This window comes from Artemia franciscana, chromosome 5 (genome assembly GCF_032884065.1).
Source record: "Artemia franciscana chromosome 5, ASM3288406v1, whole genome shotgun sequence".
NCBI classification, from domain to species: domain Eukaryota; kingdom Metazoa; phylum Arthropoda; class Branchiopoda; order Anostraca; family Artemiidae; genus Artemia; species Artemia franciscana.
Window position 1 is genome coordinate 31408486 of NC_088867.1, and position 60948 is coordinate 31469433.

Consider the following 60948-nt stretch of genomic DNA (forward strand, 5'->3'; position numbering starts at 1 on the left):
GATTGTCTGGCAGAATGCAAAATATGTCTTTGTTGCCCGTAAAAGGGGATTTCAAAGCCGCCGGCCGCGTTTGATTCGCGGAAGTCAACTGCGGACCCTAATTAATGACCTAGTCGGCAGCTTGTCCCGTGAGAGACCATTGTTGTGTTCGAAAAAGGGTTGATTTGATTTGATTCTCAGTTCATAACTTCATCTGATCTGATCAGTCAACTCAGATAGTTCATTTCCACTGGATAATTTGTGTACAATAAGGACGTGGCTTACCTTACGTGACAGGATTTTTTTTAGGGTAAGTACCAAGTTTACTGGAACTGGACAATTATACATCCCTGCACGTGGGCAACCCAAGAAGTATGCTACTGACCTGTCCTAGAGGGTAGGCGGCTTTTCTGCTTCTATGATCTGTTTCTTTACTAAAATAACATGTTTTAACTTGAAACCAATTCTTAACCTGTTGCCAGCTCAAGGATTCTATAGTACAAATTCTAATACACTATTCTTACGGGTCTTATAGATATCCGGTATTCGCTAGACTACTAGCCTAGCCTATATCAAAATAACGATTTCGAGTGTCGGCGAAATCGGCTTCACAAGTCACAACAGAGCAAAATAACACTAGGGAGTAGGTCAAGAACTATGCTTTCCTTGCTTTGCAAACGGGCCATACTCATAGCGCCGCCCACTACGCTTGCGACATTTAAAGCGAGACAAACATGCGGGTTTAGAAATTTCTAGTAAAGGTAATATGCGGTCTGCACACGTCGAGGAAATTGGGGAGGTCGTATCTTTTTTTTGCTTTGTTCAAAATATGAAGTTATTGGAGCCAGTTATTGGAGCCTTTTTCTGACTCCTTATGAAGCTTAGCCTATGCAAGACGGGCCAAGAACACCAAAAACCCTTTAGATCCTAAGGAATATGCATAAAATTACTTACAGGTCACTGAAAAGCTAAGATTATTTCCACTATTTACAGTTTCCTTGTCTTTTCTCTAGACTTAACAATTTCACATGCTTATCCATTTAAAAAAATATGTAACATTGACGTCCTCAATAACCTTTTTTTTTCGGGGTTAGAAAGTGCAAGCCCACGAACAAGTAATCGCGAGCGTTCGAGGGGTAATCCGAGTAACCTCTGACGTCAAGTGAGTCTCATAAAACGCTTGGATTAGTCAGATAAAGTAATCGGACAAGTGAATGAAGACGGGGAATGACTTATTTAGATAGAAAAATCATATTGCTTTTTAAGCAAGAAAAGTTTAGCCTACTGAATGTTCACTTGAGACTAATTTGGTTTGTATTTACAATAACTTCTTGTGCATAATTTTCGATGTTTTGGTAAAATTCTAGTTAATTGACTTCTTGCTATCTCAGAAAGGATTTAGGTTAGGAAAATGAAACTTTTGGGGATGAATCTACAGACTAAAGTATGTCCCGGGAAGGTATTTTGAAGCAGCTACCTCCACTCCTTCTCCCTCCAGAGGGCCCTGACCTTTGATGACCTTAAAAATATGTGTGTTATAAAAGTGAAACATTGCAAAATAGATCTTCTGCTTAATTGAAGTACAACAAAAAAATTTTCAGCTTCATAACTTTGCTCAATTCCATTTCAGGCTATAAGGCTCTAAAGATATGCAAATACATTTCCTAAATTTGCGGACCCTAATTAATGACCTAGTCGGCAGCTTGTCCCATGAGAGACCATTGTTGTGTTCGAAAAAGGGTTGATTTGATTTGATTCTCAGTTCATAACTTCATCTGATCTGATCAGTCAACTCAGATAGTTCATTTCCACTGGATAATTTGTGTACAATAAGGACGTGGCTTACCTTACGTGACAGGATTTTTTTTAGGGTAAGTACCAAGTTTACTGGAACTGGACAATTATACATCCCTGCACGTGGGCAACCCAAGAAGTATGCTACTGACCTGTCCTAGAGGGTAGGCGGCTTTTCTGCTTCTATGATCTGTTTCTTTACTAAAATAACATGTTTTAACTTGAAACCAATTCTTAACCTGTTGCCAGCTCAAGGATTCTATAGTACAAATTCTAATACACTATTCTTACGGGTCTTATAGATATCCGGTATTCGCTAGACTACTAGCCTAGCCTATATCAAAATAACGATTTCGAGTGTCGGCGAAATCGGCTTCACAAGTCACAACAGAGCAAAATAACACTAGGGAGTAGGTCAAGAACTATGCTTTCCTTGCTTTGCAAACAGGCCATACTCATAGCGCCGCCCACTATGCTTGCGACATTTAAAGCAAGACAAACATGCGGGTTTAGAAATTTCTAGTAAAGGTAATATGCGGTCTGCACACGTCAAGAAAACTGGGGAGGTCGTATCTTTTTTTGCTTTGTTCAAAATATGAAGTTATTGGAGCCAGCGCTGGTGCAAGACCGATTGAGTTTCAGTAGGGACGTTCACTATTGCTAGTGGTGCTGCTGTTCGAGTGTGTCTCACTTTTTCCAGGTCTTGGCGCTACTGTCTAGTGTTATTTTGCTCTGCTTCACAATATAGGAGGATAGGAGGATGGATTTTAAGATGCAGGCCAAAGCCAGCCATACCAATCTGTTTTCAAAAGGACAAATCTGTTTTCAAAGTGCCGATATGTCTAAATTTTATGTCACAGTGTTCAAAGTGTATTAAAAGTGTATTATTTTGCTCTTCAAAGTGGGTTATTTTGTTCTGTTTTGGGGAGACCGGAAATCTCGAAAAACGGTTAGAATGGTGGGATCGGCGTATCAGGGACCCGATCAAACTGACTTGTAAATAAAAATTTACTCGGTCCAATAGTCGTAGGGGGAGTGGAGGAAGGGGGAATCCGCAATATTGAGTCATGCGTAAATTTGGAACGGGTGATCAGATTCGAGTGAAATTTAATAATTGAACAGAGGACATGTCTCTGGTGATCTTTTTCATGTCCGGACCGGATCCGACAACTATTTGGGGGGGGGGAGGATACGTGACCGGCTTAGACTGGAGAGATCGGGATGTAACTTTGTGGGAATAAAAAACAGATGCTCTGGATAAATCATTTACAGAAGAGTACGCATCATTACAGCCAAATCCAAAAATAAAACACTTTTTACAAAACGATACATTCTCGTGATTTCCAAGTTCATGGTCATTTTTATCTCAAGGGTTTTGGTTTCAAATGATCAGAACGAAAAGCCAATTGTGTATTTCATTTTCTGAACCAGCCTTGCAAGTGCCATACGAGCTACTAGCTCTTGTTGTGTTTCATATCATTCCTTTAAGATTGTTTTGTATAACTCTGCTGGAATTAACAAGTGGGCCAAAATTAAATAAATCATTGTCTGTAGGTAGCCTACTCTCCAAGTTCCAAGGCTAGACAGCTGTTAAAATTAGAAACATTGTGAGAACAAGTGTTATAATCAGTCTTGTTTTCATCAGTTGTGTTAAAGTGATGGCTTACCTTTTGTGGCGTGAATTTTGTCTAGGGTTTGTGGCCTACCGCCCATTTGCGCTCATAAGAAATACTTCTGGTAACTATAGGCCTATACTCCTGAAGAATATTAATGATTCAAACCACCTTAAACTTCCAATGTTCAAACTATCCAAAATATTAGTCGTTTTAACTAACAACTCTCTCCTTAAAAAAAAATATAAACAAAAGGAAGATAAAACAAAATCACCCTAGTAAACAGGAAAATATTAGTTCCTTACTTATTCAAGAAAATGGATTTTAACGCACGGAGACAACCAATAATTTTTTTTCAATTTGAGCCCCAAAGCGAACTGTTATGGTTTTTGGGATCCCAACACGTAAGTTGAGGGATATCTATGACATCGCAAAAGTTGTCCGTCCGTCCGTCTGTTAGCACGATAACTCTCAATGGGGTAGAGATATTTTCTTCAAATTTGGTATGAGGATCAATTGGATCAAGGTACAGGCCAAGTTCGTAGATGAGCCCTGTAGCCCCATATCTAGGTATTGGGAGGGGTTTCAAAATAAGGAACGAAACAAATGTTTTAAAAAGCCAATGAGATAGTCCATATAGGACATGCTGAATCCATATCTGAAACTTATTTTCTCGCCGTACAATTAGTTCGTCTGGAATCCGGCCAAAACCGGAAAATTTGTTAAAAGTAAGAGTTTTACTTGAAGTTGATTAAAGGCTCGATTAAAGGGGTAAGAAGACATGCTGAATTCGTATATGACAATCGTCAACTACCCGGACGATTAGTTTTCCCGGAATCCGGCCAAAGCCGGAAAAAAAAATTAAAAGTTTTATTTATAGTTGATTAAATGTTCAGTTTAGGGGTAAGAAAATATACTGAATCCATATATGACAATTATTTTCTACCTGGACATACAGTTTGCATGGAACTAGGCCTAAACCGGAAAATTTTAAAAAGTAAAATTTAAAGTTAATAAGAGGTTCGATATAGTGGTAAGGAGAGCAAATAGGGCTCGCCGGGCAAATAGTTCGCCCGGAATCGGCCAAAACCTGATTTTTATTTTTTTTTAAGTTTAAAGTTTATCTGAAGTTGATTAGAGTTTCGATATAAGATTAGGGGGATGTACTTAATTTATTTTGAGGTTTAGTTTTTGCTGGACAAGTAGTTCACCGGGAATCCGGCCGAAAACGGATATTTGGTAGAAGCAAGGCAGGAAGCTTTGATTAAAGATAGGGTAAAAACCATATGCTGAATCCAAACCTGAACTTTGTTTTCTCGGAAGACCAGTCATTGGTCAAATATTAAATAGTACAGATATTCAAGGAGTTTGGCAAAGACCGGATCTACAAGACGCCATTGTCTGGATCAAATATAAAATTTATGGGATCTCATCGAAACCTTTGGTCTTGTTATGTTAAATTTTGAGACAACCCTGCAAGTCAGGAGTGTTGATAGTGAGATTTATAGTCAGAGCGCATTGCAGTGGACACGTGCTGTACTTTTGTCATGTATATAAGACTTATATAAGTCTTATATAAGTCTCTCAGTTGTATATAAGTCTTATATACATGACAAAAGTATACATGAAAGAAAAAGAAAAACAGCAAAATATTGTAAAATTTATTAATCCAATTTCATTGTGGAGAATCAGTTCTCATAGATTATACAACATTTAAAAAAATGGATTAATAATGAAACAGTAAGTTTGAGACCAATGTTTTAAGCTTTTTTATACCCAAAAACTATTTGGGTATATTTTGGTCATTTTCAAGAGCTCAAAAACTTGCAATTGAAGCACTTATTATGTTTTTAAAGAACATAAAAAAGGCATCAAGGGGTATGTTCACTTTATTTGTAAATCAAAAATATGAACAACAAAAATTTACCAATTATTAGTATAACTGCATGATTTTTCCCTGGGTATGTAGGCTAAGTGGAAGGTCACTTGTACTTGATCCTGTCCCTACTGTTTTTATTTGGTTGAAAAAAATCCAAAGATTGTTCCCATTGAAAAGGAAAGAGACCAAAAATGAGATTGAATTTTTCATAGCTTGGTGGTTTGCCCCTACAGTCTGTTTAAAGAAAGCAGATTCATAATTGAAGCTTTGTTCATTTAAATCTCAGGGATGATCTACATTTGTTACACTTCATTACATGGTTGTAAAGAGATACTTTTATTTATTTGTCTTGTTTGTTTTCTACATGACTTTTTAAATCTTTAAATTGATATACATTTCTTACAAATTAATTAGTCATACCACAGTTCCATTTGCAAGTTTTGACCTACTTTGTAACCCTGGTCTTAAAATTGCATATAAAGTTATTGAAGCTAGGATACATAGAAGTCCTCTCTGTTTAAAAGAAAATGGATGGACATAAGTAGGTTTTAATACACTAAAGTCCAAGGGCCATGGCAATTAAAACAAAACAATGAAGATTAACTTTAAAATGCTTGACATTACATAAATATAGCATTCACAAAGAAAAACCGTTCATAAAATTTTACTTTTGTGCTCAATTGCCAACCTGAGAAATTGCCCTAATTTTTAAACATTGGACAACATTCACAGCCACCTCTTATGATGTACACTCTTGTCTGTATATCAACAATTCATTGAAAAGGAAAGACCACCTTACTGGCATTTCTTCCTTTGTACTTATATTTAATGGGTTTAAAAGAAAGTTTCTATGGCTAAGTCAGAAGCCCAGTAAAGGACCAGGTGGTCCTTTAGCCAGGAAGTGCAATAGGAAGCTAGGGGCCAGTCATCCTATGCTTTTGCATGTCCTTCCTGCTTACTGACCCCAGGTTTCTCTAGGTAACCTGTTAAGTTTGTGCCAGTTCTGGCTGAACTTACAGAGTCACATCACTGACCTTTGTCCCAAATCAAATAAACTGCTAATGCCAGGAATTAAACCTGTGCCCTCTGGATAAAGGATTCTCAACCTAGAGTGCCAGCCACTTAGGAAGGAACACAAATGTCACCAGAGAACAAGAATTATTTGGAAAAAGAAAATATTGAGAAAAAAAATAACTCAAGTCATAGTTACTCCCATTTTTCACTGCTTTCCCACAAACAATATGTATTTTATTAAGACAGCTATCAACAAAACTCCATCAGGGATTGTATTTAGTTAAGATACAATCAGCAATATGCATGCTTAGTTTTGTGATATTTTAGTTTTGAAATAATAAAAAAAAAGAAATTATATGTTCTATTTGTTTTCCACCAGTCCATTTAAGAGAAATCATTTCTGACAACAATATACCCAAGGCTGGCTTAGAATCTCTCTAAAATGCTTTAAACAGAAGGAATTTTAAAAACAATTATACTGATCAGCAAGAAGAATATTAACACAACTCTCTAAACTCAGCACTTTTTAAGACAATTTTTAGCAAAGCAAATGCAAAACTTTAATGGTGTCCTATGTCATCTAAAAAAAAAAAACATTAAAATGCGTCAGATGTATTTTGATACAAGATGCCTCAAAGACTTCTAGTTGAATCCATGAAATGAAGGGCCATGTATTCCTTTACATTTTATACAGCATGTAAAAAGAAAAACAGTTCAAATTTTTTCACAAAAGAGAAGCTTGATGTAAAAAAATAAATGTATTTTTAACAGATATAAAAGATTATTTATAAAATTAGAAAATTCTGCTCAATCAACAGGAATTGTCTTTTCAGAACTAAGGCCAGAGAAAAAGAAACTGATAACCAAAAAATAAGGCACCCAAAATTTTCAGGACCCTCTAGAGGGAAAAGAAGTAGAAGTAGATACTTCAAAATACCTTCCTGGGACATACTTTAGCCTGTAGACACACCGCTGAAAGTTTCATTTTCCTAGCCTAACCTCTTTCAAAGATAGCCAAGAGTAGCTAAAGTAAAATTTTACCCGTACTTTACCTTAAAAAAATCATTTTAAATAGCAATCTCAACAAATATAGACTACTAGCTGTTGGGGTGGCGCCTCGCCCCCCCAAGCCCCCCCGCGCGCGTAAGTCGTTACGCGCCATATTAGTTACGCGCCATTGTAGTTGTGTCCCTGTGTCCCATCTGTGAATATAGATAGATTTATATATGTGTTTCAAACTACGTAAAAATTGCGAATATACAACATTCTTGGCTTTCCCATTGTCTGTGTGATTGACCTTGAGCTTTGTTAATGGTGATTGCAAATGCTAATCGAATTGGGAATTGCAATCTTTTAAATTGAAAAGGCAGATCCGTTGGAATCATGGGAATGCGAGGAATAAGAACAGCCTCACCCTCAAAAGGCCCTGTCAAGATTGTGGCCTCTATTAGGTTTTCCATTGTTTTTTTTACGGCAAGTCGCGTGCCATTGCAAAGCTTTGGTGGGTTGATATTTCTTAAAAGTATTATTGGTACGCCTATTTTTAGTTGTAGCACGTGTGGTGGAAACCCTGAAAGATCCACGGAATTAAAAAATTCAGATGGATAATTAACCACTTCATTTGGTTCCAAAACTGTGTCGACTGACTTGTAAAGGACTGCCTGGTCTCGAATCTTGGTCAAAACAATATTGTTGATTTCGTGGACGTCTATATTTTTGGGTGCGAGAATCGCTCTTTCACTTAGCCATTTATTATTTTTATAATTTTTTAGAATATTTGGAAATACTTTTTCAATCAATTCATTTTTGAACGTCACTAAATTACAGAAATCAGCAGGTAGTTGTATACGTCCTGAAATTGAGTCTACTGGGAGCTTTCCGTTTCCAATTGCCAGCAATTGATCTGAAAATGTTTGACCAGAGTTATCGTTTTGCAATCGGACACGCATATTTGTAGTTAATTTTAATGTTTTTACGTGTGCCCATAAATTAGAATTTTTCAGGCAAGCATTCATTTCGTCTGCAGGAGTTGATCTAGGTATTATAGGTAATGTTTGCCTGAAATCTCCCGCAAGCAATATTAATGTGCTGCCAAAGGGTTTCGACTTCCCTCGCAAATCTTTCAAGCATTGATCCAGAGCCTCGAGCAATTTTTTGTGTGCCATTGTGCACTCATCCCAAATAATAAGTTTGCATTGCTGCAATACTTTACCCATCCCAGATGATTTGGAAATACTGCACGTGGGAGTTTCTGTAGAATGCAAATTCAGAGGCAATTTCAAAGCGGAATGAGCAGTTCTTCCACCACGCAGCAATGTTGCGGCTATTCTGGACGACGCAATTGCCAACGCTATATCATTTTTTGATCGAATTGATGCCAGAATCAGTTTTGTCACAAACGTTTTACCAGTACCTCCTGGCGCATCCAAAAAGAAAATTTCTCCAACGTTGTTATCGACACAATGCATTGTCGTATCATTAATGTCTTTTTGTTCTGACGTTAACTTGGAAATGTTATTTTGTACATACGACAATAGATCACTCGTACTGTAACTTTGTTCACGATCCAATTCTACACATGTCGAAACAGCAGCGATACGGTTAGGTGAAGGCATTCCCAAATCCTGAAGAGGTTTGTTTGCCATACGTACGCACAAATTTTCTATAATAACTAAAGTGTAGTTATAAATTTCTGATGTAAAATCAAAAGTCATATCTGACGTCTCTAACTGTTTTCGATGGAGTATATCTTCGGACATTTTTGACTTATATTTTTCCCATAACTCTGTAGGAGCTGATGGAGAGCAAGTTGTTAAAATGATGCCAAACAATGCACGAATTTGACTTGGGGTTGACGTTTCGCACGCGTCATTGATGCAGTTATCCCAGTGTTGGTCATTCTCCAATAAATTCAGAGCTTGGCATGCACTACGGTAAGTGTCATGTATAGTACCGTTTACAGTTCTCAAATACTCAAAGGATGTCGGACCGGGTACATTCACCAAAAGCAGGCGTAGAAAGAAGCATTCATGTTGATTGGGGTGAACGGTGTAGAGTCTTCCTATCGTGGTATCTTTGAAGATGGTAGGTTGGCCGTCGACTGACTTACCCTGGTTTCGATGTTCAAATACATTATTTTTAGTATTCCACGTGTAATACGAAGGCACTTCAGTATACAGCAGTTTTTTTGCAAAAGAATCATTTTTGCAAAGCGAAAAGAAAGCGGTTAACTTTGTATCCGGTGGATTCAGGGCTCTTTGTTGCACGTTGGTTTCCGAGAAATAAACACGTTGACCATTCTGTAAATGTACCGCTAAGTGAACAACAGCTGGACTACGTTCATGTATCGGAAATAAAAGAATTCGCCAGACAGCTTCATTACTGCTTATGTATCTTCCAGCCTGATATTGTACGATTTCGTCGATATCTTTGATTTCGGGCTGGTTAACACTTCAAGTTTTACTATGTAGTTTATCAGTGATTTCAACTTTTGCCGGAAGACACAGGCCGTAATGTCATGTCTATGAACCGCCGATTGTCCTTGAAGTAAAAGCTGCAGTATCTCGTCCCAAGATTGATTACATGTAAATGTAATAAATAAATCTGGACGACCATAGAGACGAACATACGCAATAGCATCTTGAGCATATTCATGCATATGACGGGGACTGCCAGCATATGACGAAGGTAAAATTGTTAATCTTCCAACGTTTGTGGTATTACCGTCATTTATAACTGCATCTCGCAAATGCATGTATTGTTCAGAGCGGAGCTTGGTCTGATTCAGGCGGATATATAGCAAACGTTCTGATTCAATTTTAGCATACATATCAACGACGATCGTAGCATCGATGAGTTTCAGCAATTCTTAACAACTGAGCGTTTCACTTATGAAGAATAATATCTCGTGGTAAAAACTGATCACCGACCATAACGATTGCCACTTCGTCGATAGTTGGAGCATTGTATCTACGCACATGTTGGCCAGGAGGCGTTTTGTCAGCGGAAATAACAATTTTATGCGTATCAGTAGGCATCAAATCGATGGCTGTTTTGAACAGACGCACTAAATTATTATTTTCGTGGAAAAGATGTTGCAATTGGGAAACGATTGTCCTTTCAACGTTGGGAGAAATTTCGCAACGTGCATTCAATTCAGAATTTCTATCACTGATGAAGTACAATTGTAAAAATTTATGATTCTCGCCTGAGAATGGTAGAAGGGACCCTGCTCTATGATAAATTTGCCCTTTTACTTTGAAAGTAGACATAAATTGATCTGGATTTTCGATTTGGGCTCCAAACGACGTCATTTGGAAACATGAGTTGTATTTTCTGATTTGTGACAAAAAACGCTTGGATTCTGACGTAGTTCCAGTAAGGAAAGTCTTCAATGGCTCTGGTGGTGCAGCCAATAGAGGAAGTTTAACTTTTCCTGAGGCGCAACACATTCCCATTGTTTCACCATTGAATTTCAAGGCCTTGCAATAGGGAAAAATTTTAGACATAGTCCCAATTTGAACACATCTACTCAAGCTATAATCATCGACTGGGCTGTACCTGAATGCCAGGCGATAACTTTCAGGTTGCTCTGATTCCTCGGCACGCTTTCTTTTCTTACTTTCTCTATCAGCAGCAAGCCTGATTTCTTGCTGTTCTTGTGATTCCTCGGCACGCCTTCTTTTTTCACTTTCTCTTTTAGCAGCAAGTCTGGTTTCATGGTGCTCTGGTAGTTCCTCGGGACGCCTTCTTTTTTCACTTTCTCTTTTAGCAGCAAGTCTGCTTTCGCGTTGCTCTTGTAGTTCCTCGGCACGCTTTCTGTTCTTTCTTTCTCTATCAGCCTCAAGCCTGTTTCCTTGCTGTTCTTTTGATTCCTCGGCATGCTTTCTTTTCTGACTTTCTCTATCAGCAGCAAGTTTTTTGGCATAGACTCTTTGAGCATCTTCCTCGGCTGTTGCCATTGTAAGTTCATCGGTCATTTTAAAGTTAAACATTAATAGATTTCTACGTGAACGCATGTCTTAAATATCTTTAATGACGTCACCGTCATAACAAAAATGACGACAACTAACTTCATGATGTCAGTCAACACACAAACATGACGTCACCTGACAGACACATCCACAGACAACTTATTTTTATATATATATAGATATAAAAGGCTATAGGTATTGGCCTTAATCATTCTAATTTTTTTTTCAACTGAAAATTATAGGATGGTTTAGAAACTAGTTCTGTTTGATACACTAATATTTGAATAACTCAACAATGTGATAGCTGCCTTCCTAAGAACCAAACTTTTTAATAACCGAAAAACTTTTCTTCTGACTCCTTATGAAGCTTAGCCTATGCAAGACGGGCCAAGAACACCAAAAACCCTTTAGATCCTAAGGAATATGCATAAAATTACTTACAGGTCACTGAAAAGCTAAGATTATTTCCACTATTTACAGTTTCCTTGTCTTTTCTCTAGACTTAACAATTTCACATGCTTATCCATTTAAAAAAATATGTAACATTGACGTCCTCAATAACCTTTTTTTTTCGGGGTTAGAAAGTGCAAGCCCACGGACAAGTAATCGCGAGCGTTCGAGGGGTAATCCGAGTAACCTCTGACGTCAAGTGAGTCTTATAAAACGCTTGAATTAGTCAGATAAAGTAATCGGACAAGTGAATGAAGACGGGGAATGACTTATTTAGATAGAAAAATCATATTGCTTTTTAAGCAAGAAAAGTTTAGCCTACTGAATGTTCACTTGAGACTAATTTGGTTTGTATTTACAATAACTTCTTGTGCATAATTTTCGATGTTTTGGTAAAATTCTAGTTAATTGACTTCTTGCTATCTCAGAAAGGATTTAGGTTAGGAAAATGAAACTTTTGGGGATGAATCTACAGACTAAAGTATGTCCCGGGAAGGTATTTTGAAGCAGCTACTTCCACTCCTTCTCCCTCCAGAGGGCCCTGACCTTTGATGACCTTAAAAATATGTGTGTTATAAAAGTGAAACATTGCAAAATAGATCTTCTGCTTAATTGAAGTACAACAAAAAAATTTTCAGCTTCATAACTTTGCTCAATTCCATTTCAGGCTATAAGGCTCTAAAGATATGCAAATACATTTCCTAAATTTTGAAGAAAAAAAACAACATTGATATGGCTCAAAATTCTACTCAAATAACAGGAATTGCATTTTCAGAACTAAAGGCAGAGAAAAGGCAACTAGTAACTGAAAATTAAGGTAAAATGTTGTTTTGTCAAAATTTCAATAGGTAATAGACCTGTCATATAGGCAAATTTCAGGGCCCTCTAGAGGGAGAGGAGTGGAGGTGGGTACTTTAAAATACCTTCCTGGGACATACTTTAGCCTGCAGACCCATCCCTGAAAGTTTCATTTTTGTAACCTAAACCCTTTCCATGATAGCAAGAATTCAATTAACTAGAATTTTACCAATGTTTTTAGTAAAGACACTGACTAGTAGAGGAAAATTTTGGCATTGATATTAGAGCCAAAAACCCTAGTTAGGCTATAGCCTAGCTTAGGCTAAATAGATGCTTCAACCTTTTTTGCTCTTCTACTGTTTTAGATTTAGGACATTTTCCTTCAAAACATCAAAATCCACTAATGTTTTGCATTGTTCTTCATGATTTTTCTGAAAGAAAATCTTCATTCTGTATATTATTGACTGATAGACTAAGCCTGTGGCCTATTCCTTATTTTGAATTTGACGTGTTTATATAGAACTGATTTAATTTGTCAAAGAAAGTTAGTGAAAAGTGGGACATTGAATAATTGACCTAATAATAGATTCAGTATTCATAGGTAGGCTATTACCTTAATTCACATTTCAGTCAAAATAATGTCCAATGTTGGATCTGTTTGCTGTATTATTGAGATGACAATTGAAACTTGATACTCTTCTGTTATATCACCTAGGCTATGTTAAGTTCATCATCTATTAACACATTTAGAACTGGTTTCTATGTTAGTTTTTTTCACCTTCATATGTGACAAGACAAAGCAAAGTGATAGAAAAGGTAGGAAATATATAAGTTGGGATACATATTCATGCATTAGGGGGGATGGGGCTAAACAGTGTGAAGTTAGAAAACAATTCTTACTTCATAATATCCAAATAATTGTACCTAACACATTTTGCTTACAGACCCTCTATACTTTACCATTCCCCTAATGTGCAAATATATAGCCTGTTTCTAAAGTATCATATTTTGTTATATTTCATTAAGATTAGTCAAAGAAACAGGTTCTACTTAGATGAAGAACTTAACACAAGTTTTATAACAAAAACATATCTGAAACTCTTTACACAAAATATATAAAAGAGGGTTGTGATGGTGTATACCACTGTGAAACACCTTCCAACTAAGAGAGAGCTGGTCTCTCAACTTTTAAGTACAAATGAAACAATTTTTCTCTGTTGTGCTATTGCTGTTGCCAACCTTCAGGCAGATTAGCTATCATTTCACAAATTCCTGTCAATGTCCTAGAGTTGGATGATCATTTCATTGCTGTTGAATTTTTGGACCTAATTTGTATAAATGTTTACCTGCCAACTAGTTACTGCTCTTTGCAACTACAGAATAAGTTCATAAATGCTTGCAAAAGGCTAGCAAGTTTTGCAAAGAAAGGTTCAAAGCACCCTAATGCATGAGTTTTGATTGCAGGAGACTTTGATTGTGACTTGTTAGACAGTTCATTGCCAAGAACCCAACTCCTTCTGAATTCCCTCCCCCCTTCCTTCTCAGTTGCTGCCAAAAAAAACTTATACATCTATTGGTGTTCTGTCAGTGACTTATAACCTTGATCATTTTATTGTATCTTTCCCCTGTGAAACTGTTGAGTAATTAGAGATGGCTTTTATTTGGATCACAATCCAATAAAGTTGAAAATAAATGCTTTGTTTAATGCCTCCAAAAAGCCAGATAAAAAATGGTTTTATATAAAAGACTGGAAAATAGTTAACTGCAAAAGGTTTTGTCTTAAATAAAACTGAATATTAAATTAAACAAAGGTGCCCTTTCATTTGTTGTGCACGTGCTTGGGCCTTAGTGAAAAAGAAATAGCCATTGGACTTACTACATATCTAGCAGAAATTAGCCATGCATTAAAGTTTGCTGAAGCTTCAGTGTCCTGTACAAGCATGTTATGAAAGGCTCTTATGTTCAGGGTTGGTAAAAAAAACTCTTTCCTTATGTCCACATACAAGTCATCTAAAATTTGGTTGAATATTTGGAAGGATTACAGCAGGCCAAAGTCTTCAAAGCTGTGGAAAAAATTTTAATGCCCTTGTGAACACATTTGTGCAAATAATATTCCTGAGCCAGAGTGGATAAACTATTATAAGCATGAGTTTTCTTCTCTCAATCTTGCTCTTGAATCAAAATTTAAAAAAGAATTAAGTGCTTGTCTAGAAAAACACAAACCTTCATCATTTATAATTAAACTAAGTGATATACTGTTTTATTACAAATAACTAAAGAAAAGAAATTCCAAAGGAGTTGATGAATTTACTGCCAGACATTTTGATTATGCAAGTGCTTTTCTTTTTAATCATTTATCTCTACTTTTTTCAAATGTATATTGAAACAGTTCTTTTTCAATTTACAGTTGGTCAAATAATCCCTATCCCAAAAAAGGCAAAAAGAATTTTATACCATGTAATTTGTTCTTACCTATAACAGTCTCTTGTGCCATTTTTTAATTATTTGAGTCAGTTATTTTGAATGAAATTGTTTCTAAATGTTATTTCCCAACCCCACCAGTTTGGTTGCCAAAGAGGTATTGGCCAAGAACATATATATATATATATATATATATATATATATATATATATATATATATATATATATATATATATATATATATATATATATATATATATATATATATATATATATATATATATATATATATATATATATATATATATATATATATATATATATATATATATATATATATATATAGGGTGGTGCTTATATAGTGAAATTTTTCTATTTTATTTTTCTAGGTGTTACCCCCACAATTTTTCTTTTCCATGTAAAAACACTACTGGGTAAGTATGAACCTTTTTAAATAATATTCAAAGGTAGCTCAATGGCCTAAAAGATCACAATACAGATACCATTATTTGTAACAGATCATATTTAATTTAGAAGTCAATTTACTCAAAACAATTTAATTAATGCAGATAAAATTATTCAGTATTATAAAAGTAATTGTCTGCAACTTTATTTGCCTCATAATAATGATATTATTTTTCTTTAATTTCACATTTAATTTAATTAATTATCTGTTGTAATATCAAAAATAGTGACACAAACAATATAAATATTGTCACACTTTTTATCAATACTCTAGTCCTAGTAAAATAATTATAATAATGAGGGTAATACTGTAGAAATGTAGATTAATTCTGTGAAAATATAGTTTGAGTTAGTCAGTATAGTTAGTAGTCACAAATTAAGTACACTGTATTGCATATTGCACATTTATTAGATGCACAATGAAGAAGTCAGTTGTCAATTGTTGACAGTGTTTCATTTTTGCTGTCAGGATATAATTTTTGATGAGTTTGGACCACTTATAGTAGAAACTACTACTGACTTTTGTCTTTGGTAATGTTTCCTATTAGTTCCTGAGCAAGAGAACCATGGCTTGACCCCCTTTCAGCATGATCATTAACAGCACTGATTGACAAAACTGTTTCTGCTGCATGGATATAGTCTTCTTGTTCCATCCAGATGCCGGGGTCTATGTCAAGAAAATTATGCAGAAGATCCATCATGTGAAACAGGGCCATGGACTTTACTGAGAAAATGTTCCAAATTTCTTTTCTTCAAATGTTTTAAGTCCACAGATATTTTCCTTGTATGTTCATTCACAGGCTGTTCTTCTTCAATAAGTTTTACTGCTTCCACCATTTGTTTCTTTGTGTCATAATCTATGGTATCATTGAAAAACGCCAGACCTACTGTTTCTGGAGATAGATACCACAAATTGTTGGCCATCTTCATGGACATCACTCTGGAAATTTCTGAATTGACTGCCGAATAGTCTAACAGTGATATTAATAGTTGATAATCATGATATGGTGTACTAGCTGGTTTTGGAGCTGTCGTCCACACTCTTAGATAAACACATGCTGTGAAGATACACACATCCTGCAACCCCTTTTCTTCTTTCTTACTCAAACAAAACTGTCCTCTGAACATTCAGATTTTCAGACTGTGGATGACTTTTGACATCCACTGTGCATGGTGTGTAGCCCCAGGTGCCATGACTTGAATTTCCCTCTCAGGAACCAAGCCCAGAAAGATTATAATTAGCTCAAAATATTCTCTATAATCATCCCTTGGTTGACTTTCTCTAAGGGAACCCTTAGCAAACTCAGTGGTACTGTCCTTGATATCTTGAACTGACATAGATACAGCATCGCTTGACATTCCTGTTTTAAACCTGAATTGATCAAGAAACATCCAATACTGTTGAAAACGAGTGAATATTGGAACTTGAGGAGCAGATGTTGATCCAAGACAAACTTGAAATACAGCAACTATGAGCAGCTCCATGACGTGATGCCAGCATGTAAGGGACAAAAGCTCCTTACCAATCTTCTGTTCCAATAGAACACATGCTCCAGCCAGTCGACCAGTGTTGGAGCTGGTTGTGCCAAAGCACATTGCATGGATGTTTTCTGTGATGCCCCAGTCTTCTATTGCAGAGTACACAGCTGGTGCTTGGGGTTCCCCTGTACCACTTGTCAGTTTTGCAACTGTCAATAACTGGGAGACCCCTTTTCCTGAAACCATGATGGGTAGTTGATCAAATTGGTCCTTGCTTGTTAAGTCAGCAATGAGCTTGCCATCCCAGTGAACTAATAGTGGTATGTTACCTTGAAACTCAGCTTTCAAGGCGGCTGACTGTACAGACCAGACAAACAAACAAATAAACATGCATCAGTAATCTGCCTTCTGGCAAAAAATACAAAATTCCACATTTTTGTAGGTAGGAGCTTGAAACTTCTACAACAGGGTTCTCTGATATGCTTAATCTGATGTTGTGATTTTTGTTAAGATTCTATGACTTTTAAGGGGTTGTTCCCTCTTATTTTCTAAAATAAGGCACATTTTCTCAGGCTTGTAACTCTTGGTGGGTAAGACCAAACTTGATGGAACTTATAAATTTAAGATCAGCATTAAAATGCAATTCTTTGATGTAACTATAAGTATCAAAATTCCATTTTTTAGAGTTTTGGTTACTATTGAGCTGGGTAGCTCCTTAATATAGTTTATTACCACAAACTGTTTGAAAACATGTATGCTATTGTAAAGAATATTAAACTCCAACGCAGGGACCTTAGTAGTCAAGAAGCGTCGTTAATTCTTAAATAATAAAGAATATTAAACTAGTTTGAATTTCTTCAGTTAAATAAGTAAGACTGAACCAGGCTAATAACTATTGCTTACATTGGAAGATTAACATAAATTGTGTTTTTAAACGATATGCAAAACCATTGTATTTTGGCATTCAAAACATTAATGTCATTGAGCTACCCCTAAATATTCAAATATAAGGGTGAAATTTTGCATGGTGTATTATTTTATGTACCTGAACAAAATTCAGGGGTAAGAAGATGATATTTTCAAACTTGAAAAATAAGCTCCACTCTAATATATATATATATATATATATATATATATAGACATTTGGGAATTGTTGTTGAAGAAGAATACAAATTTAATAAACATTCACAAAAAGCAGTTGCCAAAGCATTCCAGACCTTGGGCACAATCAAGCATACTGTGTGGAGCAGCCTAGATTTGGCTTAGTATAAATGTCCTGTTTTTACGTTTCAGAGTATTAGTATATATGCTAAAATACAGCAGATTTGATTATTGACACTTGTTTAAATATTACTCCTGATTCTTAGTTGAATTATTAAGGTTAGAATTTTAGATAGGCTAGTTTGAATGCTATATGGTGGCCTTTTTACTATCTTGGAATGTGAATGAATTTCACAGAGTGAATTTCAGGACCAACAGTAACATAGATTAAGGGGAGCATTCCCCTAAAGTGGCAGTACTGTATGGTAGGAGGAGATGATTCAGGACAATTAATTGACTCTTTGGAAGAGGGGAGAGACTTGGGAACTGTTGTTGAAGAAGAACTAAAATTTAACAAACTTGCACAAACAGCAGTCACTAAAGCATCCCGGACCTTTGGCATAATCAAGTGTACTATATGCAGGAGATCATCCAAAGTTATGATCAATCTTTTGCAAGCATTGCTAGAATTTGAGATGTGTTTTGCAACACCCCTGAACAAGGGTGATCAGGAAAAAATAGAATATATCCAAAGACAGGCAACAAAATCTGTTGATGAATGCATGCATTTTGACTATCCCTCTTGATTGAATAAACTAAAGCTCCCAACACGTTTGTATAGGCGTCAAAAAGGGGATGTCATAGTGACTTGTAAGGTTTTGAATGCCAACTCCTCCTGTCTCAAGCCAATTCAGTTTCTCCAATAGAGTGATTACCCAATGGAATAATTTTTCTTATATTGCTGTCATTGCTCCCTCCATTGATGCTTTTAAGATTACTGTTGATAATAGTTGGTCCATTAAACCATGGAAGACAGAGTGGTGTGCAATTGCATAAATTACTCCCCCATCATCACTAACCAGCAACTTATTTCACCGGCTTTCCTTATTTCACTGGACATCGTGATTTAAGGTAAGTAGAAAATAACTCAAGCTGCAATCTAAGGTAAAGTTTGGGAAAATGTCTTTGTTCAATAAAATGGGGCTAGAATCCTTTGTTAATTTTTTCACACCAACACATTGGTTTGTTGTTGTTGTTGTTAATTGACTTTGCCATCAATTGAATTTGCGTGCGTTAGCCCAGATCTGACTTATGATAAATGTCCTGTTTTTACATTAGTTTCAGGGCATTATAAGGCTTATAATTATAAGGGCAATATAAGGTTTTTAAAGAATTTTGAAAATGTTTCTTATAAAAAATAAACATTCCCTAAAGTTTAGAATCCTACTCAAATTATTAGAATTGCATTTTCAATTCAATATTCAAAGAGAAGTATATTCCAGCTAAAATTAAAGAAGGTGATTTCTTTAAAAGTCAAATTATTCCAATTCTGTTAATTCTTCTAAGCCTTATAAAAAGGGAAGAATTAGAGGTAAGAGCATTTGAACATTCATAGAGAGAAAGAGAGAGAGAGACAGAAATTTTTAATAATTGTTCAGTATTAATATAGATTTTGGACAGGTATGATCATTCAGATTAATATAAATGCACGAGGGCCAAAACCAAGGTATCATAAGCTAGTTCTAGAGTTACTTGGTTGTTTTACATTTGTTTTTTCACAGACATATATTTTGGGAGTGATACCTAGCACGGGGATACCATGGGGAATTTATGGTAGGTATGCCACTTGCCTGGTTAGAGAATTGAAAGTGCCGATGCTGTTTGACCTATGTAATTGGATGGATGAGTAGGGTTAAGGTCTCATTCAAGTACTGATCTATATTAATTACTAAAGTAGGAAAACAGTCTTCCTTTCTCCTTCTGTCTTTCTTTTTTGTTTATATGTTGTTTTTTTCTGTTTTTTTTTCATGGTGTATGTTTATTTATGTGTTTGTGCTGTTGCATTGGGGATTCTTTTTTCATTATATTTATATATATATATATATATATATATATATATATATATATATATATATATATATATATATATATATATATATATATATATATATATACTCATGTGTTCTTTATTTTTCTTGTGTGTTGTGTATTCTTTTGTAGTGAGTTTTTTTTTTTTTTTTTTTTTTTTTTTTTTTTTTTTTTGATGGGAATTAAATATGCATGTAAGTATGTATGTATTCCTGTACAGTGATATTTAAAGTTGTATGTATGCAAAAGCGGTCCAGTGCTTCATCGAATGTTCTTTATAAATTATTCCATTGTTGTGATGTTTCTTTTTTTTTCTCATATTCCTTTCTTTTTGTCGTTTTGTCTGTATACTCTGTCTCTGTTTACTTTGTATTGTATGACGGGTTAGAAATAAAATAAATAAATAAATATATATTGCATTAATTACCTGGCCTCATTGTCAAAGAAATATGAGCTGTCCAAGTGGTGTGAATTTTGATACAACCGGTAAGTATAGGCCCTGGCCTAATACAATGATATTTTTGTAATGCAAATAAGATTAAAACGATTCTAGTCATTTGAACTTTTTCAATCTCTATTGTAATCCAGAAAATAAAACTGACACATTTCTAATGAATTTAGCTGTCTTAGACAAGCCTAGATAATCATTCTAAAAATTATGATAGATTTCTTGATTGGAAACACCATTTTACAGAGTACAAAAAGTGCTGTCAAATCTTAATAAGAGACTGCTATGTTGATAAAAATTAAAAATAGTAGCTAATCAGAAGAGAAATGCTAGAACAAAAAAAAAAGATATTCGTAAAAGTTAAGAATAGTAGCTCTCTAGAAGGAGATTTACTTGCATTTTTACATGAGTCAGTTTGTTATGTTTTCTTCTATTATTGTTCAGTTTTACAACTCATTTAACATAGTATTTTTTTTTTTATCCAATATTCAGCACAATCACTCAGGATAAATTGCAGTGAACTGGAGCTGACAACATAATTTAGCAAGGATAAAAGTGAATACATCATTTGTTGCTTTTTTTTATCCTCCTTCATTGTTCAACAATCACTTTTGGGAGAAATATCTTTTGAGCCCTTAATGGGACCCAAAAGGTAAAACAGTCCATAGTAATGAAAAGTCTAAAAACATGTCTCTATAAAAGATGTTTGGTGACAAAAGTTGCCATTTGTAGCTGGTTCTGGAATAATTGTTATTTTCTTTGTTCCTATTAGTAAAATGTTATTTTGAAAATAAATTTGCTGAAATTTTAAGAAAGAGCCTGAAACCCCTCAAAAATGATTTCGCAGCAAAACTGACATCATTTTGAGTGGTTTCTGGCTTCTTTTTTAAATTTATGCAAGTTTATTTTTGTAATAGTAAGTATCATTCTTAAACCAGCTACAAACGGGAGTTTATTCTCAGTAGATGTTTTTATGGCACTTAATTCGGAAAAAATTGAAGTATGTTTAACTTACGAAAGGCTGATCAGACTTTAATGAAATTTGATGTTTGGACTCGTGTCTCAGAGCTGTTATTTTAAATCCCGACCGGATCTTGTGACATTGGGAGGGGGGAGTTGGTAGGGGGAAACCTAAAATCTCGGAAAACACTTAGAGTGGAGGGATGGGGATGAAACTTGGTGTGAAAATAAGCACAAGTCCTAGATATATGATTGACTTAACCGGAAAGGATCCGCTCTCTTTGGGGTAGTTGAGGGGGGGGGGGTAATTCTGAAAAATTAGAAAAAATGAGGCATTTTTAACTTACGAACGGGTGATTGGATCTCAATGAAATTTGATATTTAGAAGGATATCGTGTCTCAGAGCTCTTATTTTAAATCCCGAACAGATCTGGTGACATTGGGGGGGGGGAGTTGGGAGGGAGAAACCTAAAACTTGGAAAACACTTAGAGTGAGGGATCGGGATGAAACTTGGTGGGAAAAATAAGCACAAGTTCTAGATACATGATTGAGATAACCGGAGGGGTTAATTCTGAAAAGTTAGAAAAAATGAGGTATTTTTAACTTACGAACGGGTGATCGGATCTCAATGAAATTTGATATTTAGAAGAATATCGTGTCTCAAAGCTCTTATTTTAAGTCCCGACCGGATCTGGTGGCATTGGGGGGAGTTTGGGGTGGGGGAACCTAAAATCATGGAAAACGCTTAGATTGGAGGGATCGGGATGAAACTTGGTGGGGAAAATAAGCAGAAGTCTTAGATACGTGATTTACATAATTGGAACGGATCCGCTCTATTTGGAGGGGGGGGGGGTTAATTCTGAAGAATTAGAAAAAATGACGTATTTTTAACTCACAAAGGAGTGATCGGATCTTCATGAAACTTGATATTTAGAAGGACCTCGTGACTCAGATCTCTTATTTTAAATCTCAACCGGATCCAGCGTAATTGGGGGGGGGGGAACCGGAAATCTTAGAAAATAGTTAAAGCGGTGAGATCAGGATGAAACTGGATGGGAAGAATAAAAACCGGTCTACGACACGTGACTGACATAACCAGACCGGTTCTGCTCTGTTTGGTGGAGTTGGGGGGGGGGTAATTTTGAAAATTGAGGTATTTGTAACTTACGAAAGGGTGACCAGATTTTAATGAAATTTGATATTTAGAAGGATCTTGCGCTTTAAAGCTCTAATTTTAAATTCCGACCAGATCCTGTGACATTGGGGGAGTTGGAAGGGGAAACCGGAATTCTTGGAAAACGTGAAAATTGGGGTATTTTTATCTTACGAGTAGGTGATCGGATCTTAATGAAATTTGATATTTAGAACTAATTCATGTCTCAGAGCTCTTATTTCAAATCCCGACCAGATCTTTTGACATTGGGGGGAGTTGGAGGGAGAAATCTTGGAAAACACTTGGAGTGGAGGAATTGGGATGAAGCTTGGTGGATAGAATAAGCAAATCTCCTTGATACGTGATTGACGGAACTGTACTGGATGGGGAGTTGGGGGGAGGGGTTCAGTGATTTGGCGAGTTTGGTGCTCCTAGACGAGCTAGGACGATGAAAATTGGTAGCCGTGTCAGGGAGCTGCACAAATTGACTTGACAAAGTCGTTTTCCCAGATTCGACCATCTGGGGGGCTAAAGGGAGAGGAAAAATTAGAAAAAATAGGTATTTATAACATATGACTGGGTGATCTGAGTGGGTTTGTAAGGGAGAAACAAACCTGAACATAATTGTCATTAGCCTAAACAAAACTAAAAAAAGGAGAATAACACTAGCAATCTAAAACTGTATTGTCATGGTAATGAGTATTAAGCTGAGAAGGAGTATAAAATAAAGAGTATAATGGTAGAATTTGTTTGTATGCTCTTTTATATAGCCTTTGGCTATGTAAAGGAAAGAGGGAAACAAACTTGAACACAATTGTCATTAACCTAAATAAAACTAAGAAAAGGAGAATAATACCAACAATCTAAAAATGTATTGTCGTGGTAATTTTAAGGTGTATTGTCATCGTAATGAGTATTATTTTGAAAAGGAGCATAAAATAAGGAATCTAATGGTAGAATTTTTATTGTGTGTTAATTTTTTATATAGCCTTGGACTATTTAAAGGTAAGGGGGAAACAAACCTGAACATAATTGTCGTACACAAAACTAAGAAAAGGAGAATAACACTAGCAATCTAAAAATGTCAATCTCTTTTTGTTCTAGCATGTCTGATTCTGGAGAATTGCTATTCTTAGCCTTTACCACTTTATCTTTTGGATTGTTACCCTAGAATAGGCTACTAACATTATCACAGAGACCATAAACACTACCATCTGCCAAGTTGGCTGGAAGAATATTAAAAGAAGGTAAGTTGAACAACTCAAAGATCTAGACAATAATTTCACTTTCATAACACAAATACTGTTCAAGGCCATTGAATTTGTGGAGGTAGATACTTCAAAAGGTCCTCCTAAAGCATGATTGAGGACCTTGATTAATCCTGGTAGACTGTCATTCACATAACTCAACTAATTTACAAGATAGCAAAAAGCTCATCATCTAGATTGCCAAAAGTATAGGTTAACTGATAAAAACTTCCGATTTCATGTTAAACGAAAGCTTCTTTAGTTTACTTCAAATGTAGGCTATATATAGCGTACACATACAATTGTTGGGTAAAATCACATATTTCTCCAAGGTCACTAAGATCACAGCAATTAAATAGCACATTAAGATCATTGTTTCTGAAAAACTGAACTCTATAACGCATAAATTGTTTATTGCATTACACTAGATTTTAGAGGCTTTCTAAAATGAAACATGTTACTAAACTAAAAATAGTACAATAAACAGTAAACTAAAAAGAGTAGATTCCTTATTTCATGCTCTTTTGAAACGTGATATTTTTGGTTATGACAAAAGTATCAAACTCCCTTCCCTTTCTGGTGGTTTCAGATGAGCTCTAAGGTAGGTTAGATACAAAACTAAAAGAAAACACTAATGGAATTCTTACTTCACAATATGTAGCATGTTTCCTTCCATTCTTATGCACATTTTCAAATTGTTTTTAAATAATATGTTTATCAAACTGATCTTAAATTCTTTTACAATGAGATATACTAAGAAAGTCAACTGAGAAAGTTAATGGAAAATCGCAGAAAATTGGATAAAATGGCGGAGAATTCAGAATGTAGAACCATAACAAAAAAAAAATTGAAAAATGTAAAATTCTGCTTTTCATAAAACATGTTAACAAGATAAGCAATTGATTTTTGATGGCAGTCTTACTAAAATTCTTGCCTGATTCTGGTTCAGATAAGGTGCAGCATGTCTACCTTTCTGCTAAAATTTTGTATTTATGGTGGGGATTGGAGAGGTTTGGGGGTCTGTTCCATGTTTCCAATCACTCATTCAAACCGTCTCTGTAGCAACTGCAGCAATAACTTAACTAAAAAAACGGAAGCTCATAAATAATAGACAGGGAACATTGAAAGATTCCCCATTTTATTATATTCAAAATATGTAAATTCCTTAAGTTTAAAGGTATTAATCCAAATTTATTGGAATAAGTGCAGTTGGATAACTTCCAAAAAGTGGAAAATAAACACAAACAAAACTAGAGCTGTTAAATAGCCTTAATTTTAAGATGAGGATGCAACAGCTTTTGTTGGCTGGCTAGATGATTTATGGATTGGAATTTCAGTAAATCGCCGCACTTATAACTTTGAACAGAAAAGTAATTTATGAAACCACGACATCCGCTTGACATTTGGCTTCTACTTCTTAATATATTTTGCTTAAACCTTATTTATTGTTATCTGTAGTCCTTCTCTCCAGAAGTATCTCAAATAATCTGGATTTAACCATACCTCCTTTTGACTGTTTACTGGATTAACAGAAGCTTTACGAAGCTTATTATTTTGATAAAATCTTCTATATATATATGAAAATAAGTTGTCTGTGTGTGTTTGTGTGTGTGTGTCGAGTGACGTCATGTTTGTGTGTCGACTGACGTCATGTTTGTCGACTGACGAAATTATAGGGATTGAGCTGTATGCGTCATAAAGTTGTTTGTCGACTGACTTCATGTTTGTCAACTGATGAAATTACATACCGGGACACAAATGACGACCGGGACACAGGGAATATAAATGACGACCGGGAACCTCAAAGAGAAATTACAGACTGGGACACCCGGACACAAATCACGACCGGTACACAGGGAATATAAATGACGACCGGGACATAGGGACACAACTACAACTGGGACGCCGGGGGCACAGGCGGGATATATAAATGACGACCGGGACACAGGGATTGTTCGAATAGAAATTACAGACCGGGACACAAATGACGATCGGGACACAGGGAATATAAATGACGACCGGGACACTCAAAGAGAAATTACAAACTGGGATACCGGGACACAAATGACGACCGGGACACAGGGAATATAAATGACGACCGGGACACAGGGACACATCATTAGAATAATGAGGTATAGATCTGAATACGGATTGTTTTTCCCATGGACAATTATATGTTGCATGTTCAAGAGTCAGTAAACCTGACAATCTATTTATAGGCACAGACAATGGGACAGCGAAGAATGTTGTATATTCGCATGTTTTACGTAGTTAAAAACACACACACACACACATATATATATATATATATATATATATATATATATATATATATATATATATATATATCACAGGTGGGACACAGGGACACAACTACAATGGTGCGTAACTAATATGGCGCGTAACGACTTACGCGCGCGGGGGGGCTTGGGGGAGGGCGAAGCGCCCCACCAACTAGGTGTTGGGGTGGCGCGAAGCGCCACCCCAACAGCTACTTTTCAATAAAGCTAAGTAATAAGTGTTTCAAGGTAAATACAAAAAAAAAAATACACAAATTCTAAATCTAAGAACCCAAATCGTCGTACACTAAGGATTTAGACTTTGTGACTAAGAGAAAAGAGGACATTTTTGGAAGAGATTCGTCTATAACAGGTAGATAATTGAGATGTTTGTGTGGATATACTAATCGAGAGCATTTCACACAGTGGATATTTGCTCTGTGGTAAAAAATTTCATATATAAGCAGCATACAGCATACATTGAAGACACTGAGTTTACAGAGGAGTTTATAAGAAAGGTGAAAATTTGGAATCTAATAGTAGGGATAGAAGGAAACGTGTTGAAATGTGATAAATCATTTAGAAACCGGTTGTTTGGATAACTTTTGCTAGCTTTAGTTTATATTCATTATACTTTGCGTGTCTTTTATTGTGTTTTGTTGGCTTTGTAATATGAAGAAAATGTTGAAAGCAGAGACACTTTTGGAGTGGGATGGGGTGGGGGGAGGGGGGGACACTGAAGCCCCTCAAATTTTTCTACAAATAACGAAAACTTAGTGGTTACAAAAATATAAGAGTGTGCTTTTACAGATACATTTTTCTATTCAAAAGTAATTGTTATAAAATTATAAATTGCGGAATCGCTGGGGTAAGTTATATTTTTTAGTGTTCTTAGTCATTATGCCGATTTTTATATTGTTGCAATTTTTGCTATAATCCTATTAAAAAGGAACAAGTGGTTCTCTACCTTATTTTTCCCTCTCCGCTACCAGGTTGATTTGGGTCAACTTGACAACTGAGCCTTTTTTTTCAGGAAACTTCTGAATGCTGAAAAACTCCATAAATGTCTAAATCAAAGCAAGATTATCTTCAAAAATACATCAGTGGCAATAAAAAAGAGAAAAGGACAAAAAAGGTTGGCAAAGATGTTATGAAGAAAAAGGGGTAAGCTAGAAAAGACTGTACAGATTTGCTACTATTCCCAGTTTGTGCTCCGTTTTTAAGATATTCGGTTATCCTAGTAACTAGGAATTAAGACCTAGTTACATTAAAGTGATTTGTGCTATGTACGAGAATAATACTGCTGCGGTTAAGGTAGGAAATGAGGTTAGCAACTTGTTTTGTATTAAATCAGGAGTTAAGCAGGGTTGTGTTCTATCCCCCTTTATGTGGATCATTTTGATGGACTCCGTCTTAAGGAGCACAGGAAAGGCAATTGGATACCAGGGAACCAAATGGGGAGGAAAAACGATCCTGGACTTAGATTATGCTGATGATTTAAGCATATTAGATGAAAGTGTGAGCAAAATGAATGAATTTTAAGAGGTTTTGCGAGTTCGGGGTGCTAAAATATACTTGAAAATTAATGTTAAGAAGACTAAGTCACTAAGGCTAGGGATAAGTGAAGATGAGCAGGTGACATTAGGTAACAAAAAGATTGGTCAGGTTTGGAGCTTCAGTTACCTTGGTAGTATTATTAGTAAAGATGGTGGGAGCAGTGAAGATGTTAAAAGTAGAATGGCTAAGGCTCAGGGTGTTTTTTCACAGTTAAAAAAAGTTTGGAAGAATAGAAAGATAAGTCTTCAAACCAAGATTAGAATATTGGAAGCTACAGTGATGATAGTGGTCAAATATGGCTCTGAAGCATGGGCGCTCCGAAAAGCAGATGAAAATTTACTAGATGTTTTCCACAGAAATTGCCTACGTATTGTTTTGGGTACCCGGCTGACTGACCGTATTTCAAACAGTAGGTTGTACGAAAAATGTGGCCCAATTTTGATTTCTAGGGCTATAATGAAAGAAAGGCTGAGTGGCTGAGATGGCTAGGCCACGTTCTACGGATGAAGGACGACAGATTACCGAAGATTGTCCTTTTTGGCCAACCGTCTGGGGCTACACGGAAAGCAGGCTGTCTTTGTCTGGGTTGGGAGGATGTCATAAATAAAGATTTAAAGGAATTGGGAACTTCCTGGGAGGGTGTAAAGAGGGAGGCTTTAAATAGATTAGGCTGGAGGATGAGCGTGCGTAGCTGTGTTGGCCTCAGGCGGCTTGGTGCTACAGTGAGTTATTAGTAGTAGTAGTAGTTGTGTTTCACAGTTTTATAGTGTTGTGAAAACATTAAAGAATTTCAAAACTGCGGTGCCAATTAACCAAAATGTAGGGGGGAGGGTCAAGGATTTTTTTGGATTTGTTTTTTAATAAAGATATAAAAAACAGAACAAACATAAGTAAATATATCTAAAACTGCGGATAACCATTGATCATAATTCTCATAATTAGCAGCAACCACGATTTACTAGGTTGCAGCTACCACTGCAACACTGATTATTATTTTTTTTTTAATTAAAGAAGGTACTATATGTAGCAACTTCCTTTAAAATGAGCCATTTAACAGCTCTCTATGATGTTTCAGTGCCCCACTAGCTGCAGAGAAAGAGAAACGGAAAAAAGATGCTTTCAATGCACAATTCATGGCTGCAGCCACTTTCCTCGTTTTTCAAGCCTGTGGTTTTTCTTTGTTGTTCAAGCCAAGGGACTAAATTTCTTTTATAGGATTTTCGGAGAAAGTCCTATAAGGACTTTTCTAGTAAGGTTGTACTTTGTGTTTCGGTTTGACGCCATGTTTAGGAGTTTTAGGAGCACAGTGCTATTTAATAGCTGTGGCAAAACAAAGCACAGGAGTGATAAATAAAAACAACCAGTTAGCCAGTCTCGCTGCTTTAATATAGCACATTGCAAAAATAGAAAATAGCTATAAAATAAAAACAAGATAGCATTTTTCAAAGTTCAGGGGGGGGTATTTGCACCCCCTCCCTCCAATTTGTGGGCCTGTGTCGAAAAATTTTGAAACATCCTCTGTCTCCTCTTGTTCTCTGATCATTTTTGAATGGGCTAAAATCTTCAGCTGATTGTCTGAAATCTAAATGCTGAGCACGTGTTTTATATTTTTTTGTTTGACCATAAGCCGATTTATTGTTTGGTTCTGTATGATTTTTTGAATGTTTCATGGGGGTTCTAAGATCACAGTCCTTATGAACCGGTCCATCTATACCTTTGCTCTTCGTGATCGCCCAGGAATAGCGTGGGAAGTGTAATTCGTAGGACCTTGAACCTTATCACTCTCACCCCCATCCCACATATCTTGGGTAAATTTTGACATGTTGATTCTATCCCGGATATTGATCATTCAGGGATAATTTTTAGGGAATGGGCTTAAGTTATCAAACAAATTTTGCCAACTCACAAGGCAGTAAGTGCATTCTCCACGCTTGGTGTTTAATTTCCGCTAAGATTGGTATTTAGAGGCTTTGGATTCACTAATATATACACTAGTCTTTGGATTCGTCTGTAATTATAAGTACGAGTATATAACTCAAACTACAGTATGAGCATCCTTAAATGAAACAAAGTTTGAAGCCTTCATCTTTTCATAACGAAAAGATTCTAAATTTGACCAAATTTTGTACGATAAACTCAGTTTGTAGACTACTAGTCTGAAATTTAAACACGGAAGCCGATGATTAAAACACGTTAAGTATACATTTTTCAGATGGTGTTTGATTTCCACCAAGTTTATGTTTTGGAATTTTTACTTCTAGCCATTACTGGGAAGTATGAGGATGCAACTGCAATGCACCTTTCCTAAAACAAAATAGTTCAAAACAAAACCAGACAGTACAAATTAAAGATCTTTGATTACATATTTGAGGCTAATGTTTCAGTGAAGACACAATAAATTCCAGAACAATCATTAAAAAAGTACAGAAACTAAATTAGAATAATAAATACTTAAAAATCTTAAAAACACGCTTTCATCTCCAAATGTAATAAGACATAATTTTGTTTATCTTTTAATTTGGAAAACTTGAATATAATTAAAGGCTAAACATGAAAGCGTGGGTCACCAAGACGTAAAAACTCGTTAGTATTTACTGATAATCGGTCGGTATATATTTTTATGCTGAAACATAAGACATTGTGTTAAATAGTCTTAAAATATGTTATAACCTCCCCATGCATTCATTTTTGTCCTTAAAAAGCTTCATTTTTCCGGGTAGCTAGAGAAAAAAAAAGTACTTGCTTGTGGAATTGGAGATAAAATCATTAAAAAAAAAGTTCTCCCAACTTTTTTGTTTACTTTTTTCAGTTAAAAATTTTAGTTTAAAAAGTTGTATTGACTGGGAGTCTAATCTGGGCCATCTGTGTAGCAAGTGTGTGTTCTATCACTACATCGTCGATGCCTATTAGATTCATATAGCGTTAATTAAAGTTAAATGAACTAATTGATTCATGGCAATTGCTTATAATTGATTCACGTATTGACAACGACTATTAATAAGTTTGCAAAATTCGACAAATTTCAATAGTTTTCCTGATTTTGTTTTGACGTCCTAAATTTCTACTGTGGACTTTTCAAAATTAGTAGCCTCATATAAAGTGAATAAAGGGAATTCTTGTATTCGTAATAAATTTCCTTTCATTGTATGCTTAACATTTACATTTTTGTCACTAAAATTGTGCCTATGCTTTGGAGGGACGGACCAAGCCAATTTTGGATCCCCTCCCCAACCCGCCGCCCCCATGATTCCTCAAATTCCCTCAATGATGCAAATATTTCGCTGTAAAATACATTTTGCTTTTTGGATTATCATATCCTTCATACTATTGAAATTATCCGCTGACATGCCTCACTCATTCAAAAGTTCTTGCTTTTGGTATTTATGGTTAAAATAACAACTTCGACATGTAGGTTACAAAGGTGAAATATAGTATTGTCAGTTTATTATACGCTATCATTAATTAATATGTTTATCTTACAGAGGCATTAGAATTATTGACGACGATTACGACTTGGGAAAGATTAGTGTTCTATATAAAGATGATGAGCCTGAAGAATTCCTAACTCAAGAAGAACGACCCCAAATAGCAGATTACATTGACGAAAGACCAAAAGAAGCTATTTTAAAAGAAAATTTTTCTGATCGGAATAAGTGGAAGACAGTTGCCAGTTCTATTGAGGACATAACTTTGCGTGAAGTTAATAGACAGGTTCGACATGATTCAGAATCTGACGAGTCACCAGTTCGTAGATATTCTAGGCATGATACTGATTCTGATGTGAGCTTGCCTCATCGAAGAAAAGGTGATGATTCTGATATTTCACCACCAAGGAAAAAAAGACAGGACTCAGACTTAGACATTTCTCCTGCTAGGAAAATAACTATCAGTTCAAGAGATACCAAAGGAGAAGATATTGATTCTGACCAGTCTCCAGTCCGTATCAAAGTAGAGCATGATTCCGATTTGTCACCAAAGAGAATGAAGGATCGTGATCTTTCTCCTGCAAGGAGAATGATAGAACGAAACTTAGAAAGGAACGGGCAAGGTAGTCGAGAAATTTCTGGAAAGAAAGTCGAACGGACGCTCGAGGGAAAACGATCAGGTCTTCAATCTAGAGAGACTTTACGACAAGAAAATGTCGAAATAAGGAAAAAAGAAGTTGAATTATTCAAAAAGGTAAACACACTATCTAAGCCCTGCTATTATTTGTGCTATGTCACCTAGAAAACTAAATTTTCTATTTTATTTCTGAATTTTATTTTACATTTAAACTCTGAAGAAATACCTAAAGAGGTGATAGTATCAAAGTATAAGTGATGATGATAAAAAGTACGTCAAGCTACTTTATTCATGTTTTTCAAACCGTTCAGGGTAGTAAGCAGTAAGTAAAGAGCAGCTTTTGTTAGTAGAAGAATCTGAAACTTTAAAAAACTAAATTCTGATACCAACATATACGGAAAAATAATCTTTTCTTTATGGTGATTCAAAACACGCAAATTTATTAAGCATGAAGCTGCCGACCGAAATTTAGTAGTTATAGAACATTCGCATGGTTTCAGAAAAAGACGGAAATCACTCCTAATTAGGGAAGTGATCTTGAGAAAAATTACAAGAACAAATCCAACACTCTTAAGAGCCATACTGCACAGGGTTAAAGCCTTTACTGAATTAAATAAAAAAAACAAGTTTTTTTTTAATTGAAAGTAAGGAGCGACATTAAAACTTAAAACGAATAGAGATCAATCCGTATATGAAAGGGGCTGTTCCCTCCTCAACACCCCGCTCTTTGCGCTAAAGTTTGACTCTTTCTCTCAACTCTACTTTTTAAAACAGTAAAAACTTTAGCGTAAAGAGCAGGGCGTTGAGGAGGGAACAGCCCCTTTCATATACGGGGTAATTTCTGTTCGTTTTAAGTTTTAATGTCGCTCCTTACTTTCAGTTAATCTTTTTTTTTATTTAGTTTCTGAACGTTTTTGAGTTAATCCATGTTTTGATTTCGGCTCTCCGCAGATGAATAATTAAAACAAAATTTGCATATTTGTTTTTTTGGCTAAGTGGCTTTCTCATAGTTTTGATCGAATGATTTTGATAAAAAAGGAGCGGGGGAGGAGGCCCAGTTGCCCTCCAATCATTTGGTTACTTAAAAAGGCGACTAGAACTTTTAATTTTTACGAACGTTTTCATTAGTAAAAGATATACGTAACTTACGGATTAGCTTACGTAACGAACTTCTATATTCGTATGTTTTTGTTACGTATAAAAGGGGGTTCGCCCACTCGTCAATACCTTGCTTTTTACACTAAAGCTTAAATTGTGTCCCATTCTTTAAGAATGACCCCTGAATCAAAAAGGCCGTAGAATAAATAGTTGAAATTACTAAAAATACTTTAGCGTAAAGAGTTTGGTATTAGGAGGAGGTGAACCCCTTATATGCGTAATATTTTCTGTTCTTTTTAAGTTTTAACGCTGCTCCTTACTTTCAGTTGAAAAAACCTTTTCATATTTATTTCTTCATTGTTTTTTTTTTTTAAATAATGCTAGAAAACTCTGCGCCCCCTTCATGGAAATTTTCTTCCCCCATGACAAATTCCTTCATGAAAATTTTCCCCTAGATAACTCCCTCTTCTCAACCCCTCCCCCCAACCAAAAAGTCCCCCTGAAAACGTCTGTACACTTCCCAATAACCATTACTATATGCAAACACTGGTCAAAGTTTGTAATGTGTAGCCCCTCCCACGGGGACTTCGGGGGAGTAAGTCGTCCCCAAAGACATAGTTACAAGGTTTTTCGATTATGCTGAATAAAATCGATATCTTAGAATTTTGATCCGACGACTTTGGGAAAAAATGAGCTTGGGAGGGGGCCTATATGCCCTCCATTTTTTTGGTCACTTAAAAAGAGGACCAGAACTTTCCATTTCCGTTCGAATGAGTCCTCTTGCAAAATTCTAGGACCACTGGGTTGATATGATCACCCCTGGAAAAAAAAACAAACAAATAAACACGCATCCGTGATCTGTCTTCTGGTCAAAAGTACGAAATTCCACATTTTGTAGGTAGGAGGTTGAAACTTGTACAGTAAGGCTCTCTAATGCGCTGAATATGATGGTGTGATTTTTGTTAAGATTCGATGACTTTTAGGGGGTGTTTCCCCCTATTTTCCAAAATAAGGCAAATTTTCTCAGGCTCGTAACTTTTGATGGGTAAGACTAAACTTCATGAAGCTTATATATTTAAAATCAGTACTAAAATGTGATACTTTTGATTTAACTATTGGTACAAAATTCCATTTTTTAGAGTTTGGTTACTATTTAGCCGGGTCGCTCCTTACTACAGTTCGTTATCACGAACTGTTTGAAAGAATTGAATTTTTGTTTGTTCGAACGGAAGTTGAATACCCCGCCCCATAAGTTTTATCACGCATTACATTTTAAAGGATAGTAATAATTTTCGAGGTAGTGTTATGAAAAAAAATTAATGTAAGGACCTTGAGGGGATTGAGGGGGGGGCAGTTCTCCAATGCCTTTTCAGGGGGATCGAATGTGCAGCTGGTATGTAGATCCCGTAATTTGACCTTTTTGGTCCCCAGGCATTCTAGTCACTCCCCCATGATGTTGGTGTCGGATCTAAGTTTTAAAATGATCGTCTGACTCTAAATTATGCGGAAGGCCTCTTTTTTACATTTACATCTAATTTTAGTAGAAGATGTGGCTTTGTTCTCCTTTGCTGCAATCGGAACCATGCAGGGTATTTTAGTTTGTGATAGGGGAGGGATGAAATAGTTTCTAGTGTCGTGACTTAGTTCTCGGACTAGCTAAGTCCAAATAGTAGACTGACTTAATGCATAAATGGGCTGATTCGGAACGGCAAAATTTAGCTGCATTATGCAAAACGAGTTTAGAGAGACTATAACCCCTTCCATCCCTCCTTCCACCACTAAATTTTTAATGGAATAAATCATCTGTATGATTGTGGGGGGAACAGGCGGCCCACAAAAACTTGATGCAAAACGAGAAAGGTCTTAGCTTGTGAAAGGCCTAAACGCCTAACAAGAAAGGCCTAAATGAGCTACAGCTTTATCCAGGGAGTCAAACGATGCAAACATAAGTTAGGTCAAAGATTGTAATTTTACTCATGGCTATATATTGACTCGGAGCAAAACAAGCAAAATCTCGAATCAATTCTAAATTGTTGCGAAAACAGACTAAATCCCAACCATGGAATCTAGGTCACGCGATGGAAAAATGAGCTAAGTTTTGACTCAGTGCAACATTGAGCTGAGCCCAGAGTGGTTTCGGGGGGGGGGCTTGTGGCGGAAGCAGCAATTTTTGCGGTGCAAAATTTCGGATAAGTCAGTGTTATTTATAACTTCCTGTAATTTGTAATCATTTTACAATTTAAGAAATTTATTATATTTAAACAAAGTAGATGGCATAGTTGGCCGAAAGTCTAATCAAATTGAATCCGAAATCTTCATATTTTTTTTCCATATTATCATTACCATTCCTCGGAAATAAAAGAAAATAGATAGAATTGAATTAATCTTAATGTTCTCTTGTGATATTTTGTAATCAAATTTCTTTATTAAATGGAAATCATCTTAAAATTTGGTCAAGAAATTTTTGGGAGACAGGACAGGGGTGGTAATCAAGATTTTGCCCCGGACGCAAGAGAAGCCAGAACCGCCACTGGCTGAGCCCAAACTGCGAAATGACTCTGTGTAAAGACAAACAAAATCTTGACTCAGTGTAAAAATGACCTAAATTTTGATTCTTTGTAAAAATCATTCTATCTCATTCGAAGGTAGATAGCACTGATGCCAAAAATAACTTTTAAAACAGACTTTGGTAATTTTTGAAGTATTCTTTATTGTTTGCCAAAGCAATGTTTTTAATTGACAAATCAAAAAATGATTCACCAATTATTTTTCTGTACATTCCAAAGGATTTTTTCAAAAGAAATGAAATGATGACGAAAATTTACTGCGTATCAGACTAATTAGCTACCCATTTTTGAAATATAATGTATGAAGGATGTTCATTTGTAGCTCAAATTGGCCATAAAGAAAAAAGATATTTCTTATAATTCTGTTAAAAGAAAATTCCAAAAGTAATGTACAGTCAAGATTACTTGTTGGCATTATCGCTTTGACGATTGAGGCATCTGTCTCGTCAGTGAACTAGTTTTTTTTTATACCCTCTTCATAAAATGTTGGAAGTGAGTACGACGTATTTAGCTCCTTTTCAGCTTGGCAGTGCTGCCGCCCACCCCTAAGCCACTTCTTTAACTCAGCGAGACAGTTGGCACTATTTTAACTTATGTGGTGGGTGTATGAAAATGAAGAACATTGGATGCACACAAATTTCACCGATAAGTCCGAAAATCAAAGAAACGTTTTATAGTCACTAGGTTATGGTTTCATGTTTTTCAATGCTATGGGTCCCATTGACCCAGTGACTTCCAGATACAATTTCCGAACTGTTCACGAAGAAAAAAAGATTTCCTCCCGTTTTTGGTGAACCTATGTCCGCCAGTACCAAGGAACTACAGATATGAATTTCAAGATTATTAGAAAATAAAGTGTTTTAACCCACTTTTGAGCCCGTTTTTTGGAGCCCTTGTCCCCAAGCTAAAAAAAATTTCCCGCATATGGGTTTCATGGACCCTGGGACTTACGTATGAAGTTTACAACTATCTGGAAAAAAGTGTGTTGTCCCTTTCTTGGGCTCAATTTCTGGGCGAACCGGTATTCTTTTTTCTTGCTTTTTTTGTGCTTTGAAAACCACTTGGTAAAAGGATTTAAGGATATAAGTTTCAAGCAGAACTTGTTCCCACTTCCTCACATTGAATAAATTCTATGAAAATATATTTTATAATATAGTCGACTTAGACAAATTTTATGTTTAGCGAGTTTTCCATTTTTTTTTTTCAGGCACCTTCTGATGTAACTGGGAGAGGAGCTCAAACAGTTGCACGAGCTGACAAGCAGCGAGCAGAAGATGAGAAGCAAAGAAAACAGAAAGAGAAGGAGGAAAAGATCCAAGAGCTAGAGAAAAAGTACAAAGCTTGGGGAAAAGGGTAAAAATCATTTTATTATATCTGGCAAATATTAATTGAAATAAATAAACACTATTACTATTGTAATAGTAGCTAGCGTAGATGCAAGAATATCTCTTAGAGATTTAACTCGAGTTGTAGGTGGGAAGGGATCAACTAAGGAAGGTTTCTTGTTTTGCAAATTACATAGCAAAAACTTGCTTACTTTCATAGACTGCTACAAATTTCGGGGAGTGGTTGGCAGTTCGAATCCGAAATTGCTATCCCACTGAATACGGTTTTCCGTAAATTTGTTAGGGAACACAAAAAACATGCAAAGGAGCAACAGTATGGAACTATTCCAAAGTAAAATCCATTTGCTATTTTCGTAGCCAGTCGGGTATTGCAGTTGTTCTAGGAATCGCCTTTGCATGGAGATAAGATATATTTCCAGGCTTTCAATTCTTGAGAGTTTACTCATCCAGCCAGTTGTGCGTGCTTGCGGAGTGTGATGTAAAAAATACGTTATTAGTAGCTATTTTACAAGAAATACTTTCTGTGTTACATTCCCACATGGACCTGCCAGACTGAATTTTTACATATGTAGCCTTGTATATAAAATTACCTTATTGGTAGTCATTGAGCTAGAGATACCAAACCGTTTTTATTCACCTAACTCTTTGTCAATCTATCCTGCCTCTTATTTATTAAATACGCCTTTTTTACAGTATGTATATTCTTTGTTTTTAACCATTTCTAATAAATAATGAAATAGTAAGGGCTTGATTAGTTGATAGAAGATAGGGTAGCTTAATAGATGTGTACAGAGACCTGCTGTAAGCTCTTACTAGAAAGGGCTCTTGTAACTAAGGCCTAATGTTAAGTCAGAAAAAGAGGGAGATATTACAACTAATAAGTGTATTTAGTATTCATATAATTTACTGTATGTCTTTGGTGGGTAACGCGTGATAATATTCATTATTTTTCCAGTGAAGGACTTGAGTTTCTTATCTGTCGAGTTTCTCCCTTTCTTTGATTTTAGATATAAAAAACTAGTTGGCTATGATTTGATATTTGATTTTGCCCAAAAACAAAGGCTGTATTTCACACTTTAATCGAAATTAGACCTAAAAGTTCGAAGTTGACTTTATTTATAACAAATTGAGTTTGAAAAATTACTATGTTTGTATGCAACACAACATTGAATTCTGTAACACTGTGAAAGAAATGATGGAAAAATTAATTGAAACGAGGGGATTATCATGAATATCAACGCGGGGAAGTTTCGATGGAAGAATAGTCTTCTCAAGAATATCCAATGCTTTCATTATCCCTAAAAATATAGCCTGTACTCTTAAACAAGGATATTGAGTAAGACTAATAAAACTCGTCAAAAATCAAAACGCCTGCTCTGTAGATTTCATCTGGCGAAAGCCAAATTGACTTGAATGGAACGGAAATGTTTTCTTCAATATTACAACCAGCACAAAATGTTTTAATCTTTCGAACGGTCGTCAAGTAACCAAAAGTAAAGATATTGACTGGGAATTATTCACATCGTCTTTGGTACTTATTCTCAAAAGGGAACAGCCAATATTGATTTCATCTGGATGCATGCCATTTTCAGGCAGTGATTAATCAGACACAAGAATTTACTAGATATTATCCAAAATATAGATCAAAACACTTTAGTACTAATGAGATCTGATGCTACTGCACAATCCTTCATTTCTTTCATAGCATTTTATAACTCAGTATCAGTGAAAGGCTTCAACAACAATAAAAAAAAAAAAAAAAACTACTAGGACCATAAAAAAAAAAAAATTATCAAAAGCACCATTGCTAGGTAACCGAACGTAGTTGAACGCTTAGAACCATAGAGAAAGAGAGAAAGATGGGTTTATTAATATAAATAACAAAACAAAACAAGCAAATGGCCCGAAGCAAAGCTTGTTTGGGCTTATAAGGAGCATACCCTCAAAATAGAGACACATTAAATGGATACCAGGATACTAGTATAGCAGGATACTATTAGTAGACGGCGTGGTTAAATATCTGGAACTGCCAATCTTGCATCAGGATTGGTCATGGACTTGATTAGTTTCCTCGCCTTTGCAGGAACTCCTTGCACTTCTTTAAAATTATGTTCAAAATGCTCCTTCGATTTTTAGAAAGTGAATTTAATTTTCGGTTATACTCTTTATAATGCCCTTTATCTGGTCATGCAAAAATTGTTATTCACGCCGTGAACTCATTCCTGGAAATTGGATCGCTTAACTGAAAGCTCCCTTCTAAACCCACGTTGGCAACCTTCATTTATGCTTGGCTTTTGATTTATTTCATCACCTTGAAGGGTGTTATTTCTGAAGAAACCATTCACTGTTAACATAATCCCAAAGTGATCAGACATGCATATTTATAACTGAAGGAGAGCCACGCTTATCTTATATAAAAAAATCGGCTGTAAACGCATATTCTGAATTTAGACAGTCGGTTGCATTTGTACCCTCATCATCTTCACGGAGAATTTCCCGATAAAATCTAGAAAGATAAGACACTCATTTTCTCAAGTTCCCCATTATAAATGGGGATAAGCTTGATATTCAACCATTATCAAAATAAAACAAAAAGTGAGGTGAAGAAAGGATGAATAAATCATGTCAGCTCATAGACAACTTTCATTCCATCAGTATTAATAAGAGGGAATGTCCTATTTAAACTACTACCAAGAAACTCTTACACATTGAAAAAGAAGGGAATAGCATGATAACAAAAGAAAAAACTGGAGAAAAATAATCCCTCACCAAAACCATCATCTCTTCCAACCCTTCACAAACACACACACACACAACATAACATTAATTTTTAAAAGGGAGCCTAATAAGTAATTAAATAAAAAAAACAAGTTTTTTTTAACTGAAAGTAAGGAGCGACATCAAAACTTACGTAACGAACTTTTATGTCCGCATTTTTTATTGCGTTTTAGAGGGGGTTCGCCCCCTCGTCAATACCTCGCTCTTTACATTAAAGCTTAAATTTTGTTCCAACTCCTTAAGAATGACCCCTGGATCACAAAGGCCGTAGAAAAAATGGTTGAAATTACTAAAAAGTACTTTAGCGTAAATAGTGAGGTATTAGGAGGAGATGGACCCCTCATATGCGTAATAATTTCTGTTCGTTGTAAGTTTTAATGCTGCTCCTTACTTTCTGTTGAGAGAACTTTTTCATGTTTAGTTTTATTTTTATTTTTTTAATAATGCTAGAAAATCCTGCGCTCCCTTGATGGAAATTCTCTTCCCCCATGTTAAAATATTCCATGGTAAGATCCTCCGACGTAAACCCCCCTCCCCCCACCAACCAGAAACTTCTCTCTGAAAACGTCTGTACACTTCCCAATAACCATTATAATAATCATTTTGCCATAATTTTTCAGAATCTGTGTTGTGATATCTTAACAAGGGAGTCATGTACGACCAATTTTTACGAAAAGGTGAATTTAGAAGATGAAAATTTAATTGAAAAAACTGAAGAAATACTTAAAAAAAATTCAATATTAGAATTAATGACAATGATAAAAAGTTCCCTTTCCTATATTGGACTGTAAAAGTTCATAAGAATCCCCTATACCAAGTTTATTGTCGGAGCAGCTAGATGTTCAACACGCATTGCTGCTACTGACCTATCTTTAATTTTAAGGGAAATTATAAATAAACTTAAAACCTATTGTTCTGGTATTAAAAATTTTCAAATTTTAATCCATACTGGAGTGTTAATAATTCACTGCAGGTGATAGACTCTTTAACAATGGTTTCAGCTAAAAGAATTGAGTCTCTCGATTTTGCGACAGTGTATACCAATCTATCACTTCATGTAGTGTTAGAAAATTTAAAAACCGTTATTAAGAAAATTTTCCTCTTATCTCGTAAGAGGTTCTTAAAATTAGACACTTATAATAAAAAAGCTGTATGGACAAACTGCTTTAAGACTACAGTTAGCTCTAGATGTTACAGCTTAGATATGATTTTTGATTTATTAGAATTCGTTTTATATATTACTTATATAAGATTTAATGGTAATTTGTATAAGCAAATTGTAGCAATTCCTATGGAGGGGGGGGGGGAATGCCAGCCCATCTATAGCTGACTTGTTTTTAAGTCAACCCGAATATAGATATATGATGGATAAGAATAATCCAAATAATTTAAAACATGTTCTGTCAAATAATAAAAGATATTTAGGTGATATTTTGGTTTTAAACTGTAAGGAATTTATTGATATTTCTAAAAATATATATCTATCAGAGCTGACTCTTAAAACTAGTCATGGCACAGGTCTAGAAGATCATTTCTTAGATTTGAATATTAATATTTCTGATAATAATAAATTAGGTTTTAAATTGTATAATAAAACGGATGATTTTGAATTTAAAGTGATTAATTTCCCATTCCCGGAAAGTAATATGCACTCAAATATCACATATTCAGCATTTTCTTTACAGTTACTTAGATATGCAAGGATTTATAGTAGTTGTATTGATTTTAAAAATAGATGTGAAATTTTAAGCCAAAAAATTGATTTTAAGGCCGTGATTAAGTGAACTGATGAAACTCAAAAACCCTATGTTAAACTGAAAACTTATTTTTAAAAAGTACTCAAGTATTCATTGGCGGAAGATACCGCTTTTAATATCAGGCTGTATCTTCTTGAAGATGCTACAGAATGTTTGCTAGGATTTTGCTCTATTTCCTCTAATTGCTTAGAAATCTGAGAAAATGTCTAGATCTTTTTCACAAGTGTACTCTATGAAGGATATTGCTTTTAGAACAAAATCGGTACTATCATGAGCTGAAGACAATAACCTGTAAGATGATTGCAACCATTTTTCGATGTATTTTTCTGTTTTCGAACAGTTCCATAGAATATTTTCAGCTACCTGAATTTTTTACAAGTTTTTTGCCAGAAAGAATCGTTTCAGATCGCCCTACAGACCAAATTGACAAGCTGGTATAATTAATCCGCTATTTCCACCAAATGAATAAGTGCTATCTGAAGGGTTTTTGACAATCGACGGTCTCTAGAGAATTGAGATACAGAAGGCTACCCGAACTTCAATTTTGAATCTCGATGTTTTCAAGTTCACTTAATCACGGCCTTAAGAGGTTTCTCTGCAAATAAATTAACTTGGCAATTTGAAAAATTTAGTTTTCATTATAACGAACTTTTAAATAAATACAGAAAGAATTATCTTGAAATACTTAGGTTGATTTATATCTTCGGTTGATTTTGATTTTCATTGTTACTGAATTTGGCGTGTCCCTAATTTTTGACAGTGGATTTCCGGAGAATTTTGCGTGCGTTGTATTTTCAAAAGGTCTTAATTTGCATTAATTACCTTGAATTTTATTTAGATCACATTTGCATCAATAGACTGAATAGAGACGCTCGTTCTGGAGTTACTTGGTTGTTTTATATTTGTTTTTTCATAGGCATATATTTTGGGCTGATACCTAGCACGGGGATACCATAGGGAATTTATAGTAGGCATGCCACTTGCCTGGGTAGGGAATTTAAAGTGCCAAAACCCTATAGGCAAGTGTGTATTCTCCTGATGAGCCCTTTTGTTGGGTTGTCGCCTCTGAATTCTTTGTCTTTTTTATTGTTTTCAATATTTGGTAAATGACGACTTATACTTACTTACGACACAACCGTCTGTCCATGGATTATTCTTTATGGTTGATTGTGTATGGCTATCCTGTTTGACCTATGTAATGGGATGGATGAGTAGGGTTAAGGTCTCATTCAAGTACTAATCTATATTAATTACTAAAGTAGGAAAACAGTCTTCCTTTCTACTTCTGTTTTTCTTTTTTGTTTTTATGTTTTTTTTATGCTGTATGTTTATTTATGGGTTTGTGCTGTTGCATTGGTGATTTCTTTTTATGGCACTTGGTATTAACCAAGTGACATATAGCAGTCGCCAATTCTGTCGGTCTGTCTGTCGGTCTGTCGGTCTGTCTGTCGGTCTGTCGGTCCCGGTTTTGCTACTTTAGGCACTTCCAGGTAAGCTAGGACGATGAAATTTGGCAAGCGTATCAGGGACCGGACCAGATTAAATTAGAAATAGTCGTTTTCCCGATTTGACCATCTGGGGGGGAGTGGGGGCCCGGTTAATTCGCAAAAAATAGAAAAAATGAAGTATTTTTAACTTATCAGCGGGTATTTGGATCTTAATGAAATTTGATGTTTGGAATGATATTGTGTCTTAGAGCTCTTATTTTTAATCCCGACCGGATCTGATGACATTGGGGGGAGTTGGAGGGGGAAAACCTAAAGTCCCGGTTTTGCTACTTTAGGCACTTCCAGGTAAGCTAGGACGATGAACTTTGGCAAGCGTATCAGAGACCGGACCAGATTAAATTAGAAATAGTCGTTTTCCCGATTTGACCATCTGGGGGGGGGGAAGGGGCCGGTTAATTCGGAAAAATAGAAAAAATGAAGTATTTTTAACTTATGAGCGGGTGATTGGATCTTAATGAAATTTGATGTTTGGAATGATATTGTGTCTCAGAGCTCTTATTTTAAATCCCGACTGGGTCTGATGACATTGGGGGGAGTTGGAGGGGGGGAACCTAAAATCTTGGAAAACACTTAGAGTAGAGGGATCGGGATGAAACTTGATGGGAAAAATAAGCGCAAGTCCCAGATACATGATTGACATAATCGGAACTTATTTGCTCTCTTTGGGGTAGTTGGGAGGGGGGGAGTAAGTCTTAAAAATTAGAAAAATGAGGTATTTTCAACTTACGAACGGGTGATCGGATCTCAATGAAATTTGATGTTTAGAAGGATATCGTGTCTTAGAGCTCTTATTTTAAATCCCGACCGGATCTGGTGATGGGGGCGGGGAGTTGGGAGGTGGAAACCTAAAACTTGGAAAACACTTAGAGTGGAGGGATCGGGATGAAACATGGTGGGAAAAATAAACACAAGTCCTAGATAGATGATTGACATAAACGGAACGGATCCGCTCTCTTTTGGGTAGTTGGGGGGGGGGGGTTAATTCTGAAAAATTAGAAAAAATGAGGTATTTTTAACTTACGAATGGGTGATTGGATCTCCATGAAATTTGATTTTTAGAAGGATATCGTGGCTCAAAGCTCTTATTTTAAATCCTGACCGGATCTGGTGACATTGGGGGAAGTTTGGGGTGGGGAGACCTAAAATGATGGGAAACCCTTAGATTGGAAGGATTGGGATGAAACTTGGTTGGAAAAATAAGCAAAAGTCTTGCATACGTAATTTACATAATTGGAACGGATCCGCTCAATTGCGGGGGGGGGGGTAATTCTGAAAAATAAGAAAAATAACGTATTTTTAACTTACGAAGGAGTGATCGGATCTTCATGAAACTTCATATTTAGAAGGACCTCGTAACTCTGATATCTTATTTTAAATCTCAACCGGATCAAACGTAATTAGGGGGGGGGGCAGTTGGGGGGACCGGAAATCTTAGAAAATACTTAGAGCGGTGAGATCAGGATGAAACTGGATGGGAAGAATAGAAACCTGTCTAAGATACGTGACTGACATAACTGGACCGGATCTGCTCTCTTTGGTGGAATTGGGAGGGGGGAGGTAATTTTGAAAATTGAGGTATTTGTAACTTACGAAAGGGTGACCAGATCTTAATGAAATTTGATATTTAGAAGGATCTTGTGCTATAAAGTTTAACTTTAGGTTCTGACCTTCTCACAAGTGCCAAATGAGCTCTTGGCTCTTGGCTCTTCCGACCTCGTCCAAATGAGCTCTTGTTTCATTATGTAAACACTGGTCAAAGTTTGTAACTTGCAGCCCTTCCCATGTGGACTTTGGGGGAGCAAGTCGTCCCCAAAGACGTATTTATTAGGTTTATCGACTTTGCTGAATAAAATGGCTATCTCAGAATTTTGATCCGGTGACTTTGGGAAAAATGAGCGTGGGAGGCGGCCTAGGTGCCCTCCAATTTTTGGTCACTTAAAAAGGGCACTAGAATTTTTAATTTCCGTTGGAATGAGCCCTCTCGCGACATTCTAGGACCACTGGGCGATACAATCATCCCTGGAAAAAAATAAAATAAACACGCATCTGTGATCTCTCTTCTGGGAAAAAATACAGAAATCCACATTTTCTTAGACGTGAGCTTGAAACTTCTACAGAAGGGTTCTTTGATATGCCGAATCTGATGGTGTGATTTTCGTTAAGATTCTCTGACTCTTAGGGGGTGTTTCCCCCAATTATCTAAAATAAGGCAAATTTTTTCAGGTTCGTAACTTTTGATGGATAAGACTAAACTTAAACATTTAAAATCAGCATTAAAATATAATTCTTTTGATGTAACTATTGGTATCAAAATTCTGTTTTTTTGTGTGTGTTTCGGTTACTATTGAGCCGGGTCGCTCCTTACTGCAGTTCGTTACCACGAACTGTTTGATGACAAAAGATAACAAAAATGACTCCATGTAATTGAAACATACCAAAAATTAAAATCGACTCGCGTTCAAAATCAAATTTGATAATGATTCTTACCACTGGATGGCCTTTATCTTCTTTGTAATCACGCTTTAGATTCCCAATTGCTTTAGTAAGTTCAGGTAGAATTTAAGCATTAAATCTTAATTCTGTGGAAAACATATTGGCAATTGAATTGATTTCGTAACTCATTCGTTGATTTTTGGGATTTGACATCTGTAGATTAAGCGTAGTAATTTTGAAGCTTCTTCCTGGTTTATCGCACAAAATAGAGGGCGGGAAAGGGAAAGGGGTGATTGTCCGTGATAAAAATGCTAGCATAATTTATGTTCTTTTATTGGGTTAGTTTCATAGCGTTTTTGAATCTTATTGCAAATGGCAGTCTCAGTGGTAATTCAACTTAAACGGATTTTTTCTCTCTATTAAATTCACTAAAACTGTATCGAAGTCCAAAGTCTCAAGTAAAACACTATTTCATTCCAAAAAAAAAAAAAAACAATTTCTTTGTTTATTTCAGAATGAAGCAACAAGCAGAATTTTCCTCACATATGGAACAGATGTCGCACGAAATGTCAAAGCCTTTGGCGAGGTATGCAGGTGATGTTGATTTAGAAACGCACTTGAAAGAACAAATCTATGAAGAAGATCCAATGGCTGCTTATGTAAGCAAGAAAAAACAGAAAGGAAAACCTAGTAAGTCATATTGCTTAAGTGTTTAATCCGGCTGAGACGAGTGTTTAAATTAGAAAGAACTGGGAATTGTGAAACTGCAGGGAGTAATTTCTTCCCTTTTTACAATTTTGATCTTTGTTCATGTTATTTGAAGCTCATATTGCTCTGTTGTTTTGCGAACAGAGATTATCTGAAGCTCTGATCTTTGTTCTTTAAAGCTCATTCTGCACAGATGTAACTGCCAATCTTGGAGCTTCAAAACCAATTCTATTAGCATATGTGCACAAGGGTCCGAATCTCATATGGGTAAGGGTATCTGGGTTTTGCTGATGGGCGACATGGAGGAATACCAAAGACCTTAGGGTTTCTTCTTCCGCAAGTTCTTTTTCCGTAATATACATTGAATCACAGAACTTTTGGAAATGCTTTCGTATCTTAATGTATAGGATTTATAAAAAATAGAAGGAAGGATGAAAATCATACAAAAAAACTATTTTAGAACCACTAAGGTATTTTGTTTGAAGTTCCAGTGAGTTATAACGTTCGGTAGCTAGTGAGTTTGACCATGCAGCAAATTTTAGATGTATCCTACCTGCTTAAAGGCCAATTGCGAAACAATTTAAAATAACTTATATCAAAGCAAAATTGAGGTAAGATGTTGGAAATGCTCTACTGTATGGTTTTGGAAGTAAATTCCTAGTGTTCTGAGTAGGTGAATTCCCATTGTTCAATGTTCTTCTCAAGAGAGGGAGAAGAAGCGATAGAAGCTCAGCTGGGTGTCATCAACTCAATAGCACTACATCTTCAGAGGACCTTGGAAGAATCCCGATGTTTTCCAGATGCTCTGATGGGAGTGTCAAAATGCTTTATTACGTGATTTTGAAATAAATTCTCAGTGCTGATATTTCTTTGGTCAGATATTATCATTGTTATGTTTGAATAATTTGCAACTTAGAACCAATGAAAATTTTTACAGACCTATTAAGAACATATTTGGGGATCAATTCAGCTGTATTATGTGCCATGGCTTGCAAGAAAATAGCCATATTCTCTAGAGATTTAATTTTGGGCTCAATAGTACTAAGTGGAAAGACAATTCAACGTTTAATGTTTTTCTTTTAAAGGGGTTAGTACCTACAAACTTTCAGACAGAGTATTCTTTTTACGAGTCCGCGCACAACTTACAAAGAATAATATGTATTTTTGTTTATCTTTTCGAAAATATAGGAAACATATTATATGGATTTCTAGAAACTTGATCTTATGAAAGTTAAAATTATACATCTCCACTTGATCCTGATTCATCTCTATTAGGTTGAAACGAACCTACAAGGTTTGTTTCGCCGTTTGAGACGTCGAAGCAAAACTTGGGCTTGGCTATTCGAGGCCTAAAAATATGTAATAACGAATTCAATCTTTTACATTTTTCTTTGAAGTTGAATTGTTTTTGTGATAAATTTCATGACAAGATCCCTAAAACGTAGGTCCTGAAACGTTCTCAGAAATGGTCGTAATAGTAGGACGTATTTTATGATAATTAGGCCTAATGTATTTCTCCAAGAGATGAGATTATATATATACTTAAGATACTTCTCTTTATCACCCATTTTCCTTTTCATTGTCTCCTCTTTTACCAAGAATGCAATTACCCTTTTCCGCGTGTACCACTAGATGTAGTAGTAGTATCACTAGTGGTTGCCGTAGTATTTGCTGTAGAAGCAGTAGTAGTATTAGTACCAGCATGCCCAGATTTTCAACATCCCAGGCCTATGTTAATTCAACATCCCTTTCAACTTGCCCTCAAAGTTTCAACTTAATACTCTAAGCCGTTCCTAAGATATTGCTTATAAGCTCTTTTGAAGAAAATGCATGCACATAATTTAGCTGATAATTTGCATACAACGGGTACAATAATTTGATTTAGTTTGAACTCACCCTAAACATTCCATGAAAGTCCTACCTTAATACCATTAGACTCAGTAGTAGTAAAATGTCTGTGTTCATATATATATATATATATATATATATATATATATATATATATATATATATATATATATATATATATATATATATATATATATACGTTTTCTTATAGCTCATCCGCAGTACAAGGGTCCTACTCCTCCACCCAATCGCTATTGTATAATGCCAGGGTACAGATGGGACGGGGTAGACCGATCAAATGGATTTGAGAAAGAGTGGTTCCAATCACAAAATAGAAAGAAAGCCTTAGAAGAAGAAGCTTACAGATGGCGTTCCGAAGATATGTGAAATAGTTTGTTGGATCGAATTGAAATTGTAAGCTATTCTTGTATATTAAATCTCTTTTTGTACCTTTGATACAATTCTTTTATGTATATACAAAAACAAGCTAACTTTTTACTTGTTGTAAAATAGGCAATTCCTAACTTGGTACTTGGTAAAGACTTTACAGCTACTGCTGCAGTTTAAATTGCACTGCGTTACATAATGAAATTACATAACTTAAAATGTGAATAAAATTTGAAGTATAAATAAAATCTCAAAAAGTTCAAAGAAAAGTTTCTGTGTTTAGGGGGAGGGTTGTTTTTATTTCATTATTATTAAAAACGGCATATGTTTTTTTTAATCCAGAGTTTATATTCCATGTGAATAATGAAAAATTAAAATAGTATTCAAGTGTATAATACTACTACTAACGACTCACTGAAGCACCAAACCGCTTGAGGCCAATACAGGTGTACACGCTCCTCTTTTAACGCTATCTATTCAAAGCTTCACTCTTTACCCTTTCCCATTAAGTTTCAATTTCCTTAAATCTTTCATTATGACCTCTTCTCGTTCCATCCAGGGACGATCTGTTTTTCATATAGCCCCAAATTGATGGCCAAAAAGGATAATTTTTGGCAATCTGTCCTGCTTCATTCGTAAAACGTGTCCTAGCCATCCCAAACTTTCTGTCTTTATAACCCTAGAAATCGGGAGAGAATCACATCTCAAAACCATAATTGAGCACTGTCAGAACTACAACTTATGTAGCTACCCTTTTCCATGAAGCTCCAGTTTCCTTAAATTTGTCTTCATAAACTCCTCCCACTCCATTTGGGGATGGTTTGCTTTTTGTATGGCCGAATTTCTTCATAAAGCTTGCTGTTTGATATACGGTCAGTCAAACGAGCACCTAAAACTATCCTTAGACACTTCCGCTGGAAAACATTTAACAAATCTTCCTCAGCCTTTTAAATGTCTACGTTTCAGAACTATGCTTGACCATTGTCATTACTTTAGATTCCAATATCCTAATCGTATTTATCATACTTATCTTCCTGTTCTTGTGAAGTTTTTTAACTGTGAGAAAACGCCCCGCACCTTGAATATTCTACTTTTTACATCTTTGTCGCATCCACCGTCTTTACCAATAATGCTACCCAGGTAAGTGAAGAGATCCACTTGATGGATTTATCGTTTACACAACATCATTTCTTCACCTTTAATTATTCCTACTCTGAGCAACTCAGTTTTCCTCAAAACTAATTTTCAGATCTCTTCTTGCATCCTTAACTCTTAAAACTTAATGAACTATTAAATAAACTGAATTCTTAAAGCTTACTCTTAAAACCAAAAATTAATTTTTTTAACATTTTCGTTTAAGTTACTAAATCATCTGCATAATCAAGGTGTAAAAGAGTTTACCTTACCATTTGACTCTATTTTCTCCCAAAGCTTTTGCCGGGCTCCCTAGCGCCAATCCCCTCAAAATTATCCATTTAAATGAGGGTGGGAGACATTCCCGCTTAACTCCCGATTCCGCAGTAAACCAGCTACTAACCTCACTTCCTACCTTAGTGGCAGCAATATTACTCCCATGCATAGCACTAATCATTTTAATCTACTTAACTTGAACACAGTGCAAGGACAGCAAATTCTATCAGCCAGAATTAAGTGCTTTTTCACAATGTTCCCATCTAAGACAAGTCAAGAGTGACAGCTTCCTCGCAGTTTCTTATTATGACTTACCTTATTTTATGCTGCATATTCCAGTTCCTTAGCAATTTTATCAGCCATCTTATATTTCATTAATTCATATTTTAATGTATTCCCTAGTTTTCTTGGTTTCCTTTTATTTTCGTATAATCTGTTTCTCAGAAATATATAAACCCTTACTCTCTTTGGCTAGACTTAAAGCGTTTTCGTTTATATTTCTAGCTGCGTTTCTAACTTCATCGTTAAGAAACCTTCTGCTACTCGCAAACTATTTAATTTAGTAAAGCTAAAATACTCTCAGGTTTCGTATCCCACTGTTCTTGGAAATTTTCTCCCAAATTCTATTTTTGAAGTCTATCAACGTCATATCAGGAATTAAGTTACCCTTCCTAAATTTCAGCTCTAAATTGACTATTGACACAAATGGATATTGTAGAGATTGAGACAAGCAGAGGTTGACACTAGTGTCTTTTATTGATCTTGCACCTTTTACTGTTTATTATTATTATTATTTTCCCCAGGGGCACTTCATAGGAAGGTGTGTTCGTATAAACTTCGGAGGAGACTCATTCGATTAGGAATCGGAAGTTATAATGCCTTTTTTAAGAGTCAAAAGGGATCAGAGGGCAACTATCCTCCCCCACGCCCTTTTTTCCCAAATGTATCTGAAAAAAAATTATGAGATAGCTATTTTGTTAAAAGTAGTTCAAAGATCAGATAACAAACACTCCGGTGTCGGCACAATCCTCCAGGACCCAGGGATAGGCGTTGTAAATTATGCCCTGGGGGCATATATAGTTCTTATAGAACGGATGCTAGTATAAACTTCAAAGAGGGTTTATTTGATTGAAAATTGAAAGTTCTAGTTCACTTTTTAAGAGTCAAAAGAGATCAAAGGGCAACTAGCCCCCCCTCACGCCCTTTTCCCCCAACCCCATCCAATACAGATTTTGAGATAACTATTTTGTTAAAAATAATTCAAACATTAGATAACAAAACTCCCGGGTCGAAACAGAACTAGCCGAGGGCTAGTTTTTAAGTTATGCCCCGGGGGCATATAAGGCTATTATGAAATCGTTGGTTTTATAAACTTCAGAGTTTGCTCATTTGATTGGGAATTGAAAGTTCTATTTGCCTTTTTATGAGTCAAAAGGAATCAGAGGGCATCTATCCCCCCTCCCCACACACACACACTCACACAAACCCTTGTTTCTCCAAATGCATCTGATAAAATTTTGAGATTGCCAGTTTGTATGAAATAGTCCAACGATCAGATAACAAAAGTTTAGAGGTCAGCACCCCCTCCCCAGAGCCCGAAAGAAAGGTTGTAGCTTATGCCCTCGGGGCACATAAAACTTATGAAAGAAGCTGTAGCATAAACCTCGGGGGGGGGGGGTGACTCAAATGTAGAAAGTTCGAAGATTTAAAGTTCTAATTCCCTTATTAGGAGTTAAAAGTGATCCTATGGCAACTAGCCCCCTTCCCAACCCTCTTTTCCCTAAATGCGTCTGAACGAATTCTTTTATAGCCATTTTGTTCGAAACAGGCCAAAGATCATATAACGAAACATCCAGGGATAACATAGCCCCCCCCAGAACCTGAAGGCAAGTGTTGAAATTTATGCCCCAGGGACATGTAAGGTTTTTATGGAATGTATGGTCATATAAAATTCGGAGGGGGCTCAGTCGATTGTGAATTGGAATTTATAGAGCCCTTTTTAAGAGTCAAGAGTGATTGAGAGAGTAACTAGCCCCCCCCCCAAGGACCTTTATTTCCCAAGTGTATCCGGTCAAAATTTTTAAATAGCTATTTGTCCAAAATAGTTCACAGATCAAATAACAAAACTCAGGAGTCGACACAAACCCCCAGAGTCCGGGAGGAAGTGTTTTAAGTTATGCCCCAAGGGGAGACAGGATTTTATGTAAGGAGTGATCGCATAAACATCACAGGTGGCTCATTTTTATTTATTTATTAATACCAAATACGGTAAGCTTTCAAGCTTGTCGCAAAACTTTTCGCAAAAATTCGCAAAAAATTTGTTGGAAATTGAAAGTTCTAGTTACCTTTTTAACAGTCAGCAAACGTGATCAGCAGGCATATACTCCTTCTTCACACCCTCTTTTCCCCCAATACATCCGATCAAAATTTCGAGATAGCCGTTTTGTTTGAAATAGTCCAATGATCGGGGTCAACATAATCCCCCGAAAACCCGGGGAAGGGTTGGAATTTTAATTCCAACCCTTTGGAAGTTCTAATTCCCTTTATAAGAGTCAAAAGTTATCCGATTGTAAACAGCCCCCCTCCCCCCAACTCTAAGGCCATAAAGCTCCAATATTTTTTCCCAGAGGCACTTCATATGGAAGAGATGGTCGTATAAACTTCGGAGGGGTTCATTCAATTTGAAATCAGAAATTATAGTGCCCTTTTTAGCTGTCAAAAGTAATTGGAGGGCAACTAGCCCCTACGCCCTTTTTCCCAATAAAATCCAATAATTTTTTTTAATGTTTCAAAGATCAGATAATAAAAATTCCGGGGTCGACAGAAACCCCAAGGGCCCAGGGGCAGGTGATGTAAGTTATTCCCAGGGGGCATATATGGGTCTTATGAAGGGACTGCTTGTATAAACTTCAAGAGGGGGCTCATTTGATTGAGGACTGTAGCTCACTTTTTAAGAGTAAAAAGAGATCTGAGGTAAACTAGCCCCCCCCCCGATGCCCTATTTTCCCCAAACCCATCTGTTAAAAATTTTGAGATAGTTATTTTATTTAAAATAGTTCAATTATCAGATAACAAATCTCTGGGGTTGACACAACCCCCGAAGCCAAGTGGCAAGTGTTTTAAATTATGCCATGCGGGCATATAAGATTCTTATATAAGGAGTGGTCGTATATACTTCAGAGGTAGCTCATTTTATTGGAAATTTGAAGTTTCATTTACATTTTTAAAAGTCAAAAGTGATCGGAGGGCATCTATCCTCCCATACACCCTATTTCTTTAACTATATCCGATCAATTTAAGATAGGTATTTTCTTTAAAATAGTCCAACGATCTGATAATAAAAACTTCGGCATCAAAATCCCCCCCCCCAAAAAAAAAAGAAATCAGGGGAACTAAGGGTTGTAACTTTTGTGCCGGGGCATATTAGATTCTATGGAAGAGGTGGTCATATAAGCTTCGGAGGGGATTGTACTGATTAGAAATTCGAAGTTCTGGCTCCCTTTTTAAGAGTCAATCGCTTTTTAAACGATCCAATGGCAACTAGTCCCCCAACTACCATCCTTTTTTCCCCCAAATGCGTCCGATAAAACTTTTTATATAGCCATTTTGTTCAAACTAGACCAAAAATCATATAACAAAAATTCCAGGGATAACACAGCCCTTCCCCGAGATCCCAGGGGCAGGGGTTGTTTGCTATGCCCCTGGTGTATATAAGATTTTTATGGAAGGGGTGGTACTATAAACCTCGGGGGGGGGGGGTTATTCGATTATAAATCAGAATTTATAGCGTTGTTTTTGAGTAAAAAGTGATTGTTGGGCAACTAGACTCACCCCACTGCAATGCATTTTTTCCCCAAATGCATCCAAACAAATTTCGAGGTAGCAATTTCGTTAAAAACAGTTTAAAGATAAACTATTTTGGAGTTTATCTTTTTTACAAAAACTCCGAAGATAACAAAAACTCCAGGGTTGACACAACCCCTCGGAGCTCGGGGGCTAGTGTTGTACGTTAAGCAACTGAGGCATATAAGGTTCTTATGTAAGAAGTGGTTGTAAAAACTTCAGAGATGGATCATTTGAATCGAGATTGAAAATTTTAGTTACAGTTTTAAGAGTCGAAAGTGAACGGAGTGCACCTACCCCCTCCACATACCTTCTTTTCCCCAAACGCATTTAACCAAAAAACTTTAGATAGCCATCATAGACCTGAGAGGACAAGTAACTTTGATTTTTTCACCTGCTTCTTTCTCTATTGAGACTCCAATATTTGTCAAGGATGGATTAGGACGAACGTCGTCAAGAAATATCTGAAATGTTGTTTCGATTATGCTGTAGTCGTTGTCTGTATTTATTTCCCGTAGTCGGAAAAGTTGAAAAGTTCGGAACAAATTCGAAAACTTTTATGAGGAAACCTTTCCGTAACCTAATAAACCTGAAAAGCAATTTTGAAACTATATTGTTCTTTGCTTCTTTTAGGCAATTTGGTAAGCTTTAGTTCAGTTCAGTTCCCTTTTAAAGCGTAATACCGCTTTACTATATATGTACTTACGCATAATCCAATATCTCTTAAATTCATGCGACTCAAAGGCTCCAATCCTGTAGGAAAGATCACTTACCGGGACTGTCCTCTAACTTACAAAAACAAAATTAAATAGGGTAAAAAATTCAAAAAGTTTGCACATCCAGAGGACTTATTCACTACCCTTCACAATAATCATCTTTTTATTATTTATAATGAAAAACTAAGGACAGATTTTTAAAAATTATTCCTGATCATATCATCACTTTCTCGTTTATCAGTTACAAATTAATGAACGCTTCAGTCAGTTTTTTAAAAGTTTACTGCACTTTAACAAACTGCCCATCGTTTATCAAATTTCCCATAAATTTTATATTTTAACCATCTAGTAAATTTTTTTGTGGCAAACCTTGATCTTTGGATTTCAATAACTAACTTTCTGTTGATGTTAGGTATCATATGGGTATTCATTTAAATCCGAAGAAAAGTTAAATATCGCAAATATACTGGAAATATATCAAATAAAAAACAAGTTTTTTCAAATGAAAGTATGGAGCAAGATTAAAACTTAAAACGAACAGAAATTACTATGTATATGAAGGTTGTTTCCTCCTCAACACCTCACTATTTACGCTAAAGTTTTCTAGTACTTTTAAAAAAGTTTCTTATTGTTCTAATTAAACGACCTTAGTGTTTCAGGAGTTGTTCTTTAAGAATTTTCACAAAATTCAAACTTTAGCGTAAAGAGGGAGGTGTTGAGGAGGAGACAACCCCCTTGATATACGTAATAATTTCCGTTCGTTTTAAGTGTTAACGTTGCTCCGTACTTTCAGTTGAAAAACTTGTTTTTTAAATAATCCCAATAAATTTGGCCCGAGCTCCACGGATAAATACCCTCCCCATAGAAATATCCTCTAGACATTTCAATCCCGGTGAAAATTTACCCAAGATAATTACCCTTACCAACTCCACGCATAAAATTGGGACGGAAAAGAGAAAGCAAGACATATAAAAAGAATTTTCTATGGGAATTCTCTCGAATTCCCCCAGTGTGTAATCTCTCCTGGCAAGTTCAGCCCCTCTAAACCTCCCTCCCTATGGAAAACTCCCCTGTTTAAAAACCCCCCTGTGGAAAAATCTTTCAAAAATTTTCGGTCTGATGTTGCAGTTTATCTTTAAGCTAATGAATTACATTAGCGAAGGAGACATAATAAAAAAGAAAATAAAAGGACGGCGAAGGCTTATAGTATTTAGATAGCCATCCGCGAGTCGTGTCCTCAAATTAGAAGTGAGAAGGATGAATGGGAAACGAAGAGGAACTATTTGAAGCACAGAGCACAGCCGTTTACTACTATCAGTTCCATAAAAGGCAGTAATTAAATGTCTTTAATTAAACGTCCCCTCTACTACAATTTAACCGAAACCCTTTCTTGATCATTTACTAGTCCTAAACGGGAGTGTAAATTATGCACAAAGAAAGATTAAAACCTTGATAAAATGTACTTTCAAAGCAACTTTGACTCGGAAATACACACGAATATAACTATTCACTTCTCCCAATGCACAGATGTTAATCATCCTTTGACTTGGAAGAAAAAACAAGTCCTGTTATTTCTTAAAAAACCGGAGGGAGGGAGGGAAAAACTTTCGAACCCTCGTGTATGTCATTTCATTTAGTCTTGAAAAGGAACCTTGTGCCGTGAAGCAATGAAAGATTTCAATTTATCAATGCGAGCTGTGAAATGCACTGAAAAATAAAATACGCGTTTAATTTTTCAAAAAAAAGTGTGGAGTCAGGGGCGGATCCAGCCTTTCGTTCTAGGAGGGGGGCGATTCTTGCCGAAAAGAGTGGGGTAGTGTCCTTTTTGTCAGCCACAAGGCTGACTTTATTTTTCACGTTTTAAGTTTCCCTGGCGGTCTCTTGTTTAACGAAAATGTGGTTTTTATATATTACAATAATGATTACAAAAACTGTACTTGATCAACTGACAACTGTTTTCAATCAAAATTCAAGCCTCCTGGCTCCACTGTTCGCAAACCAGTCGATTACTCTGTCAATGCTGATATCGATGCTGCGGTGCACATTAAGGAGGGCCAAACCACTGAGTCTAGTTTGTCCCATCTGTGCTCTGAGCCAGGTTTTCAGTTTGCGTAAAGTTGAGAAGCTACGCTCGGCAGATGCCACACTCACCGGAAGAGATATAAAATATCAAGAAGTGAGCTGACATAAGGATATAGGTGTCTGTCTCATTCCTTGGCAGTTTCTTCTACTGAACTAGGAAAAATACCTCCTTCTGTCTTAACTCGAAGCCATCTACTTCTCCACACATGCACCTCTGCCAAAATAAGTGTTGCCCTGTTAGACGGCACGGTTAAGCCAAGAAGTTGACCGTACTTGCTAGAGATTTCTTTGACGGAAGATTGCAGCAAATCATCAGTACAATTCACAATATTTGGTGGCAGCAGTACGGTTAACTGGAAAGAGTTCAGCGTGTCTTTTGAGAATCGGCCCTTTAAGTCACTTATGACTGAGTCGAGCATAGGTATAAAAACAATACGTCGATAATATTCTTCAGGCGCAGTATAAGGAGGATTATTTCGATAAACCTGTCTTTGTGTAATCCTTGGAACTTAAACAGCCCATTGGATTTATCTGACAATTCTTTTACTTGCTCGAATACTAATGCGAACTCTTCGTCACACGTTTCCCGTCGCTTTGCTAGAACATCTAAAAGATCGGAAACGTGGCCATCGGCAGCGCCCAAGTCCAAAGTCTTCTTCTGGAATAGGCGACTAAGAGGCAAGGTCAGAGCGCAAATACTGTGTAGACACTGAAGGGAAACCACGAATTCCGCACTATGTAACGCTGTGACAAGCGTCTTTGCCTTCAGAGCGGTCACTGATTCACTCCAGTGACTAATGTGTTCCAAAGCCTGGATGATTTTTGGAAGTTCGGACACAAACTGCATAAGTGACTCGTGTCGCTCGATCCACCTCGTCTCGTCGATTCCCGTGAGCTGAGCTTTTAGAACCTTATTCAAGACATAATTTCTCTTCGCAGATGCATTAAAAAATGCAACAACTTCTTTTATAATGCCTATGGCATTTCTGATGCTCGAAACAGCTGAGCTTCTTGACAAAGAAAGGTTCAGGCGTGGTTAAAGCAGGGACAACGAGACGCATTTTTAGCTTTTTTTTTCTGAATTTCAACTACAGCACCACAGTTATTTGATACCATCATTGCACACCCACCCGTACCGATTCCAACACAGTCGGTTAAATTCAAACCCATTTCTTCTAAAAGGCTTAGAACTAGATGGCCAATCACTTTTCCGTTGACAGTCGGCTCTTTGTCTGCAGTGGAAGGTTCAAAGGTGGCATGATGAACGTCAACAAAACCTATGAAGTCCTCGCGTCTATGGTTATCGAAGGCATAGCAGAGAGCTAAACTAAGTTGCGATGAATGTGATACATCTGTTGTCTCATCAAAAATGATGCTGTAATACCTTGCTGACTATACTCTTTCTAGAATGACACTATAACTTCTTTCGCACAACAGTCAATCAACTGGTTTTGAGTTGTTTTGCTGATGTAGGTAGCATTTTTTCCTGATGTTTTCAGTTGTTTCTTTAATTTACTGTCGCCACTTTCAGCACGATAAAGTAGTAGTTCTTGGAAGTTTCCTTCATTGGAAAGCGGTGTGTCATCCAAGTTTAAGCTGCCATCATCCCAATGGCCCCTCAGTGGAATATTCTGCCTTCCTAGAAATATGATTGATTCCAAAATCGGCTTAAGCCTCTCTCGGTTTTCTGTTACTTGCTTCATTCGCTGTACGTTGACGCGATTATTTACAGATTCGTGCGGGGAATGGTAGGCTCTTAGAAACGACTTTCCAGCCTCTACTGCGTCATGATGGTACTGGGAAGTATTATGTACTGTCAGGTCTCCATCTTTTCCCAGTAACTTATCAAATTTTGTAAACAGGCTTTGTGACCAGCTTTTGTAGGGGAGCCTGTCTGTTTGAACCCCCGCTAGCCCCAGTTACAAAAAGAGGGCAGTATTTGCAAAAAGGCCTTTCTGGGCAGCAGAATATACAAGCCAGTGGAAACTCTGCAAATGAGAACTTTTTCGGGGGAAAGACCTTTTTTCGTCTTTCCCCCGCTTTAAATGAACAGAATACGGCATTTGGCATCCAATCGAAAGTTTCCATGGCCTCTCCAGAAGCTCGCACTTTATTCGGTCGTCAATGGCAAGCATTGTACCGATGTGGATCCCAATATCGTTTTCTGGAAACAGGGTTGGGGGCGGGGGTGTTGTTGGATGATCACTCTGAACGCTAACGGGGTTAACAGAAGATTGCAAAGTGTTAGGAATTTGCCCGTGTTCGCCACTTCCAACAGAACTAATTGAAGAGCTACTTGCAGTTACAGTTACACTATCTAGTCTGCGAGACTTTGAAATGAGAAAGCTGTCAAGCGTCTTTTGTCCGCGTTTTCCCGACATCAATATCGTTTAAACGACGAAAAATCCTCGTGACACAAGCACATTCAAATTTCATTATACACTGAAACGAAATGTTTGTTTTGACACTTCAGGTCCGGTTGTGTTGTGCAACCCCACCTACTTCCAATGTTTACATCGAACAGGGAGGCGAGAACTAGCTAAAATTTACCGGATGAACTGTTGCTATGCTATGAGTGACAAAAAATACTCGCGGCTAGCTTGATAGTGGAAAAGCTGTGGAATGAACGTAATGTAAAAAGGTTTTATAGTCTAGTTACAGTAGTTAGAATATGCGTTAATGCAGACTTCCGTAAGTGTAGTAAAAAAAAATTACAGCCCGTCTATGGGGGCGATCGCCCCCTCCCCCCTGGATCTGCCCCTGTGTGGAGTAGTGTAAATATCTACTCTGCTTGAGCAAGTGATTTGAAATTAGGTTTTCTGCCAAGAAGTGGTGGATATTTCAAAAGATATTTTGCTAAGAATGATTTATATTTTTGCCAAAAAAACTTCATTTCTTTGTAATACTCACAAAAAAAGGCACAAAACACGAAAGTCACTGACTATTTCACCTCAGTAAGACAGTAAAACTAATCATACAAGGAATGCTGACCACTTTTGTAGAAAATCACCAAGAAGGTGAAAAATCACCAAATTTGGTGATAAATCACCAACTGTGGCAATCCTGCCTTTTAGGTTCAAATGCTGTATCGGATGAATTTGTATCGTATCGGACGTATAATCTATCGATCACTGAGAAATTTGATTCGATATGGACTTTTTTCAATCTTGACAAACTGGTTTGGTTTCCGAGCGGATATTCCCGGGCTCATGAATTTCTTTGGACGCGTTTACGGATTACAGAATTTTCTTTTAGAGTAGTAATACCACCCCATTGGGCTTCCTGCCTTCTTTTTAAAGTTTTTGTTAAACCAAGTCTTAATATAAAATATGTTGCAATGCAGCATATTTTCGATCTAGCGTTACAAATTATTTCCTTCCCTTGCAGTTCTAGTCCTTCATACCGTCGGTTATATGGTTTGTTGTAAGGGTTTCGAGAATAAGAGAAAGAAGTCAGTTCTAAATAACCTTAATAAAAGTTTGCAGTTCCATGGGCTTATGTATTAGCAAAACATTTCAGCTGCTTACGATATCTAGGAAAGATTCAACAATGCTTCCCAACAAGCCCTTTCTTTGTATAGCCATTGGAAATATCCCGGCTTACCGAAACGTTGCAAAATATCAAGTTTTATAACTTTGCAAGGCCCCCACTCGACAAGTCGTTTTAGGGGGCCAATTGGCTTTTGTTGACTTTGCGCAGATAGAGCTGTCAATTTTTTTGCCTTTGATCGACGGAAGTCTTTTATGACATACAGTATTGGACCGATATAACGTTGAGTTTTTTTAGGGTTCCGCCCGACAAGTCATTTTCTAGGACCGATTGGTATTTGTCGATTTTGTGCAGATGAAGCAACTAAATTCGTCGTCCTCTGCTCGATGGAAGTCTTTTATAACATTACATTGGACCCACAAAATGCCATGTTTTTAAGGGCTCCGCTCAAAAATTCATTTTCGAGGGGGCCAAGTGGCTTCTGTTGACTTCGCGCACATGAAGAAGTAGATTTCGTTGGGCTTTTTCCTGCGGAATGCCTTCCAGAAGCTTCACTTCACGCCGAAAAATGATTTTTTTTTGCTGGGCTTCGTCTGACAAAAGGCATTTATGAGGCGGGAGTCCCCACCCCCTTAGTAACGCTCCTGCGTTTCCAGTGAAGTTCAAGTAAAACTTAACTTATAAAAATATTCAAGGGCAGTGGTAACTATTTCATTTGGGGTAGCTTCTGTTTGTTTTAAATTTTGCTTGTTTCTTCGTCTTAATTTTAACGCGAAAGCAACACTTTGGCTTTGTGATTCTTTTTTTGTCCTGTGTGGCCAATTTTTTTCATTGTAGGAAACTGGTAATGATCTGACCTCCATTGTTTTCCAGAATGTGTGTACCTCTGGCCAAATTGAGGAATATGATAATCTGTATGATTCTTGCCTGAAAGAAAAGGGATTGTTTTTGCTTGTCCTACAGTGTGTGAGCTGAAGTCGAGTTTTACAGCCTATGTCTGAGAGGGCTATCTGAAGCTGTTCTGCCAATCTTTTGTTTCTTCGATTGGTGGTTCTGCTTTCGAATGGCAAGTTCAGTTCAAGCAAGTAGGCATTAGTTTCAAATTGAAGTTAGATTGAATTCTAAAACTGCTCAAGATGTGACGGCTCCTTACACTAATAAACAGAAGAATTCAGTGAATCAAAAAGTAGCCATTTCGGACAGATCTGAAATTGCTTCCATCTACTTAGCAATCCATTTTTGTTTGATTACTTTTGAGTTTTGATATTTGATTTTCT

At 36.3% G+C, this 60948-nt stretch overlaps 1 protein-coding gene across 1 annotated transcript; it reads left to right on the forward strand.

Annotated features, from left to right (window-relative positions):
* The first annotated feature begins 11926 nt into the window (after nucleotides 1-11926).
* Nucleotides 11927-48205, forward strand: LOC136027263 (BUD13 homolog). Its single transcript, XM_065704338.1, has 7 exons — nucleotides 11927-12049; nucleotides 23661-23803; nucleotides 27116-27246; nucleotides 31122-31818; nucleotides 36574-36719; nucleotides 45703-45878; nucleotides 47956-48205. The coding sequence occupies exons 3-7, from the start codon at nucleotides 27146-27148 to the stop codon at nucleotides 48129-48131; spliced, it is 1296 nt and encodes a 431-aa protein (XP_065560410.1). The 5' UTR covers nucleotides 11927-12049; nucleotides 23661-23803; nucleotides 27116-27145; the 3' UTR covers nucleotides 48132-48205.
* Nucleotides 48206-60948: the final 12743 nt, after the last annotated feature.

Coding starts and splice junctions, on each gene's coding strand:
- LOC136027263 (XM_065704338.1), top strand. CDS start 27,146: ATGTCTAAATCAAAGCAAGATTATCTTCAAAAATACATCAGTGGCAAT. Junction 36,720..45,702: donor TACAAAGCTTGGGGAAAAGG/GTAAAAATCATT, acceptor TGTTTATTTCAG/AATGAAGCAACAAGCAGAAT. Junction 45,879..47,955: donor AAAACAGAAAGGAAAACCTA/GTAAGTCATATT, acceptor GTTTTCTTATAG/CTCATCCGCAGTACAAGGGT.